This window comes from Clytia hemisphaerica, unplaced genomic scaffold (assembly GCF_902728285.1).
Source record: "Clytia hemisphaerica strain Z4C2 unplaced genomic scaffold, Clytia hemisphaerica genome assembly, whole genome shotgun sequence".
NCBI lineage: Eukaryota > Metazoa > Cnidaria > Hydrozoa > Leptothecata > Clytiidae > Clytia > Clytia hemisphaerica.
The window spans coordinates 238,994-311,082 of NW_027103778.1; the positions used below are offsets into that span (position 1 = coordinate 238,994).

Sequence of the window (72,089 nt, forward strand, 5' to 3'; positions counted from 1 at the left end):
TTCAAGAGATTTTAACGACATGAAAATTTCATATTTTCAAAATATTGAAATATAGTAAATATCATCTTTCAAAGATGGAAATCCTTGAATTATCATATTTTTTCAATATATTTCAGATATTTACACGTTCGAAAGGTGGACTTTCAAAGTCCGCTTGAAATTCATTGAAATACCATTTTTTATATACATTTTTACTATATTTACAATTTGGGAAATCTATGATTTCGCCCAGTGTAATTCAGTCGCATCACCACTATCAGGTGTTTTAAATGAAGTAGGTTGTTTGGCAGGTTTGAAAGATGTTGTATGAGAGGTATGCAGTTCTTCGACGTTGTTGTAGATCCCTTTTTTCAAGTTACACAACGTATAACATTGCTTATCTGTTAGCAACGTCGCATACTCTCGCCAAAATTACAATTTTAATAAATTCATTTTCATCTGAAATGTGGCCTCGCCTCATTGGTATTTCACCACCGGATGTCATGACTTGTTCGACTTCATCCAGCTGGACGACACCTTGAACGTTGACATAATTGCCAACTGGCACTTCATTTACGACTTTTGACAGTGTGGTAATTTCAATCTGGTATTTGGGTTTGAAGCCCAACACTTCATGTTTGACTGACGTCTTCTCATAAATTTTGAGGGTGCCATCACTGTATGATTGTGTTATAAAGGTGTGCACCAATTTCTTTGCAAGCTCTTTGTAATTCATTAAGAATTCAAAACTGAAAAAAGAATACAAAAGAAAAAATAAATAACTAATAAATAACTTGAACAAAAAAATAAAGTCAAATTTGACACGCCTACTTTGTGAAAATCTAAGTTCTAGCAGCAATGTACAAAGAAAATTGATATTGATTGAAAGTCTAAGTCTAAGTTGAAAGTATAAGTCTGAGTTGAAAGTATAAGTCTATGAAAGTATAAGTCTAAGTTGAAAGAAAAATGTAAAATATAAGTCTATTTACCAGCATGCCAGGAAATGTAGTGGTGAGAATCCTAGACAAAATGAAGAGCTTGAATGAAGTATGCTTGAGAGCTTGAATTGAGATTTGATTTGAATTGAATACTGATTGATGTTCCCAACTTAGCTTAAGAGTTAACTGGAAGCCATCTTGAATTGAGTTGAGTTGAGTTCAGCTGAAAGTTGAGAGTGATGTTAACTCCTCAAAAGCTAGTTGACAACTGATGACAAAAAGCAAAGTGCTGGTTTTGTGTCAAAAAGCAAAGTGGACAAAAATTATAAAAAACAAAGTGGATATGTAATAAATTATGAATAAATCAATTATTTTTTGTGCATAAATTATATAAATTATTCTAAAATTGAATTGTATGTAAAATGCAGAACAAAACAAAGGACAAAGACCAGAACAAAGTGGACATGCAAGAAAACTTCCAAAATGTGTCTAGACCCTTAAAGAAAGCTCTGTCCACATGTGACAAAAAACAGAAAGACACTGAAAAACAAGGAAAACTTAAATTTGTATATTTTTGTAGATTTTGAATATAATAAAATAAAGCCAAGAAGAACACAAACATGAAATTTTGTATTTCACGAGTTTCTCAGTTTACACTGCCCGGCCGGCATATGCAAAATTTCAATTGTCGTCAATATCATTTAAGATCAACTCATTGTACAAATCCAACTCATCTACAGGATGAATCATTACCAAGCCACGCGCTGCTCTGTAGGTGGTACGATCGAAGTTTTCGGTTTCGTTCCGGTATTGGACTTCAACTCTGCGAATGCGACCATCCTTGCTTGTCTCAACGTTCTTTATTTTCCCGTATTGGTAGGTATTGCAAAGCAGGTTTTCTTGTTTCTTGAATAAAACGATATCACCAACTTTCAGATTGAATGAATTGTCAAACCATTTGGGTTGATGCATGAGTTTTGGTACGTGAACTGTTAACCATACTTCAAACCAGGCATTGAAAAGCTCCTGATTTTGCTTGAGAAATTTGTCGGGTTTAGTTGTGACTTCGACTGGAAAAGTTGGACTTCTGTCGTTGTTGCGTCCTAACAAAAGTCTGTTGGGGGTCAAGATGTCAGATACTTCAAATTCTGTATGTCCACGGAGAGCCAATGGTGCATCATTGATAGTGTTAGACAGCTGGCTGGCGACGGTTTCCCATTGGAGCACGGAGAAACGATACTTATCGAAGTTGATTTCAAGGGACTTCTTGATTTCCTGAATTTTTCGTTCCACCTTGCCGTGCATGTGATGGCCGGATACAGGACAGGTTTCAAATTCAACGAGAACATCTTGAAAAAGGCGGTTTTGGATATCTCGAAACGATAATTTGAGGGTTCCGCATCCCTTGACAAGTTGGCTTCCTTCGTCAGGTAGTAAGTACTTTGGGTATCCAACTTCACTGGCGAATCGTGTGAATGATAAGATGAATGCGGGCGTGCTATAATCATCCATGATTTTGATCTTGGTGGCGGATGTAGTTGTGCAGCAAAAGATTACCATCCATATTTTAATTGTAGTGCGTTTGTGAAAGTTTGAGTAAGATGTGAATGGTCCACACAAATCCACCTGAGTCGAAAAAAATGGAGGGGCGATGTTCAAATTGTGATTTGATATCGGTCCCATTTCCACATTGATCGTTTTTTTGGCAATGTACCGACACCTTTCACAGCGCCTTCGAATGAGCTTAACAAGGTCCCGACCATCAATGATGTATACAATTTGAAGTACATAACGAAGGACAGTTTCGACACCAGCATGCTTGGCAACTGGATGGTTCCAATGGACATGGTTGACAATGCTGAAGGCTATTGGAGAGTGCCTATCCACCAATGGGACAAAGAATGAAGTTGTGGTGAGATCGAGCATAATGCTAGTGAGTTTTCCGGTTGCTGTCATATTGTTTGTGGGTAGAATTCTGCCAGTATAGTATAGAATGCCATTCTTCATGGTTGAAATTCTTTCATACTTCCTTTTTGGTGAGAAGGCTTGTACTTCTTCTGTAGCCTTTGTAAAGAAGTATTTATGTGCTGATTCTTCAATTGGCTGTGAAGCGAAACGTGACAATCTTTTCTTTCGACATTTGAAGTGAGAGATGAATTGATAGGCTGTGCTCATGATTTTAAGTGATCTCTTCCAACCATACTTTATTGGATTGATACGGTATTCTGAAAATTCTGACCGTTGACTGATTGATGACAAGTGAATGGATGGTTGGATGTTGATTGGATCGATGATTGTGAGTATCTGCTCTTTCTTTGCAGATTTGAGTTCTTCATTTGTGAGCTTGACTTGATCGACAGATTTCGTTGGAAAGGTATCTTCTGGATCGCACATCCATTCAAACCCTTTGAACCAAGTTGAGTTTGCAGATACGTCAGAGATGGTTGTGCCACGTCTTGTGCCTATGTCTGCGATCATGTTTTCTGATGTGACAAATTTCCAAGATGATAGTTCTGTGAATCGATGGATTTCAGTAACTCGAGTTCGGACCCATGGCTTGAGTTGCTTTTCGATGCCGTTGATCCAAAAGAGAGTGATTTGACTGTCTGTTAATTTTAAACTGGATTTGAGGTGTGTGCCAAAAGCTCGTCTGACAACTTCTCCGGTATGCGCGTTAAGAGTTGCTGCAAGGAGTTCACCTCTTGGTTGAGTGGTTCCATCAGGAATGAGTCTTGAACGTGCGAAAACAAGTTGGCATGAAAACTTTCCACATCTTCGCTTGAAACGTGCATAAATTGCTACACAAGCAATGTTCTTTGAAGCATCTGCTGTGTCGATTGAATTGATTTCTAGGTTAATAGCATCTTCTGGTACAATTGCACGGTTGTACTTAATTGAGGAGATTTCTTCCATCATTTTGAAATGTGAATCCCATATTGGTCTCAAATTGTCTGGAATGCGATCGTCCCATCCAATACCAAGATCGACAAGTTGGTGGAGATCAAGTTTCATTGCGGCTGTCAGTGGTGTAATCTTTCCTGATATGTCATAGAGTTCAGCTACTTTTGAGACACAATGTCTTCGAGTCAATTTGGTTGGTACATTGTTGATCTTGACTGGTTTTTTGCCTCTGACCTTCTTGGCAAAATTGAGCTCGCTGACATCAAGAGAGACAACATCTTCCTCTGGGTACCATTTCATGCCTGCAACACCAATGCTTTCTCCATCTGATGTCAGGTCTGGTTTGGGTTTTTGGTGTGAGAAAGTGATTCCTTTAAGTGAGAAACCACCACGATTGACAACTATTTCTAACTCGTCGGCACGTTGAGTAGCCATTTGCATTGATTTTTCTCCTGATAGACAGTCGTCCACATAGATGTCTTTCATGATGATTGAAGCAACTTCTGGGTAATCTTGTGAGGACAGTTGTCCGGTTTCCCTCAGGGCTCGCTCGGATTGGTTTCCTGAAGATTTGACGCCATAAATAAGTGTTTTAATTACCTTCTCTTTTGGGATCTTTTTCTGGTCAAGGTTTTCTCCCCATATATAACGTTGTAAGCACCAATGATGTTCGCGAAGACGGACTGAATTATACATCTTCCTAATGTCGGTGTGGAAAGCTGTATGATGTAGCGACCATCGTATGAGAATCTCAACCAGTCGGTTCATGTTGTTTGTTCCCTTCGCAAGGATGTCGTTCAGACTGTATCCTGAATCAGTTGGTTGCGATGCATCAAATACAATTCTGCAGGGTGTTGATATGGAGTTTGGCTTCCATACCGCTCTCCACGGAATGAAATTGAGTACTTTAGTATTGGATAGCATATGTTGTTGTTGTGGTGTGAGGTTCTCTACGTAGTCAACGTATCCCATTGCTTGGAGTTTGGCTTCTGATGCGATGACATCTGCTTTGTCGGTTGGTTCTTTGTCTAACTTTCTCAATTGTTGGAAGTAGACTTTCAGTGCTTTATGTTTGTTGTTGGCCAGCTTGGTCTCTGGGTTGTGAAGGAGTGGTAAGTTTGCATGTGATACGCAATTCTTCAAATCGACTGAGACGGATTGGTTGATCAAGTGTTGTTCCACTTCTTCCTTCAAGCTGATTGATTGATTCACTTTTTTGCACTCTTTGCAGTCTCTGCAATGAACACAACGATACGTGATTTGACTACCAGAATTTTCGGCTTCTTCAAATATCTTGATATTTCTGGTGACATGTGCTGTTGGATGTTGGTCGATCTCTAGCATAAGGTCTTGTTGATGGTCTTTCTCTACCTTGACGTGAATCAGGTCGATATCTGGTAGGGTTGTAAGCTGCTGACTTGACAGTTGACGATGGGTTGCAAGGAACGCATTCATTTGATTTATTGCAAGGTGATGTTGGTTGATGACGTTGAAGGCACAATGAGGGCCCCCTACAACACCACGACTGCCATCGCTGTTCTTGAACAAAGAGCGGAAGATTGTTAAACCGGTCTTGAGTTGGAATACTTCTTTTGGATGATAGCGTTGATATTTGATACCAAGCATGATGTCTATTTCCCACCAACAGATGATGGGAGTGATGGCAGATCTTCTGGGTTGCATCCGGTTTGTCGATATGCATTGATGATGTCCTCCTCCACTTGTTTGAGTTGGTAAGTAGGGAAGGTTGAGGTGATCTTTGGAAGACAGAGTCCTTTAAGTTGTGCGTCATGACCGTCATGTAGTGGAATGTTGATTTTGTAGGAGCCAGAGCTGATTGTTTTTACATTGCCGACACCTCCTATTGGGATGTTGCCGCCACACTCCATCTTTGCTCTCTTCCCCAGACGTTTGACTGCACTCTGGGATATGACCATGTCGCTGCATCCTGAACCAAAAAATATCGTAAGCTGTTGGCCATCAACATTGATTGTTTGAAGAATGTAGATGGCGTCATTATCCTCCTCCTCAGTATCTGATGCTGATGGTTGTTTGGAATTACATCCTAGAGAGTTGAAGGAGAGAGATTTTGTATCAATGTGAAATGCAAGTTTGATGTCTTTAGAGAATTGTTGAAGTCTTGATTGTCGTAGAATACATCTTTCTTTGAAGTTTTGAAGGACTTGGTGGGATTCTGGAGTTGTAGCATGGTCTTGACAGATGAGAACATGCTTTTTGATGTCGTAGTCGTCATGGGATGGATGTGGACAGGTAAATTCGCGTTGACATCGTCCTTCTTGATGTTTACCTTTTGATTGTTGAGCGCCTGGAAACAGACACTGTGTGCAGTAACCCTTTTGGCGTAGGGTGCTGAATCGTTGAGATGGCTTCATTTGAACAAACTCTGGACAGGAGAAGTATTGTAGCAACTTGGAATTATTAGGACCATTGGTTTGGACGTGCCCCTTCTCACCGCAGATGAAGCACTTTGTTTGGATGATTGGAGATTTGTTGTCTGTAAGATGTGATGAGCTTCCACCACCTCCTGGTGATGTTTGTCTACCACTTCCTGAAGTCTTTCCATTTCCTGGTGTTTGTTTACCAGGGTTGATTGTTGTTGGTGATGAACAGTGTAGCATCTTGAGTTGTTGGATTGATATTTCTTTTTCTAGGAATTTGATGAATTCCTCCCAGATAGTTGATTGAGGAAGTGTTTTCCCTTCAAGAAAGGAAAACCATTTGGTTTGGCGGGTGTCATCCATAAGTTGATAAACATCCTCAAGTGTTTTTCCATAAAGAAGAAAGTTCTCAATTTGGTGTTTCTGAGCTAAGTTCATTGTATCTCTCATGAAGTTTAGCATTTTACTAAGTGACTCAATTTGTTTCTCAGGGTCACTTCTGACACGCCATAAACGAGTAGTGTTTTGAATATCAGACAGTTTCTTTGATAAAAGCAGTTTTGGGTCTCCGTACGATAACTTAAGTCTACGCCATATTTCTTCAATGTTGTCAACTCCCTTAACAAGGGTCAGGGCTGGCCCCTCAAGGTAATTGTTTTTGATGAGGTCAGGAAGATGAGCGGAAGGTGTTGATTTTGAATGCAATTTCTCAAAGTCACTTTTGAAGGAGTAAAAATCCGAAGATGAATCATACCCTTTGAATTTTGTTAGCTTAATGTTCAACTTTGAAGATTGGAATTTCTGCTCCTTGGCTATCTCTTGAACTTTGAGTGTTGATTCGAGCTTTGTGATGTAGGTAGATTTCAGTTTAGCGAGTGCATCGTACGACTTAGTAACAATATCAGTTTCATCCTTTTGAAAATGTTCACTTACAAGGAGTTTCTCCATATGCTTTGTCAGGTTGTTGATACTTTGTTGATGTGAAGAAAGATTACGTTCAGCAAGTACAAGTTCATCATAGCTAAATGCACTTGGATCCTCTTTAAAAACTGCCTCAAGTGAAGTAATAGTAGATTTTACCTCTTTCATTAAAAGGTCTGATAATGATTTGTTGCGTTGGGCGTTTTTCTCATCAGGGCGGACTTCTTTTCGACGAGCATTGACGCGTTGAATGACTGTCTGTGCATTATGGATAGTTTCATTGTAGGATTTAAGAAAGTTTTTCTCGTATTCTTCTGTTCCGATAGATTGAAGTATTTCATTATGTAGTACTTTCAGGCGGTTGCGCATTGTTTTCACTTCCTTAAAGAGTTGTTCCAGTTCACTGTACGTCATAAACTCAATGTCATAATCTGTACCGATATCAGCAATTTCACTAGAGAGAACATTCTGTTCAATTGAAATGTTTTTAATATCGTTTTCCATAATTTGGTCTTTGATTGTTAAACCTCGGACAAGTTGTGAAAGATTTGCATCAACTGATTGTGTAGAGGTATCACTCTCGTATAAACTTTGATATAAGTTGAACGTTTGCTCTAATGTTGATATATCAGCATCTGATTCATCGCTTGATGATGCTTGACTGGTTGTTTCAGGTGGCAATCGTATGCCTTGAGTGCCAAACGATTTATAATTGATGGGTTTGTTTGCAGCCGCACGTGTGCTTCGACGCATGTAGCTGTTGGTGTGCTGTTTTGAATGTTATAAAGGTGTGCACCAATTTCTTTGCAAGCTCTTTGTAATTCATTAAGAATTCAAAACTGAAAAAAGAATACAAAAGAAAAAATAAATAACTAATAAATAACTTGAACAAAAAAATAAAGTCAAATTTGACACGCCTACTTTGTGAAAATCTAAGTTCTAGCAGCAATGTACAAAGAAAATTGATATTGATTGAAAGTCTAAGTCTAAGTTGAAAGTATAAGTCTGAGTTGAAAGTATAAGTCTATGAAAGTATAAGTCTAAGTTGAAAGAAAAATGTAAAATATAAGTCTATTTACCAGCATGCCAGGAAATGTAGTGGTGAGAATCCTAGACAAAATGAAGAGCTTGAATGAAGTATGCTTGAGAGCTTGAATTGAGATTTGATTTGAATTGAATACTGATTGATGTTCCCAACTTAGCTTAAGAGTTAACTGGAAGCCATCTTGAATTGAGTTGAGTTGAGTTCAGTTGAAAGTTGAGAGTGATGTTAACTCCTCAAAAGCTAGTTGACAACTGATGACAAAAAGCAAAGTGCTGGTTTTGTGTCAAAAAGCAAAGTGGACAAAAATTATAAAAAACAAAGTGGATATGTAATAAATTATGAATAAATCAATTATTTTTTGTGCATAAATTATATAAATTATTCTAAAATTGAATTGTATGTAAAATGCAGAACAAAACAAAGGACAAAGACCAGAACAAAGTGGACATGCAAGAAAACCAAAATGTGTCTAGACCCTTAAAGAAAGCTCTGTCCACATGTGAAAAAAAACAGAAAGACACTGAAAAACAAGGAAAACTTAAATTTGTATATTTTTGTAGATTTTGAATATAATAAAATAAAGCCAAGAAGAACACAAACATGAAATTTTGTATTTCACGAGTTTCTCAGTTTACAGATTGGGCTTGGCTGATGCTAACTCCTGTTCCGATGGCTTCAGCCTCCTCAAACAACCTCCTTTTTCTGGGGGCATGACAGACTGCTTTAACGACAGTCCCTTCTTCCACTTCCACATTCAAATTGAAATAAGGTTTTGAATTCTTTGATGTGCAGACAGGTGACATATTCATGATGTAGCCCTTGACTGATACGTCTAAAAAAATTGAACAGGACTTACAATTTTGACAGGATACTAACATTAGTTTTTTGAAAAATTGAATCAAATTCCAGGCCCTGCCAATTGGTAGGTTATCGATAATTTTGTTCAAATTGATAGGTAATTGATGGATTGATTAACGATTGGTTCTGAGTATCGATTATGATTATTACTTATCGATTGGAACCAATTATTGCTTTGATTGGTAACAAAAAAAAAATGGAAATAATCCTGATTATCAATTACCTATCGATTATCAGAATCAATTGATAATATCAATCCATCGATTACTTTTCGTTTAGAACCAATTATCGATAACCTACCGATTGGTAGGGCCTGGAAAAGTAGTCGCCTCTCAAGCGGTGGCCTCCCAACAATTTTGACAAAAAATGGAATATAGCCCTGCACTGAATAATCAACTCCTTCCTTAAGATAAGTGGAATTTTGGGAAAAAATGTCTCTTGTACTGTATCAAAATACTATTTCTAAGTTTAATGTGACAAAATGACAAAAAATTAACCCTTCAAAAGAACAAAATATTAATTAAACTTAAGTGGCACGTCTGCCTCATAGCCTTTTTAGACCAAGTGACCTCTCATTGGGCACGTAGATAATTTCTGCGAGACCCCTTACACAGCACTAAGGTGACACCACTCCAATGGGGCCATTTCAGAAATGTGTAGGTTTAACCCTTTCACGTCTAAGTTTTTAACACCTAGAACACGAAGTCTAAAATAGCGATTTTTGGGTAGTCTCATTCTTTTGCAAATAACTCAAAAACTACTGGGTCTTTGTTGTTCAAATTTTCACCCTTTTTTCATAACATAATTTCCAACTAAAAAATAAAAAAATAAAAAGTATAAATATATTTGCCTTAGTCACGTGATTCAAAATGGCGGATTTTTTTTTCTTCAAAAAACAGAAAATTTGACTTTGAAATTTTATTAAAAAATTTCTACACTACAGAATTTCTTCAAATTCAGATATGTTTGAGTATATAATGTATTGAACAAATGCTGAAAATTTCAAGTAAAAACTGTGGCCCAATCAAAAGTTATGACTTTTTTATCCAATCGGTTATTTTGCATAAAATCTGTCCGCTATAATATATACAATGCTAAAGAACAATATCAACAAGTCAACTCATATAAAGAGATAAAGTCATTTAGAATAGTCAAGTTTTGTATGAAAAGCTTTAAAGCATTCCTCTGGATGCAATCCAGGCTGTCCAGGACAGTCAGGGCAAAGGTACGTTGTTTTTACAGGACCGCCTGATGCTGTCCATATTTTGCGGGCTCGACAAACGCGACATTCCTTTGTTGGGTGCTTATCTTTGGTTCCTTCTGTTGGCTTCTTTGTGGCAGGGAAGTGTCTTTCTGTAAGTCTCTTATGATGATCAACTGGAATCCTATCAAGTACAATCGGTTGTGCTAGTGAGCTGTACCCACTAATAATTTCATGTAAGAATTCAAGAAACGACTCATTGGAACCTGTGTGAAATTTGTAAACTTTATGCGCGTTCAAGGCAGCTTGCGTCAAAAGCCGTATTGCTAGCTTGCGGTACCATTTATATGTTTTGCGAATGGTCTGAACACCGTGAAGTTGCTGGTCAACCATATCTACACCTCCCATGTGACTGTTATAACTGATAATTGCTTGAGGTTTGTAAACAGGCTCTCCGGTAGGGTTATACGCATCGATTTGAATCATTTGAGGCTGATGGGTAGTCGATAAAAGATAAACAACTTTAGGTTTTTTGTTGGCCTTATCCTTGATGGCACGATATTTAACAGCTATCATTTTTCTCTCATTACATTTTAAAAACGTACCCTTTCCTTTCTCCAAGTTTTCTTGAACGATGCCCTTTGAATAATTCTTTCTATTATTCTTTATCGTACCACATAAGTGGGTTTGATTAGCGAGAAAATGCTTTGCCAAAAATGGGCTGGTATAATAATTATCTTTATATAATACATGTCCATTTCCAAGATAGTTCTCCATCAAGACAGAAGGTACACGTTCAGATGAAGGGAAAGTAGAGTAAGGATCATCATCGTCAAACATGCCTTTGCCGCTGTACACAAGGAAAACTAACGTAATGCCGGTCGAAGTGCAAAGCTCATATAACTTTATTCCGAATCTTGCACGTTTGGTACGAATATACTGTTTGAATTTGAGCCTGCCTTTGAATAATACTAAAGATTCATCCACACTCAATTCTTTTCCTGGACTGTAAACCTGACGGAATCGTTCGCGTAACATATCTATCAAAGGTCTCACTTTATGAAGACGGTCGATGTTATTTATATCCAGCGTAGCATTGTCATTGAAGTGTAAAAACTTGAGAATCAGACGAAACCTGTCTCTCTTCATGACTTGAGAAAAAATAGGTGTTGCATAATAAGAATCTGTGGACCAGTACATCTCAATACTTGGTTTATGCACTATTCCCATTAGAAACAAAAGACCAACAAACTGTTTCATTTCAGGTATAGTCACAGGGCGCCAAAGACGCAGGTAAGAGTTATCAGGGTTTACACCTTCCTGTTGTAGATATTGTTCCGCAAACCTGTTTGTTTCATTCACCATCAACTCATAGATTTCATTAGTAAGATATAAGTTCATAAAATCCATTCTAGTAGGGTTAGCTGGAAGGCGAATTAGTAATCCTTCATTTTCATTGAACGGGAAGTCCTCTAAAACCTGTTCTGCATTGTTTTCAATTTTTTCCCAAGTAAATTCTGTTGGGGGTTGGTTTTGGTTTACTGGTTGTGCCTCCTGATTCTGATCTTGGTTGACCACGGGATTAGCTTGCGCACCACGACCTCCTCGTTGGCGACGCACACCACGACCTCCTCGTTGGCGACGCACACCACGACCTCCTCTTTGACGACGAACATTAGGTTGGCCACGTACAGCAACCACTTCATCCAAGTTATGGTCATCCTCTGGTTGTTCTACATCATGATTTTCTTGTGGCATTAGAACACGTCCACGATGCTGACGACGGATTCCACGTCCACGTCCACGTCCACGCCCACGTCCACGGACACCACGAGCCCCACGTACAGGAAGGTCCTGTCCTACATCATCTAATTGATTTGGTTCCTGGTTGTCGTTAGGAGGCTGATGTCTGAGATTATAACGTGCTATTCTAGCTAGGGGTCTGTCATCTTCAGATGATGACGGTTCAACTTCCGAAGCAGTAGGGGGTATTGGTATATTGCGTACATTACGATCACCATGTCTAAGGCCGCCACGTCGTCCTCCAAGACCAGCTCTTCTACCTCTACCTCTTCCTCTATTACGTATAAAGTCTGTGAGTTCATTGTCATCTGCTAGAGATGAATTAGATGAGCTTGAACTTTCATTTGAATTACTATTATCATAACTGGTTGATGTACCTGATGAAGCAACGTTATCAATGTTCGTATTGTCATTGCTTGCAACACTTCCAACAACAGATTCCTCTGACTCGCTGTATGTATAATTGTCTGTGTTATTTTCTGCTTCAATAAAAGACAGATTGGGAGTAGCAAGAGAATGATTGCCATCTTCTAAAGCTATCTCTAATTGCTGTTCATCATCAAGGTTAGTTGAGTTTACAGGGTCATTCCCCGGCAGTGGGTCATTGTCCCCTGGATCTGGGTCAAAATGAAGATGATTGGTACCATTTTGAGGTACTTCTAAGTTCTCTTCATCTTCTGAATCATATTCCCAATCACTTTCTGGGTCAGGATTATCCCAATCTTCATCTCCTAACACAATATCATTATCACTATCATGCAAAACAAAGTTCAGGATCTCGTCCATATCACTGATCATTTTCGCCATTTTGAATTTTGATATCTCAGCAACAAGTGGGCGAAATCGAAAGCGGTTTTTTTTGCCGTGACCGAAATTTGATCTTTTTTCTAATTTTCAAAGATTCAAAGCGGCTAAAACGCTAGAAACACCGCAAATTACGATTTTTTGAAGCACCAGCCCTACTGGTGGCCCGAGATTAGAGCCCACCTCAAACCCCCAGTACAGCGGGTGGCACGTAGCGAAAGGGAAAGACCATAGCAACACTTCCCATAAAGACAAATATTTAAAGTAAATATGTTAAGTATGTTAAAGTAGATATGTTACAAACTGTCGCGTGTTTAACTCTTTCGACTTTGATAGCGACCACCGTCTTGTTGTTGCACACCTTTGTACACCAACATCAAAGAAAGCAAGATACATCAACCGAACCCATACCAAACGTCAAAAGAGAATCGATTTCGAAGCAGTCACCCCAGTAATGACTGGACTTTTCAAAGATGATGTCTCACGAAAGCTTAACTCTAATGACGTTCTTAACTCAGAGTCTAACGATTTTCTAAACGAAAAACTTGTAAACACGATCAAAGAATCTGCCAATATCTACTTTCCTACAATGACATCTGAATCTCAACCACCTCCATGGAAAACAGATGCCAAACTCCAAGAACTTTTCCAAACAAAATCTGAGCTTTCATCTAAAAATGTTAATCCTGAGGATATCAAGCGAATCCGTAAAAAGATTCGACTACGAGCTCGTCAACTCAAAAACGAACACTTCAGGCTTGAAGCTGAGAAAATGAACACTTTTGTTATTAACAAGCAGATCGAAAAGCTATTCCATCGTGCCAAAAGACAGGAAACTACCCTCAAACCAACAAACAATGCTTGCCCAACCGATAAACTCTTAGAACACTTTAAGAAACATTTCAACCCTACTGACCCATCAATTGATACGTCACCTGAGGAAATAAATCAGACACCTCCGAAATTTGTTAAGGAACTTTCTTTCTGACAGTACTGTCATCAACGACCTCCCACCTACAGCCGATGAAATAGAAAAGCACATCCGTCTCCTCAAAAATAATAAAGCAAGCAATGACGTTGAAGCAGAGCTACTGAAGAAATGTTCACATCCGATAATGATTCAAGTAATCCAAAGAATCACCAACAACTTGTGGGAAAATCTAGATTTACCGAACGCTTGGGGTAACTCCCATCTCAGAACACTCTGGAAAGGAAAAGGCTCAAAAAAGGACGCATCAAAGTATCGGGGTCTTAGTATCGGATCTACTATCTGTAAGCTCGTTGTCAATATCATCTTATTCCGACTCCGCGAATGGTACGAATGTCAACTAACCGACGAACAGAACGGGTTCCATCCAAACCGTGGCACTACTGATGGGATTTACACAGTAAAGAGAATACACCAAATCAGTCATCGAAAACAACAGCCGTTGTATCTATTATTTGTCGATCTCTCAGCCGCCTTCGATCATATACCCCGTAAATGGCTGTTTGATACAATTTGTCTTCGTTTCACCGACAAAAAGTCACCGATTATGATCAAGATATTGGAAAAACTTTATCAACACACCTCTCTAACCTATGAAGGAGATTTATTCCAAACATCTTCTGGAGTCCGCCAGGGTGGACCAGAAAGCCCGTTTTTGTTCAACTTATATCTCGATTTCGTCATGCGTCTGATACTCGAGAAATCTCACTTAAATGATGATATCAAGTTCTTTGATCACAAATACCAAATCAGCACTAGCTCTCTTTCGCGAGCAGAGAGATTATCGACTCGTAAAAAGAACATTAATCTCTCAAACTTATCAATATTACCCTGGAGCGGTTACGCCGACGATTTAGTCTTATTCTTGAAAGATCAAGAGAGTTTACAAATTGCAACAATTCTTCTTGATAATGGTTTCGTCAAGTTCGGTCTATCTGTCAATGCTCAAAAGACAGAGACGATGATTCTCAATTATCCAGTAGATTCTCCATATGCAAACTCAATTGTCGAATTAAACGAATGCCATCTAGCCAATGTTTCTGAATTCAAATACCTGGGAGCCTATCTCGATTGTAACCAGCCGAACACTGGTGAAAAGGAGATAAACCACCGCATCCAGCTTGCTAACATTAAATTTCAACAAATGTCAAATTTAATTCAGAATCTTCGAATTAATCTGAAAACTCGCATTCTTTTCCTGAACAGCTTTGTGCGGAGTAGGCTAGTATACGCCTGTCAGAACTGGAATCTGACCCAACAACAATTTGACCGTTTGGATGTTGTGTATCGAAAACTCCTCCGTCGAATGATTCGTGGTGGATTCAGATTTGTGAAAGAGTAACAAAGCATCAGGGGCCGTGATGAAAGGTGAAATTCTCCTAACTAAATGAATATTACCCAGAATTCACAATTGCGCCTTTACCACCCAGGGCTACCCCCAGGGGACAAAATGGCGGAAAATTGAAAAGTGTAAGTAGGGCTTTAATTTCGGAAAATGGTTTTGGCCGGCTGCTGGGCTACTGCTGGGCGCGATCGGGATAAGAACCTGTATTTTATAAAGGATGAGAAAAATGATATAAAACCGAAATGATAAGAATTCGGGGGGGGGGGTGCTGGTGGCAATCGATTTGGAAACAACGTGCCGCCCAAAATATCGTCCTCTTAAAATCGGACTTTTACTGTGCAGCAAAAAATTGAAAAAATTTTTTCGTTGTTCTAAATAAAACTTGTAATCATTTTCGATAAAACTTGTAATCATTTTCGTTTCAAGACGTTTATTATAATGCCTGTCGGAAACAAATAAAAAGATGTTGCAGTGGTATTGCTGCCTCGACTGAGAAAGAGAAAATTATTCACACACCTTTTTGAATTTTATTTGAATTGCGTCATGGTCTGAATAATAGATACTTTGTACCAGCGTGGTTATCTCGAATTCTCTAAATAGATCATTATGGATATAGACATGATCGATTAATGAGCCAGAAATATGAGTCGGCTCTTGAACAATCATCTGATAGTCTTGGTCTAAGTAAGCTTTTATGAAATCACTTTCATCACTCAAATAGTTCTTGTTGAAATCTCCTAGGATAATATGAGTCATTTCAACTGCATCTCGTAAATGTTGAATTTTGTACAAAAAATTACGATTATCAAGATTCTGTTGGCGATAAAGGAGTATCACCGAGAGAGGAAATTCTATCAAAGAATGTCTAAATTTGTATATGGTTGCACCAGGTATGTCGTAAGCATCGATTAACTCGAATGGATTTTTGTATGCAGCTGCTGTACTTGAATATATGTGCCCATCTGAATTATTTGTATGTAATAAAAGAGGTGATAATGTGTTTTCAATCTCTGTCGTGTTGGTGTCGTAGGCCAGTTGAGTCTCTGTCATGAAAAGTAAATTTCCTTCAAATAATGATGCGTCATTTTTAATATCGATTGCGTGTTTCTTCAAAGATCTTACGTTTAACAAAGAAAGTTTAAACTCATTGTCGTTAATTTCTTTATCACATTTTGTTTCTAAACACAAATTTTCTCTCATATGGTTGTATTCCTCTGTGGCTCTAGAATCACATCTTATTTCTTTTGATTTAAAAGATCCCGTTAAGTAAAGGCACTGCAAGGTAGTAACTCTACTCAATGCGACGTAAACCTGACCAACCTTAAAACATTTTTGCTTATTTTATTCATATCGAAACTAAAGACAATTTTAGAAAACGTTTGTCCTTGAACTTTATGTACAGTACATGCCCATGCTAACTTCAATGGAAATTGAATGCGTTTTACTGAAGGACGATGCTTATTTGGCTCAAGCCCAAATTCTTTTTCTATTTTTTCTATTGACACTAAATTATTCATACGTCCATAACTATCACTATTTTTCGCTTTCATTCCAATATCGTCTTCATCCATTTTTAAATAAATACGCGTCACTTTTCTTTCGTTGTCAAGCTTTACATATTCGACAGTGCCCATTTGTCCATTGCAAAGTTTATCCTCGACGTCAATATTTGACGTTATCATTACTTTGGCACCAAGTTTAAAAATTAATTTTTGGGCTAAACCTCCTGTTTGCATTTGACCTCGGTTTTCAACTTCTCTAATTTTTGAAGGCTTTGTATTGTTAGGATATTTATTTTTAGCCTCAACTTCTATTTCTTCGCCAGGTAAATCGTTTAATTTCATTCTATTGTGATCATCGACTGGTTTATTTTCAGCCCACAAATGTATAGCGTCCTTAGGGTAGTCAGGGTGGTCTTCATTGACGATTCTTTGTTTCAGAATTGCCATATCATTCGGATCGATGATACCCACTCTAATATGATTTAATATATCAATAAACACTTGATCACCTCGTTGTCTCATCACTTCAGTGAGTTCAACTATTTTGAAATGTCTCCAACAATGATCAACATTTAAAAGAGCATCTGGAAAAAGTGAAAAAATTGAGCCACCTTTGATGGGAGGTAATTGATAAAAATCACCACAAGTTACAGAGGCGGATCTGGGATTTTTCTGAGGTGGTTCAAAAATCTCTTTTCAAAATCTTTTTTTCGGAACAAACGTTTTGGGCGTAAATTTTGCACCCGCCCTGTTTGGGCGGTGTCACCTTTTTTCCATTCAACATGGGGGACATTAATGAGCGCCTGCACGTCTGCAGTTCCCATTACCTATGAACTCCAAACATAGGCCTCAGCGGGTTAACATGCGCTGAAAGGAGGGCGGCAGGCGAATTTTTTTTTGACCCGACTTGAACAGCCAGAGGCTGAACGTGTAATAATCGTTTGTGGTGATATTCATATATACATTGGGAAATTCCCTAACTGCAATTGCACACATCTAGTTTCTTCTTTTCAATCTTATCCCACAAAACGTTCATAAAACGGAAATATAGTTTGAGCAAAGAAATATAAGAGTATTATATTTCTTATATTTCTTTGGTTTGACCTTTTATTTTGATAAAACAGATCTGGGTGATCATGCTCAAAACTGCTTGTTTGGTGTATATTCTTTTATATATTCATCATGGTTCTTGCAGAAAATGTTTTTGAGAAAGCCATGGATAAAAGAGCAAATAAATGGTTTTGAAGAAAAGTTTGAAGAAAAAATAAGACAATTTATAATATTAAATACTTTACACACTTCAGTTTCATTTCGTGAATATTTAAAACATAGTAAAAAAGTTCGATAATTTACTCTTATAACCATTTTTTATGGAATTTCTTTGTAGCGAATTAATTGGCTGACAATCAAGCAAAAACTTTCCATGTTGAGTATTTTTACATTATAAAACCAGAAACGGATAATATTTTGAAAACAGTGATCAAGTTAAAAAATAAAGGAGATTATTTATAATACATATAATACAAGGGAATACAATAATATGGAAAAATAAAAGATTGCCAAAAAGTGGAGTACACCATGAGTACTGATATAATGTGTTTTATGTGCAAATAGACTCAAGAAATTCTAGCTCTCATTCAGAAATTACATGAATAATCTCATAAAAAAGTACTTTTTACATTCAAAGTAAAAAGTTTGATGTTTTTAAGAATTATTAAAGGTCCTAACAGTAATCATCAACAATCTGTAGGAAAGCACTTTTTCAACTTTTTCAATTGTATGGAGTGTTGTTTATAATTCTTTTGGTAGAGATTGTTGTTATATATCATTTCATAAATTCTGCATTCAATCGTACTCTTTTATGCTTACTTGTAGGGGGTGGAAGATGCAGGCCAGGGGCAGTACTCTCAGAGAAAATTCATAAAATGGGGGGTCATTTAACTGATTTTGGGGTGATTTTCCCAAAAAAACCCTACGGAAAATGAAGGTTTTGGCACTTTATCAGGAAAATTTCATAAATTGGAGGTCATTTCAAAATGCTAATTGGGTGATATTTACCAAAAAAATGCAAAATTACCACCTACAATTAAGCACAAGAGGGTAATTTTTTCAGAGGTCACCAATGTCTCTTTTTGTATAAAAGTACCATATTTTCATATGATCACGTAAAAGTAATCTTAGTTTTGTTTTGCAAGTATAAAGGGGTATGAACTCTCTCTTCTTATGACATGACCAAACCAAAATTATTTCCTCGCATCACATTATCTTGAAGCATGCATGAAGGTTCACCTTTCCAGAAATTTCATTTTTCAACCAAATTCAATCAAATTGCTAAAATGTTGTTCCCTAACCAAACCTTTCTTCCAGTCTCTGTATAAAACAAATTTTGTTTTTCAAAAATAAAGCTAGCTAGCTTTTTTTCCATGTGAAATTCATCAATGTCCAATGATGGGAGAAGAATCTCTCGAAACGTAGCCAATCGCAAATCTCGTGATCCATATATAGCTACTCTCGGGTACCTAATAGCCGGGGGGGGTTGGAATAAGCGGGGGGGGGGGGGTTGGAAAAAATCTCAAAACTTAATAAGCGGGGGGTTGGAATAAAAATGTCCTGGGTGGAAAATTTTTGAAAAAGAGGCTAATACAGCTGAATTAGGACAAAAAAGGGAACTTTCAAAAACATTTTCCCAAAAATTAATAAGCGGGGGGGTTGGAATAAGAATGTCCTGGGTGGAAAATTTTTGAAAAATTAATTAGCGGGGGGGGGGGGTACGGCTATTAAGTACCCGAGAGTAGGTAGATTTTTCCCTGTGATATTCCCAATGTCCGATGATAGGAAAAGAGCCAAACGTAAATCTTGTGATTATATTCAAGACACGATAAACTTCCACCAAATATTCACAATTAAGTCCTTTTCCATAAAAAATTCCAAACTTCATTTATCAAGCAAAATTTATTTAAGTTTTGTTTTTGTTGGTATGAATGCTTCTCCTCTAAAAATAAACCAAAACAAAAATGTTTCCTCAGAATGAAAGTCGTCTTTTCTTTTTCTTTTGTCACTCTTCACCACATCAAACAAAAGCAGATGAAAATTCCATCACACAGAGTCTTTGTCAAAATCATCATACATTGATTGATATTGTTGTGTGATTCTCTCAAATTTACTGATTAAATTGAACCAAAAATGTCCTCAAAAAGATAAGTAATTGCCTGATTATTAACACTTTTCAGGACTTCAATTCTTTTCTCTAAAACACTGCATTGAACGCTTGCAAAGAAGTGAGGTCGTTTGCCGTACGGATAGCTACCCTTCAAATCATTTCATTATTTTGCCGGCGACGACATGCGACTGAATGTTATTTTTGTAGGAAAATCTTTTACGCTCAAAACGGTCGGTCAGGTTCGGTCTCGTATTTTCGAGAAATTTCCTTGAACCACCTCAAATTTGCCATTTCACTCGATGCATTTTCTGAACCAGGTTCAAAATTAAAGATTTCCTAGCACAGAAGCAGCTAGATATGTAATCCCGCAAAATCATAACAAAGATTATCCACAGCGCGGGAAATCTAGCTACGTCGTACACACATAACCTAAAGATTTTTTAGCGCGGAAAAAGCTAAGTTTGTCGCGCGCACCACGGAAACGCACGCCACATGCATACAACCCCTGGTAAAATAATATCGAGATATGACCAAGAAGAAAAATCAGTTCCGATCAGAAAACTAGATTTCACTTGAAGAAAGGGTCTTTGTATTTTTTATTTACTAAAAGGGTTGGGGTGGTTCAGCTGAACCATTTGAACCCCCTCAGATCCGCCGCTGAGTTATTATAGAAATACCAGCAAATGGAATGTCTTCAGTGCACCCTAAAATATCACAAGTCTTTGATGAATATGTAGTAAACGATATTTAGACACCATCGAAATTTCATCAATAACAATTACTTGCAGTTCTGAAAAGCGTTGTTGAAGGGTTGTTCGAGCACTGTCAGGAAGTTTATTGATATGTTTACTATATTCTTAACCTAGAGGCATGCTAAATATAGAATTGATCGTTGAGCCTGCTACATTCACGGCTGCAACACCGGTCGGAGCCATAGTTATTAGTCTCTCTTTAGATGCATTTTTCGCTCCATAAGATAAAGCCTTTTGCAGGTAAAATACCACTTAGAACTACCAGTTAGAAATATATATAATGGAGCGGGCTTTTCTCCCCAGTTAGACTGTAAATTTTGTGAACTTTTCTTACTCCAACGCACTATGTAATCAAAAAGTGCCCTTTGCTTTTCATTAAGTGATCGAATTCTCGATAGTTTGGACAGGAGCACCACCACGGTAAACGTTTTCAGTGTTCTCTTCATTGTCTTCACTTGCATAATTTTTTCCTCTTCTCTTACCTCGTCATTTTCTTGCTCGCCGCAAATGTCAAAACCTCTAGCGTTTGTATGGAAGTTATGCATTGCTTCATCTACGACATCTCCCAAGGGCTCAAATATACCTTTATTTCTATTTACAATTTCGACAATTTCAGGGGAGGATAACTTATCAGTATATGATCCAGAGGGGGTTGCTTTGAGCTCTTCTTCTTTTCTAAAAGGATAGAACATGAAAAGTAAATGGTGGGCATAATGCTCAGGTTTTTTGTCTTTGCTAGGTACATGATACCTTAACACCGATTTAGTTTTTCTCAATTTCAAACGCTCTTTACTAGACATTAAGGGAACTGATTTGGGAAAAGCTAGGTCAGCAACTTCTGAAGGGTCTAATTCATCAAGAACTTCAGGTTGATAGTCATATTCCTCATAATAGACATCTTTTGAAATTTCTAACTCGTTCAAAATCTCATCAATAGTTTTCGGCTCTGTATAATTATCCTTTTGTGAATCAATTACATTATTGTATCTTGGATCGAAATGATTGTCAATGTATTCTTTGACTGGAGAGAGAATCCTTTTTCTATTTTTTAATATTTCATCTCTGTTTTCCAAGCTGTCGTCCAAAGGCTTAGCAATTATGGTTCTTTCTGTAAAGAATCTTCCAAAATTATATCTGCAAGATTGATTTTTGTATTTGCGACAGGATTTTTAATGTCGATGGACTTGATATGTGATAACCATTTTGTATAGCTCACTTTCTTTATCTTCTGGTAAATCACACCTAACTACTCTGTCAACGAAATCTCGAAACTCATCAATAGTCTGGAGTGTCAGTGTCGGTGCGCCTTCGATCAATATAAAACAGTGTAAATGGGGACTACCGCGAGCTTGAAATTCTATCCTGATAGAATAATGTTTCAGATTGAAGAATTTCTGTCCTTTCTTTGTAACTCAAGTTTCTTATTTCTTCCTCGGTCATTTTTCTTTACCCTTTATTTTTTGAATTATTTCAATTATATCTGGCCATCTCAAATCAGCGCAAGACAAGGTCATGAACCACGTCGGTAGACCTAATTGTTTAACCATGGCAAGCGTTTCATATAAAAATTTTTTCCAGTAAGCGGGACTCCCTTTCAAGTTACTCATAAAACTAAATGCATCATCATTAGGAATTAGATTAGAAATAGTCTCTTTAAAATTTTGAGATAATCGACCAGCTGTTAATCCTTCAGTTTGAATTTTTCTCAAAGCTGTGTTAATGCTGTCATTAAGATTCAAATGTTGCATTAGAGATTGTGCGTAGAAAATATAGTCCGAATCTGAGGAAAACTTTTGCGTGTAGTTTAGTACTCTGTACCAGAGTGTATCTCACGATTATCGTAGCGTAGTTCACTCTGTGCGCATTGTCTGTTTGATAAAAGTTTTTCCGTACGGAGACCTCTGCGATGAAGTATAATTTTGAAATAAAATGGCCGCCAAAGTACAACAATTGTAAACAAAGGGATGGGGTCCATTGAGGGTCACTTTCTAAGCATGTTTGGGCTGCTTTTTTAATGTTTTTGAGCCAAACTAAAAGCTGAAAAGTAACGAAGACATATCAAAATTGTCTAACAGAAAATTATTTTCCAATTACCCTATTTATCCATGTAGTCCGCCAAAGAAAAATACAAACATTTTAATTACAAAAGCTATGCCAACAAAACAAACTATAGCCTCTCTACATCGATCGAATGCCGTAAAAGTAATACTGAATTTGAACATAAAAACATGCAGAGATACTCTGAGTATATTCTTTTGCAAAGAACTGAAGTTAAAACCACTTTAAAAACAAGATTCCAATCAACAACTTCTCTCTCATGTTCGTGAACTCAAAGATCCAAAATGTAAACAAAAAACATTCGATTTGTGCAAAAAGAGTTATTTTGCAATAGAATGTCTTCATTACATTTAGAGCTCTCTTTTATTCCAATTATTAAAAAATAAAGAAGTCAGTTTTGTTATGAAAACACTTTTTTTCGACAAACTTCTATACTTTCTGACAACTCTGACGGCCATTTTGTCTTATCGCCTCCGATTTCTCGCCAAACTCCTACAGCACTCCACCGTAGCGGTTGGTTTGAAAAATCTCAAACCAGAAAAGACAATGACAACAGACCCTCTACGGCAATGAATTTTGAAATTAGCCGTAGATATTGGGTTTGTGTACAGACAAGTAGTTTAGCAACCTTTGATTGAAATATTTACATGGAGTTAGCTTTACATCTCTTTTGTGTGTATAGCCGAATTTACCTGTAGGGAATAAATTTGGGTGGGCGAGCATTTCACAATTCTCGTCACAAATAATGGGCAAAGGTTCTTTGTTTTCCCCTGGAGCAATGGTGATATTTGAGTCATCAACAAGATGATGAGCTAATTCTGGCACAAAAACTGTTTCAGAGGCTGGAATTCGATAGCTATCTAAAGGGTTTTCATCTTCTTCGTCATTTTCATTTTTTTTTCCTGCTCGATATTTTCTTCGTCATCATTACACTCAATTTCGTTATTTCCTTCATCTTCATTATTGATTGCATTTATCCAAAATCTTGGGATTGAGTCTACATTAATTTCTATATCGGAATACAAAGGATTATTATTTTTCAGATATATCAAAATGTCCCTGATAAACTGTGGTCTAACAGGCTCAAAATACACATTCGATTTAAAACTCATTTTCTTTTTCAGGGCAACTCGCACTACGCCATTATTATCCATCCCACGTGGCAATACGTTACATATGTCATCGGCTTTGATAGGCACATTACAGATGGCTCCTTTCATTTTTGGCGCTTGACCTTTACTCATTATTGTAATTCTCTTAAACAAAAGGCGTTTTGCTATGATAACACGTTCTAGTTTTCTTATATCCGAGAATCTTTCAGGTAGATCAATGATTTGCAAGTCGTTTGCGACAGCTTGACACGGAATATTATTTTTGATTAGTTGTTTATTACATGTATTGCAGATGTATTCCTTGCCATTAAAGCTACGAACACGATGTAAAAATACCTCTTCGTCCACACCGCGATACTTGTTCTCGTCAAACAAAGTGACCGATACCTTGTAAAGTAGTCTATTGCAAACCACACATATATAAAATGGTCCTTGTCGTACTTCCGCTCTAAATTTCTCTATTTTAGATGCACTTGATTTGCTTCTTGATCGATTTATGACTCTTCTTGTTCTCTGTTTTGCTTTATTAACTGCCTTTTTCTCAGGCGTGAGATTTAATCGTGCATCGGCCATTCTAGTCCGGTTTTCATCATTGAGAAGAATTTTTTTTTCAGGCGTTAGACATGTACGAAAGTTGGCTATTCGTTTGCGACCTAGTTCATTCACTTTAGCCTTTTTTTCAGAAGAATAGCTTCAACTGTCATTGCGTTTTTTAACTGTACCAGTCAATTTACGAAAATGGCTTTTCATACTTTGAAGAGACTGCTCTGTGATATTAATTTTTGCATATTGTATTTCCAGGTCTTCAAACTCTTTGAAAAATTGATCTAGATGGTACACTTTAAGATAATTTTCAAGGTCAAATTTAGTCTTGAATACAAGCAAAACTGCCGTCCCTGTGTTTCCACCAAACATACCATCTGCGTTTCGACTATGGGAGTCAAATAAATAGTAAGATGATTTATAAAAGATGAATGCCCTACTAGTCGATCCCACTAATAATATTCCGCTATTAAAACCGACCGGTATATCAATAAAGTTTTGACTTTCTGCAGATAGAGATGAGGCAATAGGAATAGTACTATCAAAATCGATTGTAATGTTTTCTATCTGAATCCGCAGGGGCAGTTCTCTAAGATCTAAAAAATCGTCAACATATCCAAAACTAGAGTATAAATTATTTCCAATGTCAAGGATGGAATCTAAATCATTTTGACCCAAATAGCTTAACGATTTTACGTATGAATAGACTATCGCCGACAGAGACATAAATGTACATTGGGAGCCTGCAGTCCTGCCAAAAATCATGGCATTGCCTTGATGAGTTGACGCTTTTACTACCTTGAAAATATTTACCGGAACTGGATTCGTTTCTATATCACCCGATTGAAGAAGCATGATTGATGCATAAAAAGTTATAGCTAAAAAAGGTAGAGGCTTCAAAACTCGAGACAGCCCTCTTCAGGGAATGGAAGAGCCTAATATCAAAAGGCGATATATTGAACGGAGATCATATTGTCTTGTCCCGTTAAAGTTTCCAATAGAAATACGATACGCTTCGATTGATATCATGCTTTACAAAATTTAGGAGCGAGCTGGTGCAAGAAATGAGACTTAATTAACGATATTAATGTATTTATTTCTTTTAACCGAGCAAACTGAAGTAGACCGAGTAATAACGAACTAGCGAAAATTCAAGTTACTTGTGTATAATTTCAATATAAGACGAGTAAGCTATGTTGGCTGTTAACCGAGCAAACTGAAGTAGACCGAGTAATAACGAACTAGCGAAAATTCAAGTTACTTGTGTATAATTTCAATATAAGACGGGTAAGCTATGTTGGCTGAGTAAATCCGAGTAGATGCAAGTTTAGCCGAGTTTGTCGAGTAAATCCGTGTAAGCTAAGTAGATACAAGTTTAACCGAATTTGCCGAGTAAGTCCGTGTACACTGAGTAGATACAAGTTTAACCGAATTTGCTGTGTAATTACGTGCGAGCTGAATAGACAATTTGCTGATTTAAAGTATTGTTGCACTCCACCAGATGGGGTGTAATGATACCTAAAATAGAAAGAAAGAAATCTATATATTATATGTTGAAAATCTTAAGATATTTAATTAAAAAAGGGAGTAGGTAAAAATAAAATTGGTGAACTTTATCACTGCCAAGATTCAACATAAAGATTCAACGCCTTTACTATTTATTGCCTTTCCTTTTATCTATGAAGGAGGCTTTTCTTTCAGACCACATTCTTTTGCCTTTTTGAGTCTATTTTTTAAGGGGGTCTGCACTATGACTAACTAATCATGACAAAATCGAGAATTTGTGGAAACCTAATGGGGTCTTAATACTGTTAACCTTTTTTCTGAATCTCAATACAATAGATAAATTTAAATGTACCTTAAAACTGGGTACCAGTTATGATTTTCTGTTGCCTGCGTCTTTAGGATTGATTGGACAGATCAGGAAACTGTAAAAAAAAAAAACGAAAAAAATTATTATGTCTGAAGATAAACCCTCCCCAGGGAAGACATTTTTCACAGATTACGCCAATCAGAAATCTGCTAACTAAAAATAGAAAACTTTTATGCGTATTCTCAGGTGCTTAACAAAATAAACTTGGGGGTTGAACTTTTTCAAAACTTCCCGGGCCTGAGAAATTGTACTTCTGAAAAATTCCAAAATAGAGTAAATACAGGGTAAAATCAGGCTATTTGGATCAAAATAAGGGACTTTCCTTTTGGCAGCTGAAAATATTTTCAAAAATCAATAAACGTGGTGATCCTAATAAGGACCGTTGTGGATGGAAAATTTTAGAAAATTTAACAAACGTGTCGTTCATTCTATGGTGGCCTATCTTGAAGTGAAGGTGGTTGAACAAAATGTTTTTGGCATAATGATGTAACTGTTTGCATGTGTTAACTTTTTTTTCTGAACCCTAATAAATGATAAAATGTACCTTAAAACTGGGTACCAGTTAAGTAAGATCTTCTGTTACCAGTGTCTTTAGGGTTGATCGAACAGATATGGAAACTGTAAAGAAACAAAAAAATTATTATTGTTATCTGCTTGAAAATAAACCCTCTCCAAGGTAGACATTTTTTCATAGATTATGCCCCAGATCAGAAATCTGCTACCTTATCATATATACTAATATCTGCTTGAAAATAAAGGACTATCTCCATAGGGTAGACATTTTTTCATAGATTATGCCCCAGATCAGAAATCTGCTACCTTATCATATATACTAAAACGTTAGTGACATTTTCTAGTTTATTTCTTCCTCTATTTTTCCTATAATTCGAACACCACGGTAGGAAACTTTTACGCAATGCAACAATAAAACCCCTGCGTCAAAGATGATGTGCAGGGAAACGGTAAAGAAGCCTTCACGTTGTGAATGAAAATTGATGTTAGTAACCAGATGAAAATTGACGTTAGTAACCAGACCCCTGAATAATAATAAATTGAATAAATAAATTGAATAATAAATTAAAACGCAATTGAACGCAATCGAATAATTACGATTCTATTGTTGAACGCAATCGAATCGCAATCAAATATTACCCAGGATTTGCCGTTTGATTGCTTCGATTGATTCAATTGTATTCGATTATGTTCAATTGCGTTCGATTGATTCAATACACCGTTTAGGAGTGTCGACTGCGCACGCGTCAATCTAATTTTCCATTGTTTTGATTTTAGCGACCACGGAAAATTCACTCTCCTCCGTAAAAAAACGGTAGGTAAACATCTGGTTCTCATAAGGAAACATAGCAGAAAAACAGTTGGTAAAGAACTCCTTTTAATCATAACTTCTTTTCCTGTTGATGAATATTTGTGAAATTTTCAGGAGAGACTTATAAAATTATCATTGATATCATGTTCAAATATCTAAATCATTCTCTTTAAAGGAGAGAAAAAAATTCACAATGTTTACATTCCTCTAACCTTTCACAGTACTAAAGTGCGCATTTTTACCTACCATTTTTACTGGCCTCTGCAATGGAGTACCGTGAAGATAGCGAGACTCCTAAACGGTGTATTGTATTCGATTGGACCGCTCTTAGGCGAATGATAAAAATTGTTTTGTTTCCGGAATGCGGGTGAAGGAAAAAAGTTATCATGCGGCCGGCCGGAAAATAATTTTTTTTTGCCATTTTTGATAATTTATGGCTCATTGAAATAGAGTTTAAGAATAACTTTTATGTATAAACACAGCATAAATTATGCCCTAAATTACAACAAGTACGGACTACTAACGAACGAAACTTGATTTATAAGCGGATAAATATCTAAGCAAATGATGGCATAAAGCGTTTAGCTTGATTTATGGATGAAACGTATCTAGTTAATATGTATTTCAAAAGAAAATGCGGTAAAAAGATAACAAAAACTTTTAAAAGGTAGTTGCAAACGCGTCCAACAAGTTTATTAAATTTTAGATTGTCTTGCACGGGCTTTGTTTCCTTTTGCGGTTTTGATCGGTCCTCGCGTAATGGTTTTCTTGCCTTCAGCTTTACACGTCTCGCAAATCGGTAAGACGGTTTTGTAAGCCTTTTTGGTTTCTTTGTCAACTGTCGCTCCAGGTCTCGACCAGTGGCAGCATACGTCTTTCTTCAATGGAATCTTCGTCGCACTGTAGTATGCCCATTCGACTGGTGTGTTACAGTGCATCTCAAGTCTCGTAAAAACTTCCCCAGAAAGATAGGAGACTTCTGGTGTGATCAAACAGCCACACACGTAATCATAATTTCGTTTTACGTTTTTCAACTCCTCCTTTTCTCGGTCACTGAGTGCTCTGCTTGTGTAGATGCATCGAGGTTTTGAACATGATTTACAATTAAACGTGTCTCTAACATTCTGGCCTGTCATCAAGCTATTCTTGCATCCCTAGAAAAAGAAATGGTTTGTAATAACTAGTAATAATTAATAATAATTAGCTTTTGTTTTCATGATTTAAACTTATGAATTCCGACAAAAGATGGCAAATAGATAGTCTAGATTTACTTTATCTCTTTGATTACCATGTTAACGAAATACTGAAACGACTCTCCAGGAATGTTCACTCACTTGCTCAAGCTCTGAAACTTTACGAACATTATTCACATTCGACGGCATGTTGGCTCTTCTCCGTATAAATCTTCAAACTTCTTGTAATGCCCGGTGTTGTTCGGGTCAGGAACTGGGAACGGTAGCCATTTAAACTCTTTCATGTCTTCACCTGGACAACAGTTTTGATCATTACAGCGTCGAATCTAGAACAGAAAGAAAGAAATTGATATGATAAAGGTGACTGGTCTGGGCATTATAATTGATAAATAAACATTTTCAAGGATCCTGAAATATAAATATTATTATAACTTTGGTGCCAATCATTATAATGAATTCCTTACTTGAAAAGAATAATGAGCCTCAAAGCAGTGATTCTTCTTAAAGGTTTGGTAATCATCGCAAGATTTAAGATCTACTTTTGTCATCTTTTTGCTGTTGATTTTTGTTGGTAATGAAACGTCAATAGCTGCAGCACTTTCGATGAAGTCTTTGATTGAATCATCTGAAGCGGCATCAAGAACCTGAAGTACATAGAAAAACCTTACTTGGTAAAAGATTGGGTAAACTTGAGAAGAAAAGCATATTTGGTCAAGAGAACAGCTTATACATGTCCTGGAAGAAATGTGCAAGTTTCTTACTTTGAAAGGTACTTCTTTTAAGGCAAGCCTTTTGGTGCGTTTTTCCAATGTTTCAATGACTGGTTTGACGGAGTTTTGCCAATCTTCTTTGATTTCTTGTCTCTTTCTCAAGTCTGATAGATCCTTACACTTCTTTATTTCCTTATCAGAAGAAGATTCCATCCTTTCCAATGCAACGTTCTGGAAGCCGATGTTCAGAATGGACATGATTCTTTCGACGATGTTAAGGTAACTTTGACCCGGTGCTGTTCGAATAGCAATCAAAGAGTCAAGCTGCAAAGCTTTAAACATCAATATGAGTGGTATCTTGACCGATTCAAAATTTACCCGATGCTCGGGACCACCGTCAGCCATCATGAAAATGTTAGGTGTTTTTGTACTGTCAAATCCATTGTCGAGCAATGAATTCTGAATTTCAAGAACACTTCGAAAACTCGAGCTTGGTTGGAACACGCTCTCTTTTAACGTTACAGCCACTTGTCCACGGTAGAAACTTTCTTCAATATCACTTGGTACATCTGTGATCAAAGTTACCGATGGGATCAGACTCCCTATAAGATAAATAGTGTAAGTTAAGTTTGAATAGAGCTTCCTGTTAAGTTTCTATCAAGGAGAAGGTTTCAACCTAAATTACTTAATACCTCAGGGTGTCTTAATGAATTAATGAATTTTGAAGATTATTCAGTATCTTTACCTTTTTGATTAACATCATGATCAAGGGCTCCAAGAAGTGATGTAGACGGAACAATGCTTCTTCTACCACGAACGCCAGTAGAAACAGCAGAGCCAGGTTCGCCAAAATCAACCTTGGCTTTATCATCACAAGAGAGGAATACAGAATTCTTGCGAGAAAGTATGGCCATTTCACGCATGTACCGATACAAAGCCGAACACCAGTGAGCATCAGTATGGTATGCACGTAGCTGTCTCCGTTGTATTGTATGCTTTAGATTGATACGACCAGTGTAGTATTCTGATGTTTTCTTGTGTAGGTTAGGGGGTGAAAAAGAGTGAATTACTGTTGATTCTGACGGAATCTTGGCATCTTCTGGCAAGCGCATTTTGACTTGTTTGATCAAATCTTGAATACTCAAGAATTCGCTCATGTGAGCCACGCCGTGTCTTCTTTCGTCTGCAGCTGTGATTTCCTCGACAATTTTCTCGAGTTCGTTGAAAAATTCGTTGAATGTATCAGCGGGTCTTCCTTTATTGAGGTTTCTCAAATCAATAATCAAATCTGGGTCCTCAGTCTCTATGGCCAACTTTACTTTCTCGTCGATTTCAATTTCTGTCACTTCAGCACTTGCATCACCGGTCAGGGTGCGGTAAACGTGTCTTATCAAATAAGGCGGAGTTGCAGAGTTTAGTAGTTTGACCTCTTTGTGGAACTTTTTTCTCATTGCACGTGTGTGGAAAATGGGAATTTCAGGTTCAAGTAGTTTTAACATCTCTACTGCAACATTCATTCGATCAGAATCGTCGAACAACCTCGGAACTTTTTGAATAAAATGAAGAACACTTGCACCACCACCTGGATCATATCTGAAAAATAGGAAATTAATCGATCTGTTTCAATTATAACTTTGTTTGCCTTAAAATGAAAATGAAAATGAGAGACTCCGATTTTTCATTTAGCAGGTGATTATGAAAGGTAAAGGAAACAATTTCGTGAGAAACAGCTCTTGTCTTATAAAATAAAGAGCGATAATCATCTTGTGGTCATACCTTAGAGATATGCAGGGCACTTCTAATGCTATTTCTTTTATGGCTGCTAATTGATCAAATCGGGAGAGGTTCTCGTCAAAATCCTCTTCTGTTATCATTACTGGCTCCTTTTCATTTAGATCAAATAGTTTCGCTGACAAACGTTTAAGATTCTTTGAAACATTGATTTTCTGGACGGAAGGCCAATATTGAAATGACGCATTTTTCGAAATCTGTAGCAAAAAAAGAAAAAGAAATTAAAAAGGATGAAACAACATTCAAGCAAATACCATACATGCATTTTTATAAGAACCAGTAAATGTTGTTCTTATTTTTTCAAAAATTTCAATTTGAAATGGTCATAAGAATTTCTTAATGCACTAAGATTATTCACTTAAGAACTAAAAATGGGTTTAAAATCGCGGTACTTTCTTAGTATCTTCTGTGGCTCATGCTCAGATTGTTATCAGATTTTAGCCGAATTTATTAAGCGATTACGATCATATAGAATTGTTCTTAGAAAAAGCTTTTTACGGTAGATTGAAATTCTTACATCCCGTTGTGGATATAATTGTGACTGCTTCATCTGTTGCTCCTCATTTGCTTTAGCTAACTCGTTTCCATAAGATGACAGCGAAGCCGCTAGGTCCAATATGTCTTTTTTCCAGTCTTGAGGCCATATAATACACCGTCTTTCCAAAGTTTCAACAAGAGCAGCTGAATAATGCAAAGAAAAACTTGTTTGGGATTGGAAGGTAGAATGACGAAATATGAAATGTAGCACAAGTAAACTTAAGAAGCTCATACCAAAGGGGTGTAATACTTAATACTTGATCACAATAAAAATCAGCGAGAGTTATTACCTGCGTATTGATGACATTTTTCTTTTTCTAGTCTTGGCTTCTTCTTCCATTTTTCCCAATTTTGGTAACCTTGATACTTAGCAAATCTGAAAATGTAAACAAGATATAATCGTTCTCCATTAGGTTGAGTCAGGCAGTACCTCAATGTAGTTGACTATTGCCTATTCAGTTTCAATCCACCGTGTTTTGATGGGATTCTTAAAGGCTCTTTGAAAATCTATTTTGTTTTAGCCTAATTTTGCACTCTAAAATAATTACGAAAGTTACCTTGCAGGGACGGATGTAACTTGTGATCTCTTTGTCGATGCGTCATTAATTGTCTTGGATCGTCCATCCAAATACCATAAAGCATTGCTTATATCGCGTATAGCTTTTTGGCCTTCCTCCTGTGAGGCCCTTCCAGCGAGGAAAGGTTCCCTTTGCAAATCGCGAACTAATTCATTGTGTAATGCATCTTTCTTATCTTTTTCTGGTAATGTCTTCAGAAGAACTGGTAGGTCTTTCCCCATTAAAGCTTCGTTGACGGTTCTTTGCTTTCTCTTCTCTAACGTTGCTTCACTGGTTTCGTCTTTACTTTCAATGATATTAAAACTTATTGTTTTAACTGTAAATATCTCGTTAGCCAAAGCTAAAGTCTCCTCATAATCGATAGAAGCTTCTTCTTTGCGTTCATTTGTACTGGAAACCCGTACTTCAACCTTTTCGCTGACATAGAAAGAATAGACAGAACGAAGAATACTTTTAAAAGATTCCAAAGGATGCACTCTTTTAATTCGGTTGTGAACATTTACTTGCAGTTTTCCATTCACATCAGTTGTTTTAACATTGATTATAACAGCTTGTAAATCCATATTGCATGACTGATACTTTGATACTGTAAGATTTCCTCTCACACTACACACAACTATCCCACTACCGCTTTAGAGAAGATTACTTTTCGTTAATATTTTCAAAACATTTTCTCTTTTATTCTTGTTTTCGGACGTTAACGTACAGACCAAACAACGGGTATTCTATTTATATAAATTCTTCACGTCTCAATATTTTCTTTATTTACCAAATGTCTTCTCTTTATTTACATAAGTAACTTGATTAACACAATGCGTAACTAAATCTCTTTAACTCTTCTAATCTTATGTTTTGCAAGAAAAGATAAAAAAAGTTTTTTTCAAAAAAAAGTTTTTTTCCCAAAATTGATCCAATGCTGAAAAAAAGTTTGCGGCCGGGTCAGAAAAAAAAAAATTTTTCACCCGGCCGGTTTCCGGAAACAAGAAATTTTTTTTGTTTCGCCTTACATTCAAGTTTTTTTTCACATTTTATTTTAGAAAAAATCGATGTCGTCCACAGGGGGAGTAACAGACTAGAACTGGAACAGTCCACCCACCGTTACAAGAGACCTCAGGGGTAGAAGTTGCTAATTGAAATTAATTGTCAAATGCAGGGCAAAAATGCAGTGTTAGAACTGGAGCAGTAAGTCTACCCACCGTTACAAGAGACCTCAAAATTAATCAGTTAATTGTCAAATGCAGTGTTAAATCCATACCTTTTAAAAGAAATGGAATGAAGTCAGTTTTTATCACTTTCCAAACCAAACACTTTATTGATGATCAGGAATCGTATACAAGCATCCTCTCGATAAACAGTGTTTGTTGAATTTGAAGGGAAGTTTTTCAGCAATCCAACCACGTTGAAAAGCAAAATAGCCTGGATAATTTCATTCGGAATGCGGCGGTGGAATGCGGCTAATTGCGTAGCCTGGATGACTTCATTCGAAATGCGGCCGCGGAATGCGGCTAATTGCTTAGCGTTACACACGAACACTGTTCTCTTTAAAGGCCCTATACGCATGGCTCTGGGCCAATAAAATAAATTATCGGAACTTTTTACAGCGGTATTAAGATATAAAATAAGTTACATGGTTAGGTTAAGATAAGTTATCGGAACTTTTTACATGTTATGTACATGGCTTTGGAATAAATTAGGTACCAAATATACGATTAATATATGAATCGCTTACAAAAAAGGAGAGCCCTGTCTTTCGAGATTTTTCAAATTAAGGTTTAAAGATCTAATAGGCTGAACAATGAATATTTGTTTTGGGAAATCGACAAAAACTGCGAGAAAGTGTTGAATAACTTTAAACTGCTTTTATTCAAAATTTATCCATGCAAACTATGATATTGCCTCGGAATGAGGGTGCGATTGGCTACTAGGTGGTCTTTTATGTTCATATAGAATTCGTCCAACAAAATAAAAAAAACTTGAATACCCTAAGGGAACTAATTTTGGGGAAAACTTATTTGAACGGGGAAGCAATATTTTTTAGTTTGGGCTTTAAAGTTAGTTTCCACCATCTGCTCCCTTAAGGTATTAATTGTTATTAGCATCGGCAGCAAGTCTTGCTATCTTTTTTATAGATCCTCCCAGTGCCAGGTCTATTAAGGTTTGTCAAGTAATTTCGCATTGCAGTATGTAAAGGTCTCCTTATACGTGCCTCGATGTCTTTTATTGTCGACGTACTCTGAAAAAAAAAGAGAAAATATAATCATTTAAGTTACAATATAAATTCATAGCTTTAATTATTGCCATCTTCACTGGCGGCAAGCCAGGCTTCGTTACGTTGTCAGTGGTCCTTGACATTTAACGGTGCATTCCTCGAATTCTTGCGTCGTTAGAATTTCGTCCATTATTTTTCTTGCGGCCTCTTTAAAGTTTGATGCCTCATCGGCAATTTTGACAAGCTTCCGCTAAAATCCAAAAATTATTTGTTAAAACAGGTTAAAATAGAAACTACTAGACGGTTCCTGTCGTCGCAAACGCCGGTTTAGCTTGCGGTTTAGCATCAAAAGCCCTTAGGAGGATAAAGCTGGTATTGTTGATGCTTTATTTTAAGGGGAATTCGAATTAGTTTTCGTCAACCACGGGAGTACATCGAGTAGTTGGAAGATTTCTCGTAAATACCTTTTTATGCTTGAGAGAATTGAATGAGAGAATGTGACCCGAATGTGACTTGAAATCTTCACCATGAAATTAGCTTTTAGTAAACAATAAACTGTCAATTATGAGAGTTTTTTCAGGAAGTTTGAAGACGATTTCAGCTAGCTTAATCGAAAATGGGAACTTATTGAAATACCAAAATGACAGCATCAAATGTATCATCAGTGTATAAAAATGGTAAAGATATAAAAATTGTTACTGTATTTATGAATAATTTGCGGTCAAAATAACGCGCTTTAAAAGATGAAATAATAGATACTTTGATTTCAAAACAATTGTGGGCATATCCAAACTTACAAGACAACATTTTATATCCACTACTGTATTTAAAATTTCCAAAACTTACGCGATTGTAATTTTGTATTTGGAACCATTCATCCATTTCTTCCTCCTTAAATGTCAAATTGAAAATTTGTATGAGACTTTCCTGACTGTTCTCAAGTACGGCAGCTCTTTCAAATAACCTATAAGTGAAACAAAATTAATCAACAACAAAATACTTAATACAAAATACGGACAGACAAGCTCTCGTCATATATTCCTTCGTTTCAAGCGTAAAACTCCTACTCTTCGAGTTTCGAAACATAAGCCAATCAGCTGTGTTGTTAATATTGCTACGCGGAAACTCCATGGAATGTGGAAACCTAAGAAAAAAGATCAATTGTGTTTACACAACACTTTCTTCCTTTTATAATGAAAAGTAAATAACACTCATGATTGATCACGAAACATAAAGGCCTATCTACACTAGTCAATTATAGATTGTTTTCTTCCTTTGTCGTTCACCCCTGTCTCAGTAGTAAAATTTCGATACATCACGAAAGACTTCTTTGAACGTTTTAGGGAGTAGAAATCTCTTGGCAATCATTGAAAAGTGGAGTGAAAATCGAATTATCAATATTTTACTTTTCTCAGTAAATTTCTTAGGCCCCTTCTGAGAGATTTTTCAAGTTACAAGTCTCCTGTTTTTCCGTTGGAAAAATATGTGGATGGAAGTTTTTAACATCCCACATCTTAACAGGTCTGAATTTCTAAGCCACTCTCCTTTCCTCCTTTTATTCTGTAACGCGGAAACCATATTTCTAGACATTTCTAGACTATTCTGTTATGCAGAAGCCTTTTTTCTGAACATAATCTAAACATATTCTGTTATTCAAAAACGATTTTTTGAACATTTTCTAGCCTATTCAGATCATGTCTAGACTATATTTCTTACATCGAAACCATCTCTTTTGGCTTTTTCTATGCTATCCTGTAGAAACCGTTATTGTGCGTTATTCCAGGTACATCTATGATGCCTAAGTCATTATTACAAGTATCTATGCTATTCTGTTACGCAGTAACCACTATTCCAGGTTATTCTGTTATGCGAAACCACTATTCCAGGTTATTCTGTTATAGGGAAACCACCATTCTAGGTTATTCTGTTATGCGGAAACCATCATTTCATATTATTGTTATGCGGAAACCACTATTCCAGGTTATTCTGTTATGTGGAAACCACTATTCCAGGTTATTCTGTTATAGAGAAACCACCATTCCAGGTTATTCTGTTATGCGGAAACCATCATTTCATGTTATTGTTATGCGGAAACCACTATTCCAGGTTATTCTGTTATAGGGAAACCAACCATTCCAGATTATTCTGTTATGCGGAAACCATGATTCCAGATTATTCTGTTATGCGGAAACCATTTCAGGGTATTCTGTTATGCAGAAACTACTCCTATTCCAGGCAATTTTGTAATGCGGAAACCATTATTCAACGTATATATGTTATTCTGTAATGCGGAAACCTTCATTCCGAGTATATCTATGCTATTCTTTAATGCGGAAACTCTCATCTTACGTGTTCCTATGCTATTCTGTAATGCGAAAACCTTCATTCTAAGTGTTCCTATATGCTATTCTGTAATGCGGAAACCTTCATTCTAAGTGTTCGAATTAGAAGGAGTGGTCAATTGACAAAAAGAACCATTCAAACTAGTGAAAGAGAGAGAGAATAAAATCATTCGAATTAGAGAAAGAGTGAGATCGGTATAGAGAATCATTCGAATTAGAGAGAGCGATCAATAAAGAAAATCATTCCAATTACACGTTGTTTTTTTTATAAGAACAAACTATATAAGAACATAAGGCTTTGAGGCCCAAAAATTTAAGAACATTCTAAGAACATTCTAAGGCTTTGGAGACTTAAAAACATGCATTTTCTTAAGAAATTACATCAAAATGCTCAAAAAATGCTGAAAATAAGAACATTTTAAGAACATTTTTAGGCTTCAAATCCAAAAAACTAAGAACATCCGAAGGCTTCGAAAATTTTTGACGTTCTTATAAAAAAAAAAAAAACGTGTAGAGAGAGAGAGAGAGAGAGTGATCGTTATTGTGATCTCAGGTTGGAAAATCTTAGCACTGAAAAAGTTAGAGAAAAGCCGTTTTAACCAATATTTCCTTTAACAGGAGGAAAACATGAAACGAAAGTGGCGAGTGTGAAAAGAGCTTAAACCAACAATGTTTAAAGAGACTGAGAGAGAAAAAAGAAAAAGTATTAGACGATCATGTTTATTTAACGCATCAATAGCTCTATTTATTTGATTTGATCACGCTATGAATATTATAGTGGTTTCCACATTCCAAGACGTTTCCGCATAGCGATATTAACATGTGTTATGAACATTCTTTTATTTGAAATCTCTATTGATAGTGGCCGCCTATAGCAGTGCCTATAGACTCAGAGTAAAGCCTAAAAGCCTGGAGCTGTCTATTGTGTAGACTAGCTCTCTTTTGACAACGTTACTTAGAAATAAAGTCTAGCAATGATTTTATTTAACTTTAGAAAAATGTATCCTCCTTAATTTTGTTTTCTCATACTTACTTTGCAAAAATATCATCATTTCCTCTTTTGTTTGCTTGAAAAGGTGGGGTGCCATTTTCCAAAATCTGTTTTAAGAAGTTCAAGCTAAATTAAAAATGAAACAGAAGTGACGATTACATGCGGCGTTCATTTAAAAGCCTGTAACTTATTAAGAAATGATAAAAACACATCTCCTAGTCTCATCTCACATATCAGAGCATCGCCATACAGTAAGAAAGTCTCGTAAAAGTGACGGTCTACGTTTTGGCCTACTAGTCTTCAAATGGTCTTCTTTCAAAATGAAAGAACTTTTTTAAAAGTCTCAAAATATCAATAAAATCAAAGCCACTTTCCCTAGTCAGTACGGGAATCTTCCCGAAACGGCAACAGTTTTCCGATCGAGTAACGTTACTCGAACGAGTAACAGAAATTTCGTAGATTACGCTGCTACTAAATTGAGTAACTCGTTTTGTTACTCGGTGGGGAAACGTTTTTATATAACTAGCTAGAAATTCTACTAGGAGATTGATTTCTAGTCTTTCAGACTATACTACTTTCTTAATATTCTGTTTCAGCAATTTAAGCGCCATATCAGTTTGCACAGGTCGAGCCATCGACGTAAAAGCAGTAAGTCTAAGTGTCGATTTTCTTGAATTAATTCATCACCACGAGAGAAATAATCATTGACTCTTCATCAATAAAGGGTTATCATCACTTTAAAAGAAGAACCCATCATCAAATTGAAATGTTTGTGGAGGAAGACAGCAATAACAAATATGACCGCACTGCAATGATGGTAAAAATGCCTCAAGAGGCCGGTATCCCATCTGCGCTGTTAGACGTTGTTGTCAGAGAAGCAAAAGGCAAAGAAGAAGAGCAAACCCTAAGAAGTAATGCATATGAAAGGGTTAAAAATTAATTGCCAGAACTTATATTGAAAATAAATCAGCATGGTGGAAGTGAAACGATTAGATATGAGTGAAATGTAAAATGGTAGATATTTTAAAGTATTTGTTTATGTGGCATTTTATTATCTTCATGACTCTTTATCTTTACTTTGTTTATTCACTATAATTTTGTATTATTGTGTTGTTTATAAAAAAAAGAGTGCTATGATTCGTGATTTTGTTATTCTATTTCCCTTCTATTTTCATGATCATTCTTTATTCATTTAAAAGATCGTTGGTCAGTAATTACTTGCTTTTTTTCCTCGCAGATTTAAAAAATTGAAAACAAATATTGGTATGAATAACAATGACAAAAGTGACAAAAAAGCTGAATATAGAAGGCAAAGCGGTCGGTTAAACCCAAAGCAAAATCGGAAGAGAGATTCCTCAGGCCGCTTCAAGGTAAATTGCGACTCGCTGATCCATGACTCGGCGAATGACGACTCGCCAAAAATTGACTTATAAAATTGACTAAGAAAATATCAATCGATGTATACAACGACTTGCTCAAAAAACTTATGCTTGACGATTCAACCTCAACTATTTGTCAAGAATGTGTGAATCAGGCTTCAATAGTAACTAATGAAACAAATGACACTGAACTTGAGGGAGAATATTCCTATAGTGATTCCGACGACAGCCTTCTTGAAAAAGCGTTTGACGTCGGTAATCAGATTAAAGAAGCTATTAGGAGTGATATCCTTTTTATTTTTGAACAAGGTTCGAAAAAAACATTAGTGGTATTAAAGACTTGATAGAACACAACGCAACTAAATGGCTGTCCGAACGACCGCATGAGCTCATCAATCTTGTTTGTAATATCTGTGATATTGACATCAATGAAGCTAATGACAAAAAGGTTAATATTATTGAAAAGATAGTTGAGCTCATTTACTTTTGTTCGGAATCCAAAATTAGTATTGACTAATCATTTCCTGGAAAGTTTGATGTCTTATCAGCTAACAAACTGCAAAACGTTTGCCAATTTCATGGCAAGTCGGATGGCCGGTGGGTCGTACTCATTCATTCAAAATTGGCTTGACGACCAAAGCATTGAAAAGATTCCATTCCCAGATGGGTTGGCAAAAGCAACTTTCGACAACAATCAAAAAGTCGGCAAGAGGTGACAATACCGTACAATACCGTACCAACAATCATTATGACTAGTCATTTGAATATAATCTTCGATCCCAAAAGCGAATTACAAAGTGAAGAAAAAAAGAAACCAGATGAATGGATTGTTTGAAGAGGTTGATAAAGATAAGAAGGACGAACTTATAGCGAAACTTACGCAACAAAGTGAGAAATTTCGTGAATTACGTGATGGTTTTTTGGGAGAAATAATTGCTCTTGCTGTTAAGCAACTTGATGAAAACAAAGAAGATTATGTCGATAAAATTGCTGATATAATGAAAACTGTGGATAGTGGAAAGGTAAAATGCACTAAATTTGGTGCCGAAAACGCTTTGAGCAGTAGATCATGCAAAGAAAACTCGAGTTGTGGCGGAAAACTTAAAAAACCATCGCCAGATGAGTTATTAAAATCCAAAATTTCATTGAAACCTTACGATGCATTTAGAGAAGTTGAATTCACAGATACGAAGTTTGAAAGTCATGTAGGTGAACCTGATTTCCTCAACCCTAATAGTTATGCCAACATCATAAAAGTTTTGAGAAACATTGGGAGGAGAGCTGGAATTTCAAATTATGTTTATGATGGAAAAAGACACTGGCTTTTCGTAGAATGTGATGGATTGCCCTTCACCACTGTTTGTGACTTAATTCAAAATGTATGGTACTGTTCTTCTTGTTCAGATTCTTACTACAAACTAGAATCATTTGAAGAGCACAAGTGTTCCATTTTAGGCAAAGCAAAGTTTAAGCGTGAGTTTGATTGGCTAGTACCAACCTTTGGCCTATTGCATTTTGAGATGAATGCGGCCAGGTCCTTCTTGAAACTTAATTGGGAGGTTTTTTTTACATCTCCGAAGCAGCAAAACTACCTTCAAAAAGCATCAGATCATCAGAAAACCTGGCATTTTTTAGAGATTATGTTTATAAGTCTTCCTCTTGAGTTGGTGGTTCCTTATTTGAAAGGTCTTAAAAAGGGAGTAACCCCTTCTGCTCATGGATATTGGAAATGGACGGATGAAATCAAAGATCCTAACTATTGTTATGTCCAATCTATGACTTTCAGTCATTTGTTTTCTTTGATGTTATAAAGTGTGGGGGTAAGGAATTCAAACGCTCAATTAGTTTCTGATGCCAGAGTGAATATGTCACAGCTTTCTTTCGGAAGGAATCATCCGATCTATCAAAATATTGTTTACTTAGATAGTCTCGATGATGTGTTAATGCCTTCTGAATTAAGTGATGTTAAAAAGAAACACATATCAGGATCACGCACTGGCAATGTTGGTAAATCTCAAGGAGCAGACGCTCTTCTCGAAGAGGTAAACAAAGATTCGAAGTCTTGGCTCAAGGTGGCAGGAATACCGAAAAAACAACATTGGCTTAGAGTGTTTAGAAATCTGGACCAATTGAACGAAGTGGGTCTTTTGAAGCTTAAGTAGGAAATCTTTTTCGTTTTTTTACTATTTACACCTCGATTTACACGTTTTCTGTTTTCTATACAAATAAAATATCTCTTTTCAACCTAAACATAAAATAAAAGTTTTTCGTGAACGCAAGGAACGGAATCGTTTTTATTTTCAACGGCGATGGTCTTTACATTTAAACACATGGTCCGCAGCAGGTTTATTTGGCTTTAAAACCAAGCCTGCACAGTTAGCATGTGCCCAGTAATTGCATCCTCTTGCATCGCAACCAATCCACACAGTTTTTTTAATACCATTCAATCTTCTAAATTGTGTGTCTTCCTCTGATTTCCATATAATGTTGCATTTTGTGTTTGCACAAGTTGAAACTTTTGATTTAGTTAATACCCTTGGAGCAGGTTTCAAACACGCTGGGGTCTTGATGCATGGTTGCAGGTTTTTTGGTCGCTATGACTGGTGCTTTCCTTTTTGCCTTTGCCTTTTCTTTTGGAGACTTCTCTTTCGCAGGGCTTTTTTCCCTGGAAGATTGTGAACACGCTGGGGTCTTGGTGAGATTGGTCTTGGTGCTGGCGCGATCTTTTTGTTGAATCTTGTATGCTCACGATGAAGGAATTCCAGGAAACACAGTATAAGTGAATACGTAGAAGCGAACTTCAGTTCTAAGAAATCTTCTGCAACTAGCATAAAAAACGTCTACCATATTAGATAAGAAAAACGTGGTGTAAAAAGACTAAGTTCTAACAAAATGACGTAATGTTCCGAAGTAAACAAATATGGCGGCTTTAAATATAACCAAAGCAGCGAGGCGAGCGTCATATAGCTCAACACCCCCACTTGACGCTAAGTCCGTTAACGTCCGAAAAGTTGTTGGTTGAAAGACTCCAATAGGTGCTTCTTTGGAGGCTTGGTGAAAACGTCGGCTACGTTTGAATTGGAAGGCACATAATCGATTGCAATATGATTGTCATTATAACAGTCACGTATGAAATGAAAACGAATATCTATGTGCTTTGATTTTGGTCTGTTGACAGGATTCTTGACGAGAGCGATAGCACCTTGGTTGTCACATTGAATAATTGTCGATTTCTTGATCTCGTCGATAGCTGATTGGTTTGCGCTTTTGATAATGGCAGAATTTGGTTCGTAGATTCTCGCGCAGAATCTGTGTCAGGAAAATGGTTTCTTGGAACGTGATCGACATTGCCATGTAATTGCTTCACATGTGGATAGCGCCACCGATGGTTGTTTCTTTGATTTCCAGCTTTTGATTGGGCCATGTTCATTCAGGTTTGTACAGTAACCTGTGATACTTCGACGATCGTCGGTAGATGAAGCCCAATCAGCATCACTAAAAGCATTTAATCTCAGTCCCTTTTTGCTTTTGTGAAATTTCAGTTTATAGTCAACAGTTCCTTTGACATAACGAAATATATGTTTGAGCATGATCCAATCACCAGGAGTTGGATTAGAAAGATGTTGCGATAACTTGGTTATGCAGTAGCTGAGGTCTGGTCGGGTGCACGTCATTGCATAAATAAGGCTGCCTACCATCTGTCGGTATAGTTTGGTATCTTCCTCGTTGGATTCACCTTGGTTGTCGTTGTAGGCATTCGGGTTGGTTTCACAAGGAGTTTTTCTTGGTTTGCATTTCTCGAAATTATACTTCTTGAGCATGTTAGTAAGGTATCTTGATTGTGACATTGTGATTGAATCTGGGTTGACTTCGAAATCGATACCAACAAAAAATGAGAGTTCACCCAGGTCCTTCATGTTGAACTTTGCGCTGAGTTGCGATTTGATCGATTTCATTGAGACTGCTGAACTGGAGGCAATGATGATATCGTCAACCCATATTAGTAAAATGACTGTTTCGGATTTCTCGGTTTTGTAGAATAAACATGGGTCGGCAGATGACTGTTTGAAATTAAGTTCACTTAGGAATTCTTGGAGAAGACAGTTCCAGCTCCGTCCGCTTTGTTTCAATCCATAGAGCGATTTGTTAAGTTTCCACACTAGCTTCTCACCATTTACTTTGAAGCCTTCAGGTTGTTCAACATAAACATCACATTCGATTGGTGCATCATCCAATCATTCTGAATAGCTAATTGTGTCAAGATTCTAACAGATTCCATCCATACTGTTGGTGAGAATGTCTCTGCATAATCAATACCTTCTTTCTGGGTATAGCCTTTTGCTACGTAGCGAGCTTTGAAGATGGGGGTTTCTGGGTCCCCTTTGATCGTGTACACCCATTTACCTCCAACTGTTTGTTTGCCATCTGGTAACTCTGTAAGGGTGAAGGTTTCGTTCGATTTTAACGTTTTGATTTTTGCTTCCATGGCCGACTGCCATTGCTTTGACTGATTTCCGTTGATAGCCTCATGGAGGGTGGGTGGTCCATTGACATGGTTGATACAATCATAGAGATCTAAATGTTCAGAGTTCACAGGGTCTCCGTAACGCTCAGGTTGTTTTCTCTCACGGGTAGGGTATCGTTTTGGGGCTTCTTGGTTGTCCGTATTGGTTGTTGACTGGTCTTCCGGTTCTGGGTTGTTAAACAAATGGTTTGGTACGGTTGGTGGTTCTGATGTGCTGAACTGATCTGTGAATTTTACCTCCCTGTACTTCTTCACAGTTCTGTCATCTGGAAAATATACCAGATAGGACGGGCTTTCTTTGTCATACCCGATGAAGTGACCCTTTTTTGAGCGAGGGTCTAACTTTTTCTGTTCCGGTTGTAGAAATGCATAGCACACGGTACCGAAGATGTGCATATTGGAAAGATTTGGCTTCGTTCCAGTGATAAGACCGAATGGGGTATTCTGGATTCGTTTGACGTAACAACGATTACGAATGTGGGTGGCAGCCATTATGGCGTACGTCCAGAGGTACTTGGGTAGATTGGACTCGATAAGCATGGATCTTCCCATTTCGAAGAGTGTGCGCCAATTGCGTTCAGCCGTTCCGTTTTGATGTGGGGAGTACGGTGCGGATAACTCATGCTTGATAGAGTGTTTAACTAGAATTTCACGAAATTCCTTTGAAATATACTCTCCTCCATTATCACTTCTCATTTTCTTGACATCACCTACAGGAAATACATCTTCGAAAAAGTTCAAAGTTTTCACCTTACCGAAAGGTGCAATGTCAGCTAGAAATTTCTTAACTGCCTTTGGTGCATCAGACTTTGCTTTCAAGAAGTATGTAAAGAGGTTACCGGAAAAATCATCAGTAAATATTATGGCGTATCGATAACCATCCTTTGCTGCTGGTTCGATGGGGCCAGCAAGGTCTGTGTGGACCAATTCAAACTGTTCGGTTGCACGAATATCAGGTTCACGGTTTCTCTGGTTACATTGCTTGGCAAGGACGCATATTTCACAATCGAAAGTCTCATGATTGCAGATATGCATACCCGACACAACTTTCTCTAACTTTTCGATGTCGTGGGTATTACAATGTCCAAGAATTTTGTGCCACATTTCAAGGCTTTCTCGTCGGTTTTGGGATGAATAAGATTTATAGAGGTAATATAGACGATTTCTCTCTTCGATTTGGAATACGGTAATATCTGGAGTAATGAGTTCTGCATACTGTTCATAGAATCTCACTGATGCTCCGAATTTGGTTGCTGCTCTAGCAGAAAATATATTTTGGGGGAATGAGGATATGTAGAGTACATCTCTCAGTTGAACATTGACAGTTTCCCCTTCTTTCGTCACAAGTTTCACGATAACAGTTCCTCTCTTTAATGCAATGTTATTAACTCGACTTCCATCAGCAAGTTCGATGTGGTGGTTTGCTGGGTTGAAGGTGGGGTCCTCCTCAATGAAGCCATCATCATGGTTAATTATATGGGTTCATATATAGCCATTATAGTGGCTCCACAGTCTACTAAAAAGTTCTCACCACTAGCATACGTGTTTCGGTTATCGCTGGCTTTAAAAATGAATGAAAACGAATGTTCATTACCGTCATTGCTGGGTACGGAAGCTGCAGTTTTGGAGTGGTCATGTCCCGCAATACCGCAATTGTAACAAGTGAACGTTTTTGAGTCTCTCGTTTTCAATACAGATTCTTTGGTACTCTTTTCGGTCGATGAACGAATTAACTCTATTTCCTCGAAATTTCTGAGGGTTTGCTTGAACTTGAGAAACGTATCAACTTTTTCTGACTGGGTGATAAGGGCGACAAAAGGTTTGTATTCGTCAGATAAACCTTTCAAGACCATAGCAATTAACAAAGCATCACTTATCTGTTCATTAGCAGACCGCAATGACATGGCTGCTTTTTCTGCTCTCATAAGGTAATCTGTTATGTTCTCGTTCTTTCCTTTTTGTAACGTTGTTAATTGGTTGTACAATATAATAACTCTTGGTTTGCTATCACCAGCATAAAATTCTCGAAGAATCTTGAACGCCTTTCGACCATTATCTTTTGCTTCCCTGATGACTAGGGAGAGAGATCGGTCATCCAAAAATTGGATAAGTTCTGAAAATGCTGTCTCGTTCTTGTCGGCATTAACATCATCATTTTCCCCAACAAGAATGTCTTTGAGTTTCCTTAACTTCATGTAGCCTAAAATCTTAGTTTCCCAGATTTCAAACTTTCTCTCATCTCCATCGAATGTAAGATTTTTCCATTGGGTACTGGGCCCATAACCTGTTGAATCTTGTATGCTCATGATGAAGGAATTCCAGGAAACACAGTAAAAGTGAATACGTAGAAGCGAACTTCAGTTCTAAGAAATCTTCTGTAACTAGCATAAAAAACGTCTACCATATTAGATAAGAAAAACGTGGTGTAAAAAGACTAAGTTCTAACAAAATGACGTAATGTTCCGAAGTAAACAAATATGGCGGCTTTAAATATAAACAAAGTAGCGAGGCGAGCGTCATATAGCTGAACACTTTTTGGGTGTATTCTTGACCACTGCCTGTTGTACGGGTTTAGAAAGATACGACCGACCCCTCTGAATTCCCACATCTCGCCATTTCTTTTGCTCAACTTCTTGTTTAGGATAGTGGTACACTTTACCATTTTCAGCTGTGATGCTTATCCTCACCACAGCATTACAGGTGCTTTCGACTTCTTCAGCCTAAATTATATTTTAACATGAATTTATTTTAGCTGAGGCAAAAATTGATACCGAGTACAACGAAGGGAGAAAACTATGATAGGGAAAATAGTTTCCAAATCAACAAGCTCCGAGGACTCATTCGCAAAACAGCCTACCTTCTCCACCCATTTGAGGATCTGGATCACAAAAGTATTTCTGGCACTACGTTACATGAAGGACTTCGGTCATTTGAACTTTCTGCACAAGCTAATATGCTTAAGTACGTAAGACAACGACTCGCGGATGGAGAAAAGTGTAAGCTGGTACCTATCTACGTTACAGAAGAGGAATTTCAAGAAGCATCTAAAGTAGAAATCTTACAAAGGCTGAAATCAAGCTAAAGATATTTTAAATGATGGATCAGTTAGATACCGATGTTTCTAGTTTTTACGAAGAAATCTTTAATAAAACTGTGAAAAATGGTATAAAGCAAAAACATATCGATTTATACACCGAACTGATCGAGTGTGTTGATGAGTACAAAGCTGAAATCGAATCTTTGGCAGTTGCAACATCAAATGACGGTGAAGAATTGCTTACTTGTGAAGAAGTATGAATAACTTCAATAGAAAAGATTGACTACCTTTTTTAAGATCGTGTTTTTTCTCTTACAAAAAGTCACTTGTCTATCTCCATTGTCTGGTAAAAGAGAAGTTGACATCTTTCCCTTATGATGGGGCTTCTTTTCTGAGTAGAAAAAAATAGGGTCGGAAATTATTTTATTAATAGTCAGGCAGCTGAGGTCACATAAAAAAGTGCAGTAGCTACAAAGTTTGCGAGCAAACTTTAAACAGTTGTTTTCAATAGATACGACCTTTCTGAACACAGAATCATCAACCGGACAGTTTGAAAATAATTACCGGACGCGTCCGAAAATATTTTCGTATTTGATGACGTCACAAGCAAAATGAAAATTTTTATGAAAAAAAGCATAGACATATTATATACCAATCGACGCGTTTTTTGACGTAGATTAAGAAAAAGGTTATTGACTATGTCTGAAAATTTGATGATAAAAAGTTAAACGCTTCCGAAGTTTTGATGACGTCATATTTACACTTTCTTTAGTGTCGATTTTCTCGAGTTAGGTTGAGAAATCATATATATCCACTTAAAAGTCTTCAACAAACAAAACGCCAATTCAAAATATTCCACAATGTCAACTGTAAAAGCAAATACTTCATCTACCTACTAGAATGTCAAATCTGCAAGATCCAATACGTCGGTAAAACTGAAACACCCTTCAACGTCCGTTTGAACAACCACAGAAGCAATGCACTTCATCCGAAAGAAGACACCATCCCAGCGTGCAAAAACTTCAACAAGGAAGGACATAATTTCAATAGAGATGCTAAATTTACGATCATTGAACAGCTAAGAAATATCGAAGGAAATGAAAGCCAGCTGAAAAACACCATTCTATCACGAGAGAACTTTTGGATCAACAAACTAAAAACCTTAAAACCCAAGGGTTTAAACCAAGAACTCAATTTGATAGCGCCTTAAGTCTGTGTTTACACGTCCATTTTTTCCAGATCACTTACAGACGGCTCATAAATATACGTCACAAAAAAGCGTTTATTTGACGTCAAAAAAATTTTTTTTTTTGTTAAAAAAACTGAATTTTTTTAGCTAGAAATATACCTTGAAAACGGCCCTGGCCGAAACATGTTGGAAATTTCTAGCATCTAATGGTATTTTTGTCTCGATCCTCCGTCCGATATACACTTAAAAGTCTTCTCTATCGATTTTTGAGAGCTTTCGAATGGCGGTCTTAGATTTCAATTTTGATAAGTTTGAATTTTAGATTTTTTTTTCGCCACGGACAGGTAAAATTGACGTTACGGACATAAAGGAATAGCGTTGTAACTTTTTATAGCAAAATTTTCAGATATGGTTACTGACCATTTTCCTAATCTACGTTAAAAAACGCTTCGATTGGTATATAATATGTCTATGTTGGTTCTCAAAATTTTTTCAGTTAGCCTATGGGCACGCATGACGTCATCAGGTACTAAAATATTACCGGACACACTTAGGCACAGATAGTCCAATATTTCCCGCAGAGCCCTGCGGATTGACTTAAAATATGATATAGCAACTTTTCGAATCTTTAGTTATCAAAACCTTGAATCCCGCCGCCGCCTGCGGGTTTCCAAATCTCACTGCGGGTCCCCTGCGGGTAATTTATAAATCTTTATATCGAAACCTCAAATCCCGCCGCCGCCTGCGGGTTTCCAAATTTCACTGCAGGTTCCCTGCGGATAATTTATAAATCTTTAGTTATCGAAACCTCGAATCCCGCCGCCTGCGGGTTTCCAAATCTCACTGCGGGTTCCCTGCGGGTAATTTATAAATCTTTAGTTATCGAAACCTCGAATCCCGCCGCCGCCTGCGGGTTTCCAAATTTCACTGCGGATTCCCTGCGGGTAATTTATAAATCTTTAATTATCGAAATATCAGAAATTAATGAATTTCAGTAAACTATTTGGACACTCAAATCTTTGATGCGTTTGTATTTTGACTATTCAAAGTCTCTAATGCATAATCAAACTTCCAGAACAAAAATATAATACTTCCGAAAATATAAATGAAATTAAAGTACTGTAACAGTTGTTTAATTTTTTTCATGAAATTCCTTAAAATATAAATAAAATAACATTCTGTGATAATATCTACAATCACGTATTAACAATACAGTAACCGGCTTTCAGTAAACTATCTTCATATTTATATAACTTCTATATGTAATTATAATGAACTTTATAACCTGAAATACCTCTAATTATTACGAAATTCAATATGATTAATGTTATATACTACCCGTCGAAATAAAGGTAGTGAAAATTTCTGTTCCGAAACACACACACATAAAGTAAACTTATGTGTAAACTGTAGAACACGGTTATATTTTTTTCTACTGACAAAATAATGGCAAATCCAGCTCGACAACTGAACGACCAGACAATCGCCCGTTCTCTAGAATGTAATATCCTTCCATTGGTGAGTAACAATTAATTTATGAGTAGCTTTATTTTTTTTATTTTTCGTTTCGTAAATTCCTAATCTTATCCATGGTTCTCAAAACTATATCCTAAAACATACTCTCTCCATTTTAGATAAAAAAGACGGATACTGTTACTGCATGTCGTGTGATGCTGACGGATGATAACAGGCTTCTGGTTACTGATATAAGACATAGGTTGGACGATGCATTGGCAAATATGGAAATCAAATTTTTCATTTCTTGTGTTTCCGGGACGGAGTCGAATGCAAAGAAACCAGTCGAAGAACAGCCAGTCAAACCTAATTTCCGAGCATCTATCTCATATTTCATTGTCCATGGAAGTAAACTTAATCTGAACAAAATTAAGCAGCAATTCCATAACACCTCCAAAATTAACTTTGAGATCAAACCTTTGAGATCAAACAGTAAACACAAAGACACCGAGAAGAAAAGTGCAGAAGAAATGACCCTATCTGTCCACTTGAAACAGATCGTGAAGGTTTAAAATCTTTATTTCATTTCGCTTTTGTTTGGGTTTTAACAATTTTTCTCTCTTTTAGTGCTGAATAAGACCCTTAAAAATGTTACGTACTTTTAGCCGAAAAAATTTAGGAAATTTCAAGTAGAAGTAATGACTAGTTACAAAAAGTCCAACATTTTTTGTAGCGCATATTTCATTTATTTTATAATTCTATTTGATCAGGACCATAACCAAAAGTGCATCAAAGACCTGATCTTCCAAAGTATGTTGCATTGCTTTAAGACGGCCAACCCTTTGATGAAGGAAGAAGATGCTTTAGAGTTATGTCAAAACAATATAATGAAACCTTGCCGTCTCTACTGTGGGGATGGAAACATAATGAGAAGTTTTACGAACGCCAGCAGAAATTTGTTGACAGATGGACTGGTACATGTTAATGATACGTCAGACGAAATCTCACCTTCAGTGTCTGAATCAAAAACAACAATTTCTAAAGTGATTGACAAGATTGCATCGACCATGATGGAACTCAATCATCGGCTTTTTCATGGCAATATTTATCAATTGCACAAAAAAGGTTTGGAATACTTTTCGAGTTGTTGATTGATACCACTGATTCACATTGCATTAAATGTTTCAAAGGGATAAGTCTATTCTTTATTTGTCAATCTTTATTTATTAAAGAATCTTTTCTTTTTGAGATTTAAATTAAAAATTTGATATTTTTCAATCAAATTTATGCAACTCAAAATTTGGGTTTGATTTTCTTTCAGCTCGATTCACCTTTACGCTGTTCCTTGATGTCAATGCTTATCTTTCGAAACTACAACTAAACCCTGCTTTGCGCGAATCTATCATGATCCATGAAACTAAACTTAAACAAACAATGTCCAACGAACATACAGTGGTATGTATTTTGACTTACTTACTTTTAAGAAAATTTTATTTTTTTTCCTTTTCAAAGAAGACCATTTGAAGACCAGTAGCCCAAGACGTAGACCGTCGTTTTTATGAGACTTTTGTACTGAAAAGACCGTTGGCCCGTCGATACTAGGGAAAGTCGCTTTAATTTTATTGACACTTTGAGACTTTAAATAAATTTCTATCATTTTGAAAGAAGACCATTTGAAGACCATTAGCCCAAGACGTAGACCGTCGTTTTTATGAGACTTTTGTACTGAAAAGACCGTTGGCCCGTCGATACTAGGGGAAGTCGCTTGGATTTTATATTGACACTTTGAGACTTTAAAGAGAAATTTCTATCATTTTGAAAGAAGACCATTTGAAGACCAGTAGCCCAAGACGTAGACCGTCGTTTTTATGAGACTTTTGTACTGAAAAGACCGTTGGCCCGTCAATACTAGGGGAAGTCACTTTAATTTTATTGACACTTTGAGACTTTAAATAAATTTCTATCATTTTGAAAGAAGACCATTTGAAGACCATTAGCCCAAGACGTAGACCGTCGTTTTTATGAGACTTTTGTACTGAAAAGACCGTTGGCCCGTCGATACTAGGGGAAGTCGCTTGAATTTTATATTGACACTTTGAGACTTTAAAGAGAAATTTCTATCATTTTGAAAGAAGACCATTTGAAGACCAGTAGCCCAAGACGTAGACCGTCGTTTTTATGAGACTTTTGTACTGAAAAGACCGTTGGCCCGTCGATACTAGGGGAAGTCGCTTTGACTTGTTGAACTTTTGAGACTTTAAATAAATTTCTATCATTTTGAAAGAAGACCATTTGAAGACCAGTAGCCCAAGACGTAGACCGTCGTTTTTATGAGACTTTTGTACTGAAAAGACCGTTGGCCCGTCGATACTAGGGGAAGTTGCTTTAATTTTATTGAGACTTTGAGACTTTAAAGAGAAATTTCTATCATTTTGAAAGAAGACCATTTGAAGACCAGTAGCCCAAGACGTAGACCGTCGTTTTTATGAGACTTTTGTACTGAAAAGACCGTTGGCCCGTCAATACTAGGGGAAGTCACTTTAATTTTATTGACACTTTGAGACTTTAAAGAGAAATTTCTATCATTTTGAAAGAAGACCATTTGAAGACCAGTAGCCCAAGACGTAGACCGTCGTTTTTATGAGACTTTTGTACTGAGAAGACCGTTGGCCCGTCGATTCTATGAAAAATTGCTTTTACTCATTAAACTTTTGAGATTTTTAGGTTTTAGACTGACACTTTATTCACTTTTGTAAAGCTTTACGTCCCTTTCTTTAAGCAATTGTACTGTGTGAATCGTTAGACTGTTGATTTTTAAAATTTTATATAAGTTTTTGAATGTTTATTTCTTTTTCTTTAGCATTTTCCGAACATCAAAATTGATTACGACTACATCGAGGTTCGAAACAACGTTTATCTTAAGCTGTCAAGTCGAGCGTATGTGGAATGTCCCTTTACAGGAGAAGATTTCGGAAAAATAACTCCGAGAAGTTTCCAAGATTTCGACGCACATCGAACAAATTGTCATGGTGGGTATCTGGCGTCTGCAATGGAACGATGGTGCCCTACACTTGAATCACAGGCGAAGCTTGCCCATAAGATCTACCTTTGTTTATTAACCTATCAGGTGCCTTACAAAACCAAAAGGCTTGTTTTAACAGGTGACATTGATTGTGGTAAAACCTCGGTGGTCAATTTGTTCTTTGGGTTGATTCCAAGATCCAAAATTGCCATTATCACCAAAGAGGGTGTCTTTGGTTTGCAGATGGTCCGCCCAGACACAGAGCTGCTATTCATTGACGAATGGAGCAAAGAGATGGCATCAGCAGACATGGTGAAGATGTTGTTTCAAGGTGGTTCATTTCCTCAATCCATAAAATATGGCAGCCCTCTTATGCAAGAAATGAACGCAGGAGTGTTTGTGACCTGCAATCACATCCCTAAATTCCCTCGAAAACAACGAAAATCTGTCAAACGGCGAATCTCTAAAGTGAAATGTCGCAAACTTGAAGAAGAAATCCCTGAGGCTCCATCCTGGATAATGGAGAACGCGATGCATTGTTTGACCTACTTGATCAATCTGATCAACAACAACTTGAATGTGATTGAGCCCGCTGAGTTGACCTACACGCTTCCAACGGACGTCAAATGTGAGAAAACCGTCCCAAAGGATGACGTCGACGAAGAATCTCTTGAGCGAATTAAGAACTGTGTCGTTGATCCAGATGAGTCCGTCCCTTTGGCCGATCAAACGAATGACGAGTTGGAAGTGTTTCGTGTGGTTGGAGAAGAAGACATGGTATTGGAAGATGGTAAGCATAGATTTCATTCATTTTTCGTCGGAAAAATAACCAGTAGAGTTGCAGTATCTATGCAATGACATGTGATACGTAGATTGCAAGAAATGATCCTATAAAATATTCTTTTAACTCTAGAACCGAGCGAAACTCACGACGAAGGAATTTCTATTTTAACATCTCCTGATCATTCAGTGTCTAAAGGTATGCCTTCTTTTAAAATTTGTTTTGGAATTATGTCAAGTTTTCAAATATAGTTTGGACCAAAATCTTCGAAGATACTTCAAATGTAATTGGTTATGTATGTCTCAGAAATACTTCTTTTTTCATTTAGACGAGCTTGATGTCGAGAAACTTATTGGTTATGTATCATCAACAACAGACTTTGAATCAGATATTGAGCCCCCACGAAAACGGGCACGTGGAAACACAATCAGAAGCCCTGTACAAATGCCAAGTACATACACAGTCGCGAAGACTGTGTTGTATTCAATCGTTGAGAGAGTTGTCGAAATTGAAAAAAATGGTGAGAGTTTTCTCTATTTATGTTCCATTTTCTCAGCAATCTTAATTCTTTATTGTGCCTTGAAGACACAGATTAGACTTTGCAATAAGGAAATTCAGCTTGCTTTTAGCTTATTCTACTTGTTTATTTCAAAATAAAACGAAAACTTATCAATTTCTTTTTTAGGAGACGTCCAGCCATCAGAAATGATGTCGACGTCAAAGTCAATGGATAGTCAATGCTCTAAGCTACACGGTAAGTTCATGTCATTTTTCTATTCTGAATATAGTGAGCGTCATATAAACGAGTTAAAGCAAAGCATAAGCACTTGTGGTATGGAAAATTGACATAAGGTATTTTCCCTATTTCAGCCAGCGAGAGTCCAGTCAAGGAGAAGACTTCAATTAAATATCCACAGCGTTTCCAGCTTGATCTCGTCAATGGAGCCCAGTATTGGCAACTGGTACGTGCCTATCTTGAATACAACCTTGGGTTTAGAACGTTGAACGACGCCGTGGCTTTTTCGTTGTTTCAAACCTATGACAAATTTCAAGCCTCGATGAACAGCCCGAGACCACCAACGACGGCTGATCCAAAGATCGACGCCTCTTTGATTGTAGTTAACAAACTACGTCCAAATTTTGATCTACCTGGATTCTTGAAAAAGTATCCGTCATGCGTCGAAACCATCAAACAAATACGCAAGAAAATTGGCGTGAAATTCAATGCTTCTATTTTGTAAATTTTTTCATATATATTTTTCACTAACTGTCTTCACTGGAGTAGCTCTTACAAGAATCAAATCTGTGCCTTTTTTACTGATGATTTTTTTATGAAATTTGGATAAGTATTGGTGATTTCAACGGTCTACTGGTCTACTTGGTACAAAACGCTTAACAATTTATTGGTCTTCTACATGGTCTAATGGTCCTTAGGGTGGCCTTCATTTGAGTTCTTTTTATCTTTAAAATTTTGATATACAAATTTTATCACATATTTTTCTTCTTGACAATTTCAAACATATCTCAAGAATATCAGACTTTGAAAATTCATCATATCCTTTTCAACTCTAAAATCTGACGGTCTGACGGTCTACTCTATAGAAACTCTCATAAAATCAACGGTCTTCTATATGGTCTAACGGTCTACAGTATGGTCTTCACTTTCGAATGAAATTAATTAAAAGATTCTGAGTAGAGAGTTTGGATGTTTCGAAAAGTTTTTCATTTTCTCTTAGCCCTATGATCTCAAATCGGACGGTCTGACGGTCTACTCTATAGAAACTCTCATAAAATCAACGGTCTTCTATATGGTCTAACGGTCTAGAGTATGGTCTTCACTTTCGAATGAAAATGATTTAAAAGATTCTGAGCAGAGACTTTGGATGTTTCGAAAAGTTTTTCATTTTCTCTTAGCCCTATGATCTCAAATCGGACGGTCTGACGGTCTACTCTATAGAAACTCTCATAAAATCAACGGTCTTCTATATGGTTTAACGGTCTACAGTATGGTCTTCACTTTCGAATGAAATTAATTAAAAGATTCTGAGTAGAGACTTTGGATGTTTCGAAAAGTTTTTCATTTTCTCTTAGCCCTATGATCTCAAATCGGACGGTCTGACGGTCTACTCTATAGAAACTCTCATAAAATCAACGGTCTTCTATATGGTCTAACGGTCTACAGTATGGTCTTCACTTTCGAATGAAATTAATTAAAAGATTCTGAGTAGAGAGTTTGGATGTTTCGAAAATTTTTTCATTTTCTCTTAGCCCTATGATCTCAAATCGGACGGTCTGACGGTCTACTCTATAGAAACTCTCATAAAATCAACGGTCTTCTATATGGTCTAACGGTCTACAGTATGGTCTTCACTTTCGAATGAAATTAATTAAAAGATTCTGAGCAGAGACTTTGGATGTTTCGAAAAGTTTTTCATTTTCTCTTAGCCCTATGATCTCAAATCGGACGGTCTGACGGTCTACTCTATAGAAACTCTCATAAAATCAACGGTCTTCTATATGGTCTAACGGTCTAGAGTATGGTCTTCACTTTCGAATGAAAATGATTTAAAAAATTCTGAGCAGAGACTTTGGATGTTTCGAAAAGTTTTTCATTTTCTCTTAGCCCTATGATCTCAAATCGGACGGTCTGACGGTCTACTCTATAGAAACTCTCATAAAATCAACGGTCTTCTATATGGTCTAACGGTCTACAGTATGGTCTTCACTTTCGAATGAAATTAATTAAAAGATTCTGAGTAGAGACTTTGGATGTTTCGAAAAGTTTTTCATTTTCTCTTAGCCCTATGATCTCAAATCGGACGGTCTGACGGTCTACTCTATAGAAACTCTCATAAAATCAACGGTCTTCTATATGGTCTAACGGTCTAGAGTATGGTCTTCACTTTCGAATGAAAATGATTTAAAAATTCTGAGCAGAGACTTTGGATGTTTCGAAAAGTTTTTCATTTTCTCTTAGCCCTATGATCTCAAATCGGACGGTCGGACGGTCTACTCTATAGAAACTCTCATAAAATCAACGGTCTTCTATATGGTCTAACGGTCTACAGTATGGTCTTCACTTTCGAATGAAAATGATTTAAAAGATTCTGAGCAGAGACTTTGGATGTTTCGAAAAGTTTTTCATTTTCTCTTAGCCCTATGATCTCAAATCGGACGGTCGGACGGTCTACTCTATAGAAACTCTCATAAAATCAACGGTCTTCTATATGGTCTAACGGTCTAGAGTATGGCCTTCACTTTCGAACAAAATTAATTTAAAAATTCTTAGCAGAGACTTTGGATGTTTCGAAAAGTTTTTCATTTTCTCTTAGCCCTATGATCTCAAATCGGACGGTCTGACGGTCTACTCTATAGAAACTCTCATAAAATCAACGGTCTTCTATATGGTCCAACGGTCTACAGTATGGTCTTCACTTTCAGGACACAATATTCTGAAATTGAGACTTGGAAGTTTTGAAAAAATTATCCACTGCTTTGATTTTTAAGAATTTTAGCGTTTTACTTGGTATATAATGGATTTTTTGTAAATTCGGACCATAACGTTTTGTCACAGTTTAGCAGGAGGACACTCTCCAGAATTATTGAAAACTTTCCTTTTGGTAGAGATGGCAGATTTGAAACGTCAAAAAGAAGAGGAAATGTTCGACAAAAATTGCACATGTTTTAGCCAGTACACTATGGAGAAGCTATACGGAGCGAAAAAAAAAGGTAATTTTGAATATTTGACGCATTCAGGGTCTATTGATGCGATTTTGATATAGAAGTATTTCCCTATGTTTCTGTATCAAATTTCGACCAACATTTTACTAATATCTATGTTTTTTTTAATTTTAGAACCTGAGGTGATTGTCATTTCTTCGGACGATGAAACTGAAAGATATAGCGGCAAAGAAGAAACGTTCGTTAAAAGAAAGGTTTCCAAGAGAATAATCGAAGTGAAGATAGAAATTGAAGATATTTTTTCAAAGAAAAAGAAAAAGAAAACTTTAAAATAAAACAAAAAGGATGTTTTCGTTGTCCCTGAACTCATTCTTATTCTTTAAGAAAATCCGTCTTCTTATGTCTTCTTCTCAATTTCAAAAAGATCCAAAATAAAAGTGAAAGGGCTTCAATTTTCTGTATGCTCTCATATATTTCCAATAATATATTCTAAATAATAAACACAAGTTAAGTTCTCTTAAGTTAAGTCAATTTACAAGTCTGGGCCCTACGACATAATGTTGCCCCCTGTCTTGAGGAATGAAATTTGAACTCAGGATCAGCCAAAATTTTTGACCATGCACAACCGTATTTTTGAATTCCTAGTTTTAAAAAGTTATCTTCGGCTGAAGAAAATGCAACTTTTTTCTGGCGTTTTTGAGTCTTTTGCGCTATTGATCCTGACTGTTCAATATTGAAAATAGGGCTTGGGAACTTCGATATATCCAATGTTTCTGTAATTTTAGAGAGAGCATTAATTGATGGAGTCTCGTCCGTTAATTTCTCCATTACTTTTCTGCCTTTTGATGCAACATCTCTAGATTGAAGCTTTTGATAGTGGACCCGCGCTACAAATGAAGTATGTTTTTGGTCCTGGGAAAGAACATGCTGTTCTTCGACTGTTAATTTCGCTGCGCTTTCCGTTTCAATGATCTGTCGGTATCTAGTTGGATTGATGTACTTTCCAATAGCTTGAAAAACTAACCTTCCAAAGACGTCACTAAGACGTGAAAGTTGCGTTCCGTTTCTTGTAACTAGAAGATAGTCACATGTCGGATTCATCCTTGGTCTAATACATTTGATGTATCCATTTACAATATCTAAGACTTGTTTTGTAAAAATTAAAGTGTCAAATCCGTATTTTTCCATAGTTTTGAAAACTGTTTGGTCGATCATTCCATTTTGGTCAACATTCTCTATCATTTCTACAGTCAGATATTGAAATGTCATAGGTCTAGTAGCTTTTACCATAAGGAACAGAACTGCAGTGAGAAACCCAGTACAAAATGACAGATCGTGTGACGATGGACGAAAGTCTTTAGTGGAGGTACTAAGTAAAATTTGAGTAAATCTTTCGGCATGATGAGGAATAACTGATTGCATATCTTCTAGGCTTGCCCAGCAATCTATCTTAGACAAATAATCGACACTAAGTAAAATGTTCCATTCACATCGCATTTTTCGAGCCAGCGTTTTTTTAACACGGTCAATATAAATCTCTGATACCACATATGTTTCGTTAAGTGCTGTGCTGTTCATTCTCCTAAAATCTAAAACATGTGACAACGAGTTCATATATCCTATTAAACCAGCATAACCAACATGCCAATCCTTTTTTAAGTATTCAATAAAGTCTGAGATAGAAGAAATTGAACCGACACAATAATCTACGATGGTTAGTGGTATATCCCACTCAGGGTAGCAATCTTGACAGCAAAATTTCAAGAATTTCAAAACTCTGCAACTAACTTGACTTGACTGTTTATAGCTTTTTGAGCCACCGACGGCACTACACAGCCAGGATTTAAAGGAAATGTCAAATGAACAGTCTCGATTAAAAGATGGTATATCGGTAGTCCTGCTGCGCTTCGTTCTTGTTAGGGTTCTAGATATCACAACCTGTTTCGGTAAAACATCCTCTACATTTGGCTTTGCGTCAAAAAAATAAAACCACCCATGTCTCTGATAAACATGCTTCCTGCAACCTCGTTGTGTTTGGTACGATTCACTGTCACAACTTTTTACAGGACAATTAAATAACCCATCTTTATCTGGAACCAAACTCAAGCGTTTTGGCTTGGAAGCAGCTCCTACAGCATCTTTCCAAATTTTCTTTGATAACAGTTTCTTTGGCATTCCTTTTCCACGCACAATATACAAATAAAACCAATATCGACCGAATCCATCCGTTTGAAAAGAAAATTGCATAAAGTTTCAAAGCGTAGCAAAAACACCCTGATTTGTATTCAAAACAAAGAAATTCCGGGGATAGTCAGTCAGAGTCAATCGCTTATTAATTTTGAATATGAATTAGCATAATTTAGCAAAATTTAAATTTGAACCAATCTCTATCCAGTAAACGAGTCGGTTGGTTGTACCCCCGGGCTTTCTTTAGAAAGAAATTATAAGAACGAAAATGTTTTCTTAAAAAGGAGACCCCCTTGAATTTCGAAAATTCCAGCTTGAATTACTAGTTTCAGCTTTTTAAAACGGAGGTACTTGATGGGAAATTTCTTATAGATAAATGGGAACTACAAAGTCAACTAAAACCCCCTAATTCTTTCAAGCAATCAAGCTTTTAATATGAGGCTATTAAAACATCCAGGGTGTAAAAGATAAAATGAAGTTTTTTAGAAGAACATATTTCAAAACAGTCTTAATTCGTCCCCTTTTCGGTCAGTAAAATGCTCACTCGACATAAACGGAGTAACGTTAGGTAAAATACTCTTATTCAAAGATTTTCTTATAAATGACAATAACTTTTAGAGGAACGAAAACGACCTCATTAGATGCTCTCAAAGGACCGTTTATTTTCTTTCGATTTCTAGTAAAAAGGAATCATAGAGTCCTTAAATGAAACACAGAAAGGAACGTTTGTAACAATTTAATTGAATACCATAGCAAATATACTACAATCTCCTTTGAGACGCCTTGTACCTTTTAAAGTATTCCCATCCATAAAAATGGCAGATATACATTTTGGAAATTAAAAAAAACAGTTGATTTTGACTTGAACAAAAGGAACATAATTATTATGAAACGTATATAACTATATTTAAAAATGGAAGCTCTTTGATTATTACAGATAACACAAAAAAGTGCATGATAATGAAACTACCTATTTTCTTAAAACACACGCTTATAATAAAATAAAGAAAAAACAAGTTGTATAAACAGTGAAATTTTGCAACGAATTAAATAATAATTGATTTATGCTTGGATTTTTCCAAACAAATTTTGTTATGAGTGTCATCAATAAATTTAAAAAATAACAACCTTTTGCAGTAGCTCATTTTTCGAGTCATATACTTAAAACGATTAAGTTGACTGTTAGACTGTTCAGCTACTTCGGTGTTAAGTCCTCTCACGCACAAATCTGTCTAAATGGATGATAAAGACAATCAACATGTGGAAGCAATTTTGGCTGAGTATGTTTCTCGACATGAAATATATCCACGATGAAATCTAGCGCCTCGTATTTTTTTGCAATTAGATCCCCTCGTTACTAACCGTTGTATGAAGGATGAATCCACACGAACGTCGTACACATTCCAGATAAATTTTGAGCTGTTTCTCCAAACGTGTCAAAAGATACAAGAATCTGAAGATAAAGACTCTGAGTGTACAGTTCATAGTGAATAACGTATCACAGGGTCTGAATAAATAAAACATTCCTGCTGGCCTCGAATGAAAACGATCGACATTCCTCCTCTTTCTACAGCTAATCTTCATCGACAACTACAATTGTCTAAAATTTTTAGCAAATTGTTTGGTGAACGGTCTCTGTCCAGTTGCGTTATTGTTTCACCGGTTTTTTCATTTTCATGTACATGACAGAACTTTGATTTGGTTTGGTGTTGGTTACCTCTCTGGGGATTTTGTATGCACAACTCATATGAGTTCACCTTCCACGCAACCTAAAACACGCGGTTTGGGGTGCATCACATATCGTCGATACAGTTTCGTTCCATCGATTACAATAAATTCTTTCTTTGCAGCCAGGCTTGTACTATTCCTCAGCCACTTTGAATCCACTTCCGATTTGATTTCTTCATAGACCATTCCACACAGCGCTTCAACATCTAATTCCTTTGATACTTTCTTTCTCGGCCAATATAAAGTTATCTGGTATTCAATAATACGATAAATATACCACGCTGTTTCCAACCTATCAGGATTAATCCTGTCCATTATATGTCCAGTTGTACGATTATATCAGCAGCTTGCTCAAATGACACTCCGCCGATGAGATCATATTGTCTGTCATTTAACAATTTTCTGGTGAGGCAATCCAAATTGAACAACAATACCTCAAGTTGCTGAAATCGAAAGTCTTTGACAAAGTTTTCTTATTTTCTGTAAAACCAGTAATGGGTAGTGGAGCATTTCGCACACTTTGAAGATACGAATGGGCTTTATGCTCTCCATCAGTAGAATACAATTTTGACAGTGGCAATTTTGGTTGCAATTTCAGAAAAGTACCCACAACAATAATATGCTGTGGCAACAAGAATAACGGTACCTTAATCGTCTTTGTGTCAAATTAATTCAGCTTCGAATGTTTTTGTTCAAGTTTGCATATCATTTGAATTGTCATTCAAATTCTGTCGTCTGAACGGTGTTTCCCTCATCATGAATATCAATTAGTAGTCCGTGGACAAGAAAAGGTTCTTCAGAAATCAACTTTTGCGATTGAGAATGATTTCCTTCGTCCTCGGTGTCTGACGGGATGCTTTATATAGGTCGCACAACAGGAGCAACATCTCGAACTTGACCTCATTTCAATTTTGCTCTTTTCTATTCGTGTATGTCGTTATTTGTGAATTAATGAAAATGAAGTCGTGTCGATGCGTTCCATTTTCTGACGTCAATTTTAACCATCTTTGAGAATGAAGTCATTGAGTGTAAATAAAGTGACGTCAGGGCTTTCTGAACGTTTACTTTTATACAATCGTGGTTTCATCTCCACAATCTAGTAAAAAACTTCGATCTGCGAACATCCTTTGTGTGCGATTTCAAAGTACTTGCCACTTCATTATCAGGTATGTAAGCTTGAATTTAATTAGAATCCATCGAATAAATATAAAACTTTAGGTCTTTATGCGTATTTTATATCATGAACTTGTTTATATGTTTTGGCGTCATTAAGATATTTTTTGAATGATATCACTTTTTTTCGATCACGAGTGGGCTCTTGTAAAGCTGTCTACCTAAAATTTCTCTTTTTTTTTCAGAATGTCGAAATATCCACCCATCGATGATGCTGACTATAAAGAGGTTATAACTAATGCATGGAAAGTCAAATACGACACGAAAACTTGGTTTCCCAATCAAGTTGCTGAATGGATAAATCATCATTCTACGATATTGGGCGTCCCTGAAACGTATCTATCTGTGCCACTTTTGGTGTCCGCTGGCTAGCTCCAACATGCGACGTAAATGCGGGAGACTTACAACTGAACCCACGATACTATACCGTTAGGTGCGGAAGATCAGCACCAATAAATCGTCGGAAATGAAAATCATCAAAGATCTATGGAAATGGTGGAGAAAAAGCCGGAGATCTCATACCTTTGACAGCGGGACATTGAAGGTTTAATAATGCAATCTATGCGAATTAAATTAAAGTACCCTTGCATGTCCGACGAATTTGCTACATTTTTCGATGGATTGGACAAAGGACCTAGCAGCAGCGAGCGTTCAAGTACCTATCTTATACTCCGGAACCATTGGTCGAAAAAGACGAAAACGAGGTAAGTAGAGCTTTTCGACCCTCGTCTATCGATTATGTCCTTCACGCAGCCTTATTATGCCGTCCAGTTTGCCAGAAACAATCTCTCTGATGGTTTTTATCAGCGGTTCTTGATAGTGTGCCTGAAGAAGTATATATCAAACGTGCCGACAAAGAGAAAGCTCGAAGAAAGCAAGATTTGGTGGACATGAAAGGGGTTTTTGAGCAAAATATCAACAGTGGTGGACAATAACATCAAATTAGCATTGACTGAAGAGGCCGAATTATTTATGATGCATGTCACGATGCTATTGTCGACTACCGTATGGAGGAGAAATTCGAGGAAGCGAAGTTGTCTATTAAAAGTAAGTCCCTTGGCTTATTACTACGCGTTTCTGGGGTCATTTCGTTACTTCGCACTGCATTGCAACGACCAGTAATTCCGACTTTGGACGAGGCTGACACACATGGCTAACAAATTGTTTCTTACCTGTTGAATGCTTTTTTTCTCTTCTAAAGGGTCCGGCTGTTGAAAAACCCAAAAAGAACAATAGCGTCTTAAATTTAAGCCTCCTTTAACCGGAGCCTGAAAATTTGACCATGGGATTATTTAGTCACGTATCAAAAGGTGCCAAAAGACTTTTATCCAATGAATCCATTCCACTCTCTGTGGTATCGAGAGATAAAATTTATCCTATCGTTAACAATGTCTCTGGCTCGCAAATTGCTAACAAATTTATCGGTGGCATGAGAAACTGCTTTGGGCACGTCGCCAGCACAAAAAGTTTTAAACGTCACAATCCGATGATAATTCGTGTCCAAATAAAGAGGAGGCGACGAAAAAGGTATAAAATGCTGAATTTAATATGATAAACTTTATACTTTTTGTTGGTAGTTAATAGAAGTTTCTACTTTTCGGCCGTGTTTCTTCAAATGGAGAAGATCTTTTATTCCCAAATTTGACTCTGATTAAGTGATGGTAAATTTAAAAACATGTTAGACTTGAAATTGATAGTATAACTACTTTGAGTTTAAGTTAGGGTCAACGATTAATAATCGCGGTTTTTAGAACTTTCATTTCAAGTTTTAAATCGTTCATGACTCATTTATTTTGATATAAATTAGGTGTTATAATTAAATTAATGAAGTATGTTATTATATATATGTTAAGTTGAATATTAATTTATGTAATACAGACCTGTTTCAAAATCAAAAAATATACAAATCCCTAATAATTTTAATAAAATATTGATATCTATTTTACCTTTTATTTTTGATGCAATGCACAAGGTTTAGAAATTTCGGCCTTTATAGTATATCATAACAAATTTATGCTTCTTAGAATGATGAATATTCTATAAGGGATAAACTTTAATTTACTTTTCATATTTGCGAATATCGAAATTTCGGCAATAGCATTAATACAGTACATTATAACTACATAAGTACAATAATTATAAAGAAACTTAAATCCGAGAGGAATCGAGGGAACCCGCAGGAAAACCTAATAAACCCGCAGGCGGCGGCGGGAGATCTGACAAGAGAAACATAAATCGAGGGGAATCGAGGGAACCCGCAGGAAAACCTAATAAACCCGCAGGCGGCGGCGGGAGATCTCTGACAAGAGAAACATAAATTCGAGGGGAATCGAGGGAACCCGCAGGAAAACCTAATAAACCCGCAGGCGGCGGTGGGAGATCTCTGACAAGAGAAACATAAATTCGAGGGGAATCGAGGGAACCCGCAGGAAAACCTAATAAACCCGCAGGCGACGGTGGGAGATCTCTGACAAGAGAAACTTATTAAATCCGAGGGGAAACGAGGGAACCCGCAGGAAAACCTAATAAACCCGCAGGCGGCGGCGGGAGATCTCTGACAAGAGAAACATAAATTCGAGGGGAATCGAGGGAGCACGCAGGAAAACCTAATAAACCCGCAGGCGGCGGCGGGAGATCTCTGACAAGAGAAACATAAATTCGAGGGGAATCGAGGGAACTCGCAGGAAAACCTAAATAAACCCCGCAGGCGTGGCGGGAGATCTCTGACAGAGAAAACATAAATTCGAGGGGAAACGAGGGAACCCGCAGGAAAACCTAATAAACCCGCAGGCGGTGGCGGGAGATCTCTGACAAGAGAAACATAAATTCGAGGGGAATCGAGGGAACCCGCAGGAAACAGCGGGGAATAAGCGAAAATCTGTGGTATACTCACCGGACACGTCCGGTAAAGTAATTTCAACAACATGGTTTCTAGATATTTAGGTTGTATATTTTCAATTAAAAGTGGTTTGGGATTGTTCGCACCCCGTCCAATTTTTTTGTGACCTCAGCTGCCTGTCTATNTCCCACGTCTCAGATGCAATTAAAGTATAAGGCCCTAGGAATAAAAACACAAAAAAGGCAGACTAAGGAGGCAAGATGAGAAGTTTTTGAAAGTGGTCGAAATACACTGATCTAGGTACCAAAGGATATGAGCAACAGAGGAAATAGAATAGAGACATAAGTGTGCAGTAATGGAAACAGTATATTTCGAAAAGTAAACAAGAATGCCGAAAATGTATAATAGAACTTGGGATGACATTGGGGATGCATCAAGATATATATATATATAACTGAGAGCCTAACCCGTTTTGACGACGGGTGTCCTGTGTAACCCGTATTTATATATGACGGGGGTCTTACTTAGCCTGTTTTGATGACAGGTGTCGCCTAGCCCCGTTTTGATGACGGAGGTTGATAAGCCCCGTTTTGATGACGGAGACTTATACGCCCCGTATAAGACGGAGGCTAAAAAATAAACAGGGAGGTTGCCCTGGCGAACCTTAACACCGTTGGGACTACAGTGTGCGAACCTAATCCAGATCTAACTGGATCCTTGACCTTAGGGGATGAATCTAAGTAACTGACTACTGACATGCAACGGTTACGGAGTAACCCTACACCCCAACGTCACCCAAATCCAAAGAATAACATTAAAAGGAGGGTAAAGAAATTAATCTGAGGAAATTCTAGACACATAATGACATTAGGTAGGTTGCAAATAGTGATGTAAAAATTTTACCTTGGCCAAGTTAGAATTAAACTTAGAAATATCTTGGTCAGAGATTTGAGATACCTAAGATAGCAATCCCTAGACTGTCTACCCATAATGTGTATCATTGAGTCAGACACACATGCGGAGAGGGCAGCGGAGGCTCCACCCATGCAAAAACTTAGGGAATTTAAACTGTGTTCAAGAGGAAGGAGCTTGAGCAGGGTATGGACTTTCCTTCAAGATATAAGTTTGCCATCCATGAATTTCCATATATTATTGTGACAAGGAATCTCTACGAAGAAATGTGTCTTAGAAATTGTAGTCTGTAAATTTAAAAAAAAAAGGAATATATTTAAAAAGCACCAGCATTAATCAGCTAGGAAACTAAATACAATTATGTGGAAAATTGAAGAACTAAATTTGAGTTTTAAGAGAGCTTTAAAAGATCTGAATTTAAGCTGTTGTTTCGAGATCGGTACAATGTGATTCAAGTCTCTTGCAGAGATGTGACATGAAACGGAAATAAGACATCCTAATTAAGATTTGGTTTGTAGTGAATGTATGCTGCAAACTAAACTTGGAGATTACGAACGGTTCAAAACATATCATCTGTTAGCCATTAACTTATAATATTTTCATAAATGACTTGAACTTGGTCCTTTGATTATTCAAAAGTATCCATGCTTGAGAAATCTATTGAAATTCATTACTGTCCTTGTCTAGCCACTGACTCTATCAAGTTGAAACAACAATCATTGTTGAGCTACTCAGGAGCCACAAGCATTTAATACAAATTCTGCATTTAGTCACAAAACATTTGGCTGCAGATTGGAGCATTGAACCTGCCAGTCAAACTTGTCTTCTTATCCCTTATTATAAAGTTTCCACCCATTGTCCCAAAAGGATAGACACTTCCGATAGTAGTCAACGAATATCGATCAATCAAATTTGACACAACACTATAAAATGATTAATTTCAAAACATTAGCAAAGAATTGATAAATGATCATGTTCAAAATAGTTTGACATTTAGTGAACTCAAAAATTGACAAAAATATAGTATTTCTTGAATAACTTGGGAAATATTTCAAATATAACGTTGAAATTTTGTATGATGATCGGTAACACAAAGAACATATCATTCTGATGAAAAAAAAAATAGTAAAATGAGTAAAATTTGTGGCTTCTGGTCCAAATATGTCCAAATATGTGTTTTGTCAGCCACTTCAAAGGGGGAAATGGTTTGATTAAAAATAACACTTGTATCGGTAACTAAAGGTATCATATTATCTCAAAACAGATAAAGGAGCACATTTTGAAACTGGTTGGTTTCAAAAAGCCACCAGTATTGTCAGCCACATAACGACTCATAGCTTATCTTGAAATATCTTATAACCTAGTAAGCCACTTAATTTCGCTCCAAAACCATTGCAAAGGTTAATCATTCTACTTATCCTTGGTGAAAAATTAAACTGTTAGCCACCAAAAATACTCATTTTATTAACATAATTGTCAGCCACTTTGAAAATGTCACAAAACAGGCCTTTATTTTTGAACACAATCAAATTTATCCTGGATGTCTGGCATTGTTGGTACTACCCTTGCTTTAAAAAGGTCAAATGTTGTTACCTCAAATGTAGGATATTAGTTAAACGTTTAGAATAATAAATTCAGGCCATTGAAAATTTTTTAAATAAAAACCGACCAGTCCCCAGAACAATGGAAGAAATGATAGTTAGCGAACAGCCTCCTTTTTGACTTGCTGTCGTTAAATCAATAATAAAACAAGGAGAGTTGCAGAAAATGTTTGGGTGATTTTGAAAACTGCAAAAAGTTTATGAAAACATCTCAAAAGTCAAAACACATGCAAAATGACACATCAATCCAGTCAAAAATCCACTATAACAAGCATTTAATTTGATCTTATTAAAGCAAAAGACGAAAAGGCTATAAAGACGAAAAGCAAAAACTGGATCACTACCCTTATTCTTCAAGTCACAAGTAACAACACCAATTTGTCATTTCAACTTTGAGAAAGCAGATACAAATATTCAATTGTACCAGGCTTGTATACCACGTTCGTGTCAAAATCAAAACAATCATTAAATCTGACATCTTTCTCAAAGAACTTGTCCCATCATATCAAATCCCAAAACAACTTGACAATCGTTTCTTAGCTCATTGACCGGTTAATTTATAACAATTATGAATAAAAAATACATAACCCTAACACTGGATAACAGGACCCTATCCCCAACTCTCAAAAGGCTATAGAGCAGCACAACGACTAACAATCACAACTCCAGAAACGATGACAAGTGTCACTCCAGCCACAAATCACTCCGAATGCAGGAAAATCTTTTAAGCCTTGAACAAAATTCTAGTGCCAGAAATTATCTTGATTCAAGACAGACACGACTCCTCAAAACAAAGCAAAGGAACAACAAAAGCCAGAAGAAGCAAACAATCAAGTCAAAGATTGAATGAATGCCACATATTCAGGTGAATACTGATAAACTTGCCTCAATAACTTCACCAGCCTTTTAAGACTATCTAAATCCAGACGAAAAGAGAAAACAATACAAAGATTCATACCGAAAATTAAAGGAGGGTGGCATTCCCAGTGAGAGTTGATGGACGTTTTTACTCGTAGCGAGGCTACCATTATTATTGTTGTTGATCGCTCCTGTGAGGGCGTTTGAGGCGGTAGCAGGTGAAGAGGTTGTAGTTCGTTCGTTATTTGGATGGACGAAGCCAGTTCGCTGGATGCTTTCGAATACTGTTACCAGGATATTGGTTTCATCGCCTACTGAAGAAACTTGCACTGTTGATGGAATTGTAAAGTTTGGGCGAGCCGTTGGATTCAACGCTGGTTGTTGACACGTGTAGCAGATATAGCGGCAAAATGGCTGAAATGGTGGTCGTTGTTCGTCGTGTTGTTCGTTATTCAGATGATGAAAGATTGAAGTTGTGATCAATTGAGACTGAGCTGAACTGTGCTGAAAGGGGTTTGACGGTAGGATATATATAGGCGAAGGAAAGAATAACCGGCAGCCGAAATATACTATTTCATAACCGCCTCGGTGCGGTGGCGGGATGTACTTCATTCGACTTGGAATTAACCTGAGCTAAGGTTTAGCTCCAANCATTCTTAATTCCCACGTCTCAGATGCAATTAAAGTATAAGGCCCTAGGAATAAAACACAAAAAAGGCAGACTAAGGAGGCAAGGTGAGAAGTTTTTGAAAGTGGTCGAAATACACTGATCTAGGTACCAAAGGATATGAGCAACAGAGGAAATGTATAGAGACATAAGTGTGCAGTAATGGAAACAGTATATTTCGAAACGTAAACAAGAATGCCGAAAATGTATAACAGAACTTGGGATGACATTGGGGATGCATCAAGATATATATATAACTGAGAGCCTAACCCGTTTTGACGACGGGTGTCCTGTGTAACCCGTATTTATATATGACGGGGGTCTTACTTAGCCTGTTTTGATGACAGGTGTCGCCTAGCCCCGTTTTGATGACGGAGGTTGATAAGCCCCGTTTTGATGACGGAGACTTATACGCCCCGTATAAGACGGAGGCTAAAAAATAAACAGGGAGGTTGCCCTGGCGAACCTTAACACCGTTGGGACTACAGTGTGCGAACCTAATCCAGATCTAACTGGATCCTTGACCTTAGGGGATTAATCTAAGTAACTGACTACTGACATGCAACGGTTACGGAGTAACCCTACACCCCAACGTCACCCAAATCCAAAGAATAACATTAAAAGGAGGGTAAAGAGATTAATCTGAGGAAATTCTAGACACATAATGACATTAGGTAGGTTGCAAATAGTGATGTAAAAATTTTACCTTGGCCAAGTTAGAATTAAACTTAGAAATATGTTGGTCAGAGATTGAGATACCTAAGATAGCAATCCCTAGACCGTCTACCCATAATGTGTATCATTGAGTCAGACACACATGCGGAGAGGGCAGCGGAGGCTCCACCCATGCAAAAACTTAGGGTATTTAAACAGTGTTCAAGAGGAAGGAGCTTGAGCAGGGTATGGACTTTCCTTCAAAATATAAGTTTGCCATCCATGAATTTCCATTTGTGAAAAGGAATCTCTACGAAGAAATGTGTCTTAGAAATTGTAGTCTGTAAACTTAAAAAAAAGGAGTAGGAAGAGTTATAACCAAAGATATAAAAAAAAAAAAATCGGGAGATAATGACAGCAACAAAATAGAAAGAGAGAAAAAATATTCAAAAAGCATCAGCATTAAGAAAATCAGCTGGGAAACTAAATACAATCATGTGGAAAATTGAAGAACTAAATTTGAGTTTTAAGAGAGCTTTAAAAGATCTGAATTTAAGCTGTTGATTCGAGATCTGTACAATGTGATTCAAGTCTCTTGCAGATATGTGACATGAAACGGAAATAAGACATCCTAATTAAGATTTGGTTTGTAGTGAATGTACGCTGCAAACTAAACTTGGAGATTACGAACGGTTCAAAACATATCATCTGTTAGCCATTAACTTATAATATTTTCATAAATGACTCATAGTTCGGAAGGGGGTCACTACCCCCCCTACCCTAGAGCTACCCCCCTACCCTAGGTTCTTCCCCCTTTTAAAATTTGATGCTACCCCCCTCAAAATTTTAAAATCCTACCATAATTCTACCGGTGAAAAAGCAAGAACATTCAGTGTAAATAAGCAAATAATTGCATTGTAAATTAAACGTTACATTAGACGTTGCATTGTAAATTAAAAATAAAACTTCTAATTTGGGAAAACACAAAAAAAAACATACCACTGACATCTTACCCCCCCCCCCTTTCTAGATGAACCCCCCTTTCTGAAAACTTCCCCCTTTCTAGAAAAAATTCTCTTACCCCCCCCTTTCTGAGATTTTCTGAACATCGCTACCCCCCCTTTTATAAAGGGGGGGTGCGAACTATGTGACTTGAACTTGGTCCTTTGATTATTCAAAAGTATCCATGCTCGAGAAATCTATTGAAATTCATTACTGTCATTGTCTTAGCCACTGACTCTATCAAATTGAAACAATAATCATTGTTGAGCTACTCAGGAGCCACAAGCTTTTAATACAAATTCTGCAAGTATTTGTCTCGAAAGCACAGCACTAAAATTTCAAAGTACTCCATACCATTACAGTTAGGTTGTGATTCCATTTAAGATACTGGATGACTAAGTCATTTTGTGAAGCCCTTTTCTCCGTCAACTCCTATAGCGAAAATAATTTGACTTATCAAGTATTTTTCCAAAAAACCTGTTTAGCATTAGTCACAAAACATTTGGCTGCAAATTGGAGCAGTGAACCTGCCAGTCAAACTTGTCTTCTAATCCCTTATTATAAAGTTTCAACCCATTGTCCCAAAAGGATAGACACTTCCGATAGTAGTCAACGAATATCGATCAATCAAATTTGACACAACACTATAAAATGATTATATAGTTTCAAAACATTAGCAAATAATTGATAAATTAATCCTGAATGTCTGGCATTGCTGGTACTACCCTTGCTTAAAAAGGTCAAATGTTTTGTCCACCTCAAATGTAGGATATTAGTTAAACGTTAAGAATGATAATTCAGGCCATTGAAAATTTTTTTAAATAAAAACCGACCAGTCCCCAGAACAATGGAAGAAATGATAGTTAGAGAACAGCCTCCTTTTTGACTCGCTGTCGTTTAAATCAATGATAAAACAAGAAGAGAAAATGTTTGGGTGATTTTGGAACTGCAAAAAGTTTATGACAACATCTCAAAAATCAAAACACATGCAAAATGACACATCAATCCAGTCAAATCCACTATAACAAGCATTTAATTTGATCTTATTAAAGCAAAAGACGAAAAGCAAAAACTGGATCACTCCCTCATTCGTCAAGTCACAAGTAACAACACCCGATTTGTCATTTCAACTTTGAGAAAGCAGATACAAATATTCAATCGTACCAGGCTTGTATACCACGTACGTGTCAAAATCAAAACAATCATTAAATCTGACATCTTTCTCAAAGAACTTGTCCCATCATGTCAAATCCCAAAACAACTTGACAATCGTTTCATAGCTCATTGACCGGTTAATTTATAACAATTATGAATAAAAAATACATAACCATAACACTGGATAACAGGCCCCTATCCCCAACTCTCAAAAGGCTAAATGAAGCAGCACAACGACCAACAGTCACAACTCCAGAAACGATGACAAGTGTCACTCCAGCCACAAATCACTCAGAATGCAGGAAAATCTTTTAAGCCTTGAACAAAATTCTAGTGCCAGAAATTATCTTGATTCAAGACCGACACAACTCCTCAAAACAAACCAAA

The 72,089-nt window shown here is 36.9% G+C and overlaps 3 protein-coding genes and 2 long non-coding RNA genes across 5 annotated transcripts; 2 read left to right on the top strand and 3 right to left on the bottom strand.

Moving 5' to 3' along the window:
- Positions 1–1,598: 1,598 nt before the first annotated feature.
- Positions 1,599–5,444, bottom strand: LOC136806167 (uncharacterized). The gene has a single exon (XM_067062728.1). It carries the CDS (start codon positions 5,442–5,444, stop codon positions 1,599–1,601), a length of 3,846 nt encoding a protein of 1,281 aa, XP_066918829.1.
- Positions 5,445–10,039: 4,595 nt separating this feature from the next.
- On the bottom strand, positions 10,040–12,928 carry LOC136806177 (piggyBac transposable element-derived protein 4-like). The gene has a single exon (XM_067062740.1). It carries the CDS (start codon positions 12,850–12,852, stop codon positions 10,180–10,182), a length of 2,673 nt encoding a protein of 890 aa, XP_066918841.1. The 5' UTR covers positions 12,853–12,928; the 3' UTR covers positions 10,040–10,179.
- Positions 12,929–25,790: 12,862 nt separating this feature from the next.
- On the bottom strand, positions 25,791–33,689 carry LOC136806179 (uncharacterized). Its single transcript, XR_010846530.1, has 4 exons — positions 33,571–33,689; positions 26,727–26,800; positions 26,168–26,237; positions 25,791–25,827 (listed from the first exon to the last, which is right to left on the bottom strand). It is a non-coding gene; the product is annotated as an uncharacterized lncRNA (long non-coding RNA).
- A 19,018-nt stretch (positions 33,690–52,707) lies between these two features.
- Positions 52,708–53,841, top strand: LOC136806168 (uncharacterized). Its single transcript, XM_067062730.1, has 4 exons — positions 52,708–53,254; positions 53,378–53,443; positions 53,574–53,765; positions 53,831–53,841. Exons 1-4 carry the CDS (start codon positions 52,708–52,710, stop codon positions 53,839–53,841), a joined length of 816 nt encoding a protein of 271 aa, XP_066918831.1.
- A 94-nt stretch (positions 53,842–53,935) lies between these two features.
- On the top strand, positions 53,936–54,547 carry LOC136806180 (uncharacterized). The gene is made up of 2 exons (XR_010846531.1): positions 53,936–53,999; positions 54,116–54,547. It is a non-coding gene; the product is annotated as an uncharacterized lncRNA (long non-coding RNA).
- The last annotated feature ends 17,542 nt before the right edge of the window (positions 54,548–72,089 follow it).

Bases quoted from the DNA above. Each gene is read 5' to 3' on its own strand.
- LOC136806177 (XM_067062740.1), bottom strand. From the start codon at position 12,852: ATGGCGAAAATGATCAGTGATATGGACGAGATCCTGAACTTTGTTTTG.
- LOC136806168 (XM_067062730.1), top strand. From the start codon at position 52,708: ATGGTCCGCCCAGACACAGAGCTGCTATTCATTGACGAATGGAGCAAA. The intron at 53,255-53,377 runs GTAAGCATAGAT...TTTTAACTCTAG, and splicing joins AGACATGGTATTGGAAGATG to AACCGAGCGAAACTCACGAC. The intron at 53,444-53,573 runs GTATGCCTTCTT...TTTTTCATTTAG, and splicing joins TGATCATTCAGTGTCTAAAG to ACGAGCTTGATGTCGAGAAA.
- LOC136806167 (XM_067062728.1), bottom strand. From the start codon at position 5,444: ATGCTTGGTATCAAATATCAACGCTATCATCCAAAAGAAGTATTCCAA.